Genomic DNA, 52,190 nt, shown 5'->3' with positions numbered 1-52,190 from the left:
GAAAGTAGCAAATTATCTCCCTTAGATTTTGTTCACAGTTTGCTTAATGTGTTGCACATGAAATGTATCTGGTCAAAATTGTCATTCACACACGTTTTTTCGCATGAGAAATCTAAAAGTTGGCAGGTATGCACTATCTAGGACAAAAGACATTTGCGTACAGGTGTTCATTCTACGAAATAGTGCAAATCTCAAAAACGATATAATATTTTCTCAAAATTTCTTCACAGTGCTTTATTTTACAATTTTATAAATAACCATCACAAAAACACTCAGGATACACTATCACTTAAGTAAGAAAAAAGTATATTATCAACGTAACTTGCATAATTGCATTTGTAATTTTATGTTAGTCATTAGTATAATTGATGTGTTTATGTAATTTATGTCGTCCACTCCTATTCTTAGAACTTAGAAACTTTTCAAAGTGAATTATATTGTATCTGATTCCATTTGTTTCCTGTTTCAGATACTATCATCGAGTGTTCTGTGTGTCTTCAGCCAAGCATCCACCCAGTCCAGCTTCCCTGTCAACATATATTCTGTTTCTTGTGTGTGAAGGGAGCAGCCCATCGGAGCAAACGATGTGCCTTGTGTAGACAGGAAATTGTACCAGATTTTTTTCAAAAACCTAAACTGATAAGACAACAAGATTTGGAGAAGACTATAACATTTGATGACAAATATCAGTGGTTTTATGAAGGGAGGAACGGTTGGTGGCAATATGATGATCGCACTAGTCAGGAACTAGAGTTAAAGCACAAGAATGGGGATAAACTATTTGAGTTATTGATAGCAGGATTTTTATATGTAATTGACCTTGAAAATATGGTTCAATTTCGGCGTAATGATCGGACGAGAAAAAGAAACATAAAACGTGATGAGAGTACTATTGAAGGTGTGAAGGGTGTAGCAGGACTGAAGTATGCTAACCAGAGCTCGAGTGAGAGACCTGGTGCTGAAGGTGTAGAGCAGCCAAGGTCAAGGTCAGGTGGTCTCAATGTAGTCACCCCGACAGACACTGGGCATGATGATGCGATATCATCTCCTCCTGCCCCCAACAATACCCCACAGACACCACAAACTCCTGCCGACAGTCCACCAAACAGTACTTCGGGATCTCACCAGGATCTCTCTCTTCACTTTCAACATCTCTCTCTGGACGAACTGGATTCTTCACAGACTTTAACACAACAGACAGTTAATGCACCTGACCACTCGCAACAAAGGTCACAAATAACATCATCTAGTGGTCATTTAGTGAATGTAATTGACCATCAGTCAGTCAATGGTCAAGTGTTTCCACCCCTCTCTGGGCCACTAGATTATGAACTTGGAGACAGCTTGTATTCCCCATCAGATTCTAGTGATGAGGATTAAAACTATTCATATATATATTGACTTGTTAGATGTCAGGATCATTCACCACATGACATCAATGAAGTTTAGGCATCAACTACGAAATTTCAGTCTTAATATAAGTGTTATGAATACTGTAACAAAATATTCTAATTGAACACACAAAGTCCTTGAGGTGTTTGATTAATCTTTTTCATATTGTTTATGCAATTAATCTATTGAGAATAGAAAAATAAACCAAACATTTGTGACTAGCATAAACTTTCCAACAATTATCAATATAGACTTAAGAACACTTAAAGGTTTCTGGCTCTGTGTGACCTACTGTTGACTTAAGGGTACTGTAAGTCATTGTGGGAGTGTCAGAAAGGGTACTGTAAGTCATTGTGGGAGTGTCAGAAATGGACATGTCACCTAAATTCGTATTTATGTACACGTACTTGGGAATATTTTTCACCCCTTGTATCAAGGGATATTTCTCCTGATATATATATATAATAATCTTATATATCAAATAAGTTTATTCTAATGTACATCAATTGGTCCAACAGGTCCCGTATGAAGTAACATATAATTACATATAATAATTATATTAAATGAGTATTTATTTTCCTTGTCAAAAGGATATTATGTTTGACATTTGCCTTTAAGGTTAGTTCTGTGCTTTTTTGACCCGTCCTTGTACTAGAACTACAGAGCATCCAGTTGACCCTTGACTTTTAGCAGCTCTAGAATACTGAAGGGTCAAAACATAGTCAGATAGACAGATTCCTTCAAGTGTCACTCAGATTCGATTTGGAGGGAGTCCAACACATACTCTCCACTTTTCAAGGATCTACTGGAAGCCCTTGTAACATCTTTACAATAGTGAGTGCTTTTTATATAACATGTTGCTTCATTTAAGGAGTAATTGTGAACTGGAATTATTTTTTTAACTAATTTAAATTTGCAGTGCCCTATATTCAAAAACGAGAAATTCAAAATTTTTAGTGCTTGCATGTTTTTCACCATGACATATAATTTATATACATATTGGATAATTACTTGATGAATAATTTGAAATATTCTGCGATGGTAGCTGTGATAGATGTACCGGCTGATAACTAAACTAGACCTATAATGACAGGATGATTTTCTAGTGCTTTGCTAACTCACAATAAAAATGATCTCATTTAAATTATATTGTATGTACGTATATATAAAACTGAAAATATAATGCTGTACATATTTCAGTATGTAATTCACACATTTACATGTACCATATATCTATCTTGTAGTTCCAAGGGGTCAATACTTCAATTGTCACTCAAAGTTGGAGGTGAACTTCAAATTAGGACATTTTAGATAACATTTGCTTGGAAATTGCATTTAAGCATGGATGGGTTACCGTTTATTACCAGGCTTAGGCTTATTGCTTGATAAGTACATGTAGGTATGTATTATAAATATCTTATGTAACTCTGACTGCAGTCCTCAATATGTATCAGTACTTAATTATCATGTATATATATATGCTACACAATATTCCAGCTTTTTGAGGTCAAATTAATTGTCCCTTACATTTTTTTTAATGTGATCAATAATGAATTAAATATGGTTAAATTAACAATCATAAATTGTAACAGGGATCTGATCAATTCTCCGAACTCTAAATTGAAAAGATTAGATGCATAATGTCACACCAAAAGAAGTTTATTGTGTACAACAGTCTGTACCACTGTGTTCTCAGTCAAAGATTAAGTTCAGTCCTCCTACAACTGTTAGCATACTCATTTGAATGTAAATTAAGGTGAATATTCTAATTTTTTTCTCAAGTTAAGACTACAGAGGTACCTTACATCTTTGTTACATGATAGTAATGTTTTTTTAAATATACTTTTATCTTCACACTCAAATAGAATTGGAGACTCTTGACGCAAGGTACTTGTAACAATATGGAGTATTAGATAAGCTCTTTCTTTGTATATTGTTAGATTTTGACACAATATTTTGGCCTATTTAAATAGAATCTCTGTCTTAAAATCTATACAACGCACATTTTTATATATATTTGTGAATTATTAGGTAACCATGCTACAGAACCTTAAAGCATTGTTGCAGTGTTTGTCAGGATTGTCTTTTTTAATTCATCAATATATATAAATGTACTTTAAATAAATGAATATCTTGTGCATGTATAGGCCATCTGACTCAGAGATTTAGGATGCCAGGGCATCCAGTTGACCCTTGACTTTTAGCATTTTCAGAAGTCAAATCATTATTTCTCAGAGATCTTAAGGGTCAAAACATTATGTCAAATAGACATGCTCCTTCAAACTCAAGAGTCAAATCTGAATTTGGAGAGTCAAAAACATACTCTCAAGGGTCTACTGGATACCCTATAGCTACATGTCTATCACGTTTTGTCTGTTGTCATCCTCCTTGCAATTTTTCTTATATCAACTGATTCAATATTACAGCTATGTACAGAGCTAGCTAGATTATTATAAATAAGGGGGGGGGGGGGGGGGGGGGGGGGGGGCAGAACCCCTGTATTTTAGAGATGCCAATACTGGGGCTATACAAGTGTTATATGACTTCTGAACGAAGACCATAATACATGTATCTTGCATTTAAACTTTGATTGTAAATATATTGAAGGACTGCTGTTTGTGTTGTAAAATTGGGTTCTTTATCAATCTGAACATAAATGGCAGTTGTGTGATATTTCATTCAGCATTTATTCCTGGCAGTGTGGTTAGTTATCCCTGAACTAAGCGATTTATTATTTTTTTCTCGGTTGTAAATGCCTGCCACTAGTATTAATGTAATATCTCGGTGAAAATATATAAACATTCTATACATGCATGTAGAATATCATGGTACTTGCAAAAAAAAGTACATGTACATTGTACCAATGCAAGTTAGGGGATTCTTTTAGTTGAATTAAATTATGATCTACTCGAGCTCTCATGCCTTTAAAATTACATTTCTGATAGGAAATTGATAGCATATTGTAAAGTTTCTTTAACCAATCAGCTTGGTCTTTGTTATTTCATATTCATAAATTAGAAATACCCTTTACATTGTGAAACCGTTACATTGTACATTTATTCTAGACCTATTTTTTTTTTATAAATTGCAATTGGTACTTTGAAAAAAAAAAAACATTTTCATCTTAAATTGTATGTACATTTTACATGAATAATTGTACATTTATTCTAGACCTAGTTTTTTTTTTCTTTTTTCTTTTCTTTAAAAAAAAAAAAAAATTTCAATTGGTACTTTGAAAAAAAAAAGAAAGATTTTTTCATCTTAAATTGTATGTAAGGAACTACAAGTATTTTCTATTTGAAGTCTTTCATTTAAAGAAAACCCAATACAAGATTATTTTTTTAAGTGCATGTTCAAGAGCCGAGGCACCTATGGAAATAATGTAAATAAATTGAGTTTGTAGATAAATCCAGTATTAATTTGACTCTTGGAACTCTGGAGAACTGCAGTGCTAGATTATAACAGTAGCAATTAAGGTGCATGAAATGTGCCTGAATAGTAGATATATATAGTTAAATTTTTAACATTATGGACAATGTCCTGGGTTTGTTGTGATTTTAATCAACATTTATTTATCATGTGTTACTTCATTCTGTGATGAGAAAAAATTCAGTAAAATATACAAAATTCTCGACTTCTGTTGTTTTATTTTAAACTTGTCAAAAAACCAACGGAATGACAGATTTACTGTGTAATTTCCTGCACATTTGGTGTGAAATGCAACAAGTTCTGCAGTGGTGAAACAAGATACTACATTCACTTGAAATTTCAGTATACATGTACATTTTAATCCGTGTAAGATCAAATTTAGCTTTGTATTAATGAGAAATGCTATGTGAATTCAACTGTCCTTCATGAAGTTTAATGTCTGATGTTGGGGGCCAGATTAAAACCTGTGATGAGAGACCTAGGATGTTTGGTATTAATTATCAGATTAACACTATGCATATATTAGTTTGTTACTTTGTCTTCTGTTTGATTGATAGTTAACATTATACAGCTATGTTTGACACTGGCATTGCAAACTTATGTCTTTGAAACTACTACGCTTAATCGGGTTGCCTATTTGCGGGGACTTTTTACCCGATTAACCGACTTACCCGATAAGCCGAAATGCACGTCGTCATCTTGGATTTGGTCCGTAATGGTAGTCAGACTTGGGTCGATTTTGGATGAAAATATTTGCGTTATTATTGTTAATAAACGGTGTTTTTGTTTGTGCTTTTACTGATGTCAAATTGTCAGATTACTATTACTAATTGTATAAAAATGTGTGTATTAAAATAACAAAACCTTAATGATTTTCTTATTCGCGGCACAGTACAATCGTAGCACCTCAAATCGGGGGGTCATACATCCCTGTTTCATCCGTGTGTTCCTAATTTGACATACGATCTAAGGACTCGCCGACAATTACATCTAAAATCATTTATGTTTATCATAGAGACATTCTTATGTTCGCTTTGAAGTTTAAAATATTCCATATTATTTCCAATTACCAAAGCACAGAGATCGGAGAAACCGAGTTTATTTAGGTCGTTTCCTGTGGTATAAATTTATACGAACTTGACACTGGCAGTCACTGATAAAACAACACGAAATCCAATGTAATGTTTTTATTAACCAGTTCTAATCCTAACCTGAATAGGAATTATGAGCTAACGTCGGGCGTCTGTCATTTTACTGCTCGCTACTGATTTTTAACTCACCTGTGTATCGGTGTCGTCACATTTCCCCGTGGCGAACCCCTCACTTTGGATTCGCCACATACAGTAAGCGGTGATATCAATCGATCTGTAGCAATATCAGACCCAGGTAAAAACCTATTGTTTTGGTTTTTGCTTCGAAGATTTTACATCCCAGACGTAAAAGTTTAATTGTCTAGTCCCTTAATTATGCTTTTAAAACCCCATTACGTTTTGCCTGCTGCTGACTCTAAAAATAACATTTAATTTTACGGGCGAGTACAAAACCCGGAATGCACTCAGGCGTGAAGAGATTTTTGTTGGTTTATTGTGTTTATTAGGTCATAATTCCGTTATTACTGAATGGATTTTTGTTCGGATACCAGCAGTAAAAGGGTTGATTTATCCTTTTTAAAATGGTATAAGTTATATTTAACAGTATCAAAAATTAGAAGTGAAAGTGGTGGCCGGAATGAACCCATATGGAATAAAAATGTCGATATTTACAACTGTTTTCGTTATAATAAATACCCATATCTCAAATATTACTGAACAGATTTTTGTTCGGGAACCACACAAAAACGGAGAATTTAGTACTCTTTCACATGATATAAACTGTTTGAATACATGTTCGATATTACTTTCAAAAGTGGTGGCCGGAATGAATTGATGTGGTGTGAAAAAATAGCAAAATCGTCAAAGTTACATGTAAATTTCCATCTTTATTGGTCAATAACTCTTTTATTACTTAACCGATTTCTGTTCGGAACACACTCTGGACAAGATAATTTTATAGGCTTTAAGCTGATATAACTTTTATTAATATTCATTACAAATTCGGTGCAAAAGTGGTGGCCGGAATGAACCTAGTTGAAATTCACGGACGCCATTTTACGAGTATGTCCAAGCCGATACCACACTACGTCTATACTAAAACAACATACTATATAGGCCTATACGGTACACCGGTCACCATGACCAGGTAACGGGCGGCTCGTTCACACCTTGATGAATATAATTAATCTTTAGATGAGCTTACGCTGGCCGATGACTGTTAACTAGGAAGCCAATTATATACTACTTATAAGATAATCCAGTCCAAGACAGTGAATCAGTTCAAGAGCCTAATGTTAGTAAAGTTAGTGAATCTAAAGGAGTAGACATATCAAACGATCTCAAAACCGACAAACAACAAATAACTGATAATATTCAAGAAGGTTTAGAAAATAAAAGTCAACCATCAAATAAAAATCTGTTTCAGGTATGTTTAGCTAGATTAGTTTTAGAAAATAATGGTGTCACTTTTGTTGAAAATCAAAAAGCGTTCGTTGTATGTGGGAACAACCACAGGGGGGGACAACAATTCTAAATATGCAGTTACATTATATCCAAAGGAAACTTGTCAATGTCCGTCTACTGGAACTTGTTACCATATCATGGCTGCTAGAATGAAAATGGGGGATGAAATTGTAGACAGTAAAAGAACCGTTAGTTTAAAACAGTTATCTAAAAACAGTTTAAAAAGAAACGATAAAAAATCAGGCAGAAAAAAACCAAGATGTAACGATTATGATAGGGATGTAATTGCGGCACCTGATTCGGTTACTCTTAATCAAGATAATGATACAATAATGGTAGATAGTACGCCACCTAAAACGCCAAAATCTACGAAAAAACTAGGTCCATCAAAAACTCCTATTCAACAAATAAAGACTCCTACAAACCAATCTATTAAAAAGGAAACTTTAAGTCCTGTAAAAAAGGAAACCACGTGTTCCAAAAAGAAATTAAGATTTCAGTTAGAAGATTCTGATACATGTAATATTAGCGAAGATAATGTACAACTTGTTAAAAAACGTAAAGTCGCTGATAACACAGAGTCGCTACAAAACCCATGGGTAAATAACTTAAATGAAAGCCATAAACTTAAAATTTCCAATAAAGAATGGATTTGTTCTGATATTATAAATGAAGTACAATCAATAATGTCTAAACAATTTCCTGGTTTGGATGGTTTTCAGTTGACAAACTTAGCTCCAGTATATGATTCAAATAAATGCAAATGGAAAAACCAAATAGCTTTTCAATCTGTAGTTTCACCTTCTGTTCAAATTCACCATAATGGAAGAGACCACTGGGTTACAAGTTTTCAAACAAGTAATGGGGATATATCCGTTCTAGACAGTTTAGCATCAAAAGAAAATCATACAGTTAATACTCCGTCAATCGAACTTCAGCTTTGTAGTATTTACGGTAATAATAAAAGTAGTATCCCAGTCAAAATTTTAGATGTACAGGATCAAAATAATGGCTACGATTGTGGGCTTTTTTGCAATAGCTACTATGGTAGAATTTTGTTTTAAAGGTAATTCATTCAAACAAAAAACTAATTTCATTGAAAATCAAATGCGGGATCACTTAATTTGGTGTTTAGATAAAGGTTATTTCATGCCGTTTCCACAGTTCGTTAAAATAGCATCACAACTAAAAAAAGGCAAGTAATAACAGTATCACAATAAATTGTAGTTGTTCTTGTGGGTTTCCAGATAGGATGGATGAAATGATTGGCTGTGACTGGAGAACAGGTAGGGTGCATTGCAAAACGTGGAAACATAAAGAGTGTGCAAATCTTACAGAGTCTGAAAAACAATGAAACAAAAATAGAATTAAAAGATTACAATAAAAAAATTAAATTCATTTAAATAAAACAATAAAGCAAAAATAAACTGACTCTATGAAAATAAAAGAATAAAAAAAAATAAAGGGCTCTTAAGTAGAACTGCGTCCACGTCGCAGAGCCTGGCTAAAAGTTCTACAGGTAATTTTTCCTTGCTCGAGTTACTTCCCTTGTATTAAAGACCTAGCATGTAGCTTGTGTTGTTTTTACATTCAACTTTTGTTCAAAATGGCGTCCGTGAATTTCAACTAGGTTCATTCCGGCCACCACTTTTGCACCGAATTTGTAATGAATATTAATAAAAGTTATATCAGCTTAAAGCCTATAAAATTATCTTGTCCAGAGTGTGTTCCGAACAGAAATCGGTTAAGTAATAAAAGAGTTATGGACCAATAAAGATGGAAATTTGCATGTAACTTTGACGATTTTGCTATTTTTTCACACCATATCAATTCATTCCGGCCACCACTTTTGAAAGTAATATCGAACATGTATTCAAACAGTTTATATCATATGAAAGAGTACTAAATTCTCCGTTTTTGTGTGGTTCCCGAACAAAAATCTGTTCAGTAATATTTGAGATATGGGTATTTATTTTAACGAAAACAGTTGTAAATATTGACATTTTTATTCCATATGGGTTCATTCCGGCCACCACTTTCACTTCTAATTTTTGATACTGTTAAATATTACTTATACCAGTTTAAAGGGGATAAATCAACCCTTTCACTGCTGGTGTCCGAACAAAAATCCATTCAGTAATAACGGAGATATGTCCTAATAGATATAAACTATTATGAAAAATCTCTTCACGCCTGAGTGCATTCCGGGTTTTGTCCTCACCCTAATTTTACCCACAATTCTTAGTCGACTTCCTGTTGGGGAAAAACCACACGAGGCAGAATCAACAACAACACAGTTCTGAACATGACAAAACCCCGACATAACATTACCGTTTAAGGTAATATTTAACTGTTTTTTGACATTTGAACCATCAAAATTACACTATTTGTTGATAAATGTCTAAAACTTAAAGAAATACGCGATGACTTTCGTGAAAATCGGAGCATTTCTATTTTTTGTCCCGATTGTTCTATTCGAATAACCGAAAAATACGACTTTTCCAACCCAATTAAACGAATTTTTTTAACATGATTTAAGAGAAAATGGTTTTGGTTTTTAAAATTTTACCCAATTAAACGAAATACCCGATTAAGCGTTACCCGATTAAGTGGAATGCACTGTATTGAACAAGAGAAATTGGGTGGTTGGGTAGCACAGTTTTAACCGACTTGCCTTTCACCCAGGCGACCTGTGTTTGATTCCCCAATTGGAAATGAAAAGGTATTCAGTCACCTGGCTGAAAATGTGGGTTTTCTGGTATTCCAGTTTTCTTTCCAAGGAAATATAAGGCCCTTCTTGTGCTTCCAATCCGGGGTAGCAAGATTAATATAAGTTCATATAACTTCTTTACATAATTGTTGTAAAATTGATAAAGCTTGCATTTAAAAAGAAATTGCATTATTTTCTAAAAGTTATTTTTTCTGGGTATTTAGCAGATAAAATGTATGCATTTCTGTAGGAAATCCTTGCTGATCCTGCGGTTGAGCTTTATTCTTCTCGATTACCTGTAAGTTGTACATCATATTGTACATAATGATCATATTAGGAAACAAATACTGCTGCGTTTAAAATGGTCCTTTAAATGACACATTTTCTTAGCGATTTAATTTGGAAAGCTCCAAATACTTTCTGGAACAAAGCCCAAAAAATACCTACCGATATTTTTACAATAATCTTTATGGTACTTAGTGGAAAAAAATAATCAAAGAGGTGGAGGCATCCAACTTCCTTTCGGTGCAGGATGGTGGATGTCTAGGGTGTCGATGCCCCATCTCTTATCTACAGCACCTGGTAATTTTAGATGCTTATATATACTCTCCTGGGAATTTCCGACAGCAAGCTGCAATAATTTATATTTGTAAGATATCTGTGGACTCTTACAGATGTGCATACTGCTTTTTTGAACAAATTCTGTTCTATAACTACTACTACTACCGATGGAATGTGAGGAACAACTTTCAAATAATGGAGGTTCTTTTGAAAACATAAAATAATAACACAGTCAACTACATAGCAAGTTTTATTTCAAGCCAAGCCATTGTTCAAAGTCGGGCTTTGTACAAATGTACTAAAATATTCATGGAACATTACTGGCCATATTTGGATTTAAGTGCAATATAAGGGACATTTTGCGTAAATTATAAAACTTTCTTTTTAATGAAAATTCTATAGTCTATGTACAGACCAAAATCTTTTATGATTCACCACGCATGGACTTAGCAAAAATCCCTACCCATGGTCCATATATATGTTACGATACGCATGTAGTGGGGGTGGACTGGGTTGAATGCCGGAGGCCAGTTTGGAGGTCCCAGGTTCACTCCTCGGTCTGGACATTGCATTTTCCCTCTCCTATTACATTTGGCGCCCAGTACTCACAGGTCATATAGGGTCTCAAGTATATCTCCCAGTTGAAGACTTTGTTGAAAGCGGGAGGAATGTAGTGGAATTGGACTGGACTGAATGCTGGCCAGGTAACTCAAATAGTTGGGAGTGTCTGTTCAGAGTTTGGAGGTCACGGGTTTGAGTCCCTGCATTGTTGTTTTATTTTCCATCTCCTGTTACACATATAATTTTTTTTTTTTAACTTACATGATTGTACTTAGCACAAAATCTTTGAACTTTATATCATACCCTCAGTTACCAGTACAGTAATTATAGCACTAGAACGAAATACTACATAATGCTGTAGTATGTTTACATTACTGGTACATGGAATCCCAAGATGTTCTCACAACTGGGATATCTGTTAGAACTCTTATACAACCGAACATCATTAACATTATTCAAAACCATATCACACAGATATTATATAAATACAAAGCAAAAACAAAACAAATATGAAGACATTAAATATTGTAACTACATGTACATATATCTTCATTAATGTACTGTATATTATTTTCACCTAAAAATTATTATTCACACTATTAAGACATGAAGCACAGGGACTTTGCACAAATTCTTACTCACTGTCCTTATATATAGATATATATTGATCAAGGGTTGGGAATTTGTGTTAAGTTCCTGTAACACAAAGTACAACAAAAGTAGGATAACACAAAGAAAAACATTCACAGTATTATCTTATAAATACAATTTGGTATATCAGTATTACTTATCAGAGATCACATAAACAAAATCTTCTCTTATAGCAGTCCCATGTGTCATCAATATTTGATAGACGAAAAAATGCAAATGTCATACTTTATAGCAATTTTGATTTTGTTCATGCAAATACACAATGTATCACATATTGATACAAGCAACACGGCTAAACCAAGGGTGTTTAGCACCACAGTGACTTGACATAAAAATTCAACCCAAAATGTTAATATATATTTGTATTATAGGTATCATGATACAAATATATGGACTGTGGCTTGTGTCAAGTCCCTATGTCTAGCATTCTAATCGATTGAAAATTAAGATTATATCCACATGTTATGTATACCATTAACAGCTATTCTAAGCACCTTTGAGTAAACCATGAACACGTCTGTTTAACTTTGTCTAATTATCAGTAATATAAGACAATTTCACAGCTGTTCCTTTATGAAAACTTATACGTTTTCAGATTTTTAAATAAAATTCAAAAGCAGTGTGTAAATAGCACAATCCAAGCCCTGAAAGTCTCTCAGATCATTAAACATATCAGTACAATGTAAAAATTATGACAATGAAAATAAAAGATGTCTTTTTGACGATGTGCCTCTATAGAGATTTACGATATGTATACCCTTATAGCTATATATCTACCAATACCTCAGAAAATGAAAATGGTAGCAGAGGATCAAAATTATTTTTATGATGTATTTTAATACATGTATTTGCAAAATCCTATTACTGAATTTTAACACAACTAAAAAGTATATCGCATAAAAATTTCAGTATGACTATAATTTGTATTTTCTATTGCTGAAATATTATTTTTGTCTGCTTAAACTTATCATAATCTCATGTAGACTTCAAAATGCTGTACCGAGCAACTGACCACCACACATTGATGTGGACATGAGGGCAACTGACCACCATACATTGATGTGGACATGAGGGCAACTGACCACCACCCATTGATGTGGACATGAGGGCAACTGACCACCACCCATTGATGTGGACATGAGGGCAACTGACACCATACATTGATGTGGATATGAGGGCAACTGACCACCACACATTGATGTGGACATGAGGGCAACTGACCACCATATTGATGTGGGCAAGAGGGCAACTGACCACCACACGTTGATGTGGACATGACAAATCAGTCACCATACCGGGAATTCTTCAGAAATTACTACAACAGTCCAGGATAACACAAGGCCACAGGGACTTGGTCCACATTCCCAACCAATGGTCCATAATATTCTATATACCCTGTGTATGGGCCTACCTACCATTTCACACAATACGTATGGTTCTATATATGTATAACGTTCCCTAGTATACGTTCAGATTGAAAAATATAATCTCAACTATAAAATGGAGTAAATGGTAATCGGGAATAAATACATACCGGTATTTCATATGATTAAAATCTTTAAAACATAATAAAACACTGACATTTTTCAGCTGATATCACATTCTATACTGAACACAAAGTAAAACTAAAATCATGATTGATAGCTTCTACATGGCATTCATATTTACTGTATACTACAACCAACCAAGTGCCTTTCATATCTTAACTACAGTATAATGTTCATTGATGGCACCAAGTTCCAACAAATGAAATTGTTATACTTGCATTGTTTATTTGAACACTACCTAATACTAATGGTAAATAAAATGATGCCAAACTGTAAATACAGTAAAAAGATTTCTAGTAAAATACCTAGAGTATAAACAGCTTCATATATCTTGTAGATCATCATTATAATATTCTATAAGTGTCTGAGTGTATGTTATATAAAGGACTAAAATACTAGAGCAGTGAAGATCCATATTGTATTCTATATTGTATTTATTTATCATTTATCACTTAAATATAGTACTGGCAGTGTGAGAATGATGACAAGCATTGAGCTATCAATAGAACTACATTGTAATTATTTAGATCAATGAGGTGGTGGGTCACAAAAAGCCAGGATAGTGGGTTTGGAGTTTTATTGAGTAGGAAAATATTGACTCGAGTTTCGTCTGTTACAGCTTCAATGGGACAATTATCTTAGAGGGGCACCCTGTATTCCAAGCAGATGATGGCTACACTTATCAAATCCGAATAAACACGAGTCGGCTCGCTCTCTCTCTCTAATAACTATTATTAACCCTTTCAACCCTGAAAAACTTTAGTGGACTCTGCCATTCATTCATCATTTGAAGTCCAACATGGTCAGTAGGGGTGAAAGGGTTAAGGAACCAGCAATGGATGCTTGCCATGCCCATTTGACCATATTTAACACTTTAGCCGAAAAAAATTACCTTTGAAAAAGTAAAAGTGTATCAGCATTATAATGGTAATGCACTTAAAAGCTTGTAATTTTGAATAACAGTGATGTTAAAACATGTAATACAACTACTTGTATTACATGCTACAATAGTTTATAACATAACACTAATACTTGTATTACATAAATCAGTTACAAGAATGTACATATTTCCTGTATTTGTGAATTACACAAGTACGCTATAATGCATTTGTATATATGTTTACATCATGCTTAATTTAGTCAAATGAAATGATTGTAAAATATAATCTTAATACTTAGTACTATACATCAATGAAACACATGATAAATAACTGTTTAAATATATTTTAGTCAAAAATCTGAAAGACAAGAAGCAAAAAGATGTGGTAAATGTACTAAAAAATCTTGTTCCCAGTATTGATCGAGTACAACTCAAATGACATACATTTTGTATTGAACTATTGACAGTCTTATCTTACCCTCAAAATCCTCCGCAGTTGAAGCATAATTAATGAACTACTGTGCTGATTTTAAGTTTTAAACACCTCCTCTTGAAGGGTCTACATCAACAAATAAGGACTCGAAAGGACTACAAATTGGCACAAAATTTGACAAAGTTTTACAGCACATTGGAACAATCATAAATAACACCACATCATGATCGGAAGGCCATCCACACCCAGCCTGCTAGGGTTCCAAACAAGCAGTACTTTCCGAAGGCGATGCGACCTTCAGGGCTGGCAAGAATCAGACCAGTGCCCGCGACCAAGAAAAGCATAGAGGGTAGGGTCTGGAGATATGTAAACGTGATAGTCTTAGCTACTCCCGGAAATTTACCAGCATTGTGCACACTGACATCATCAGAGTAAAAGTCTGTCATCATTCTGCGAATAAGAAATTACAACCATAACCAGTCAAGCCATAACAAATTTAAATAAACTAAATATCCAATTTAATATGTTATATAATAATATTCAGAACTTAAAACAAAGGATCTTAATACATGGTGATGTCTTTACTAGAATATCTAAAATGTGTGTTCATATTACATTGTATTTATATTTTTTAAAGGCCAACCATCAGTTCAAACACTGGAAAAACCATAATTAAGATAATCATTAGCATTAATGATAAAAGTTTTGTTTTGTTTGCCCTGAGGTTCCCATGTAAATAAATCCCCCATTGTAACCTACTTGTCCTTCTTCTCATAGAGTCTGTGCAACCATAGGTGGAGCTTATCTTCTTCCTTAGGAACATTCTCTAATGGAATCCGCTCTAGGTTCAGGTGAAGCTTGGGAACCTTACCCATCAGGAAATCTGAGGAGAGTCATCAAGATAGTTTAGATATAATCTCTGTATTCATGTTTACCACAGGGACTTAGCATAAGTTTCCAACCTTGGACAATGACTTCACCAGGTCTTGGTAATATTCACCAGTTTTAAAATTAATTTTATAACCTATTTAGATTAAAATATTCAACCTTGAATTATATTTTAGTCTATGTATAAATAGCCACGTCCTCGATACTATAAGGGCTCTGTTCACTTTCGCTCTCTGCAATAATTCATGGCAAAATCGAAAGCCTGACGAATTGCTAAGCCCATACATAATACTTTTGAGAGGAGTGACAACAAAGTTCAAGGTCAGTTATTTGAATGAAGTTATTTGAATGACAGGGTGAAAGCTTGTATTTAACGTGATGCTTATCACAGGATCAAAGTTTTTTCTTTTATCCACAAGATGGTGGTGACTAAGTCTTCAATTTTGTTATATTTATTCAGGAGTGTACATAGTGATTGAAAAAAACCTTGGAGTATCAAGGATGAAAAAACCAACATTTGTCCAAATGTAACCTATTGTTACAACTGTCAAAAAGTCAACAGTACCAATATTTCTCAATGTATATAGCAATAAATGAAACTGAAAGCAGCACATTATATCGTTTTATTTTTCAATTAGATCGAAAATGAAATTAACAATGTCATGAAAACAAAGACAGTTAAAAACATTGAAGCTATTCGTTTCTAAGCTTGGAAAGAACAGGGAAATTAAACTGTGTAGGCAGGTGAAATATTTCATCAGGTTTTATCAGGAGTGATCATGAGCATTACATAAAACAATGTTGTCATGACAATTACCATCTGGGTCAGTATTCTTACAGACCTGTCATAGGTGGCGCTACTTTGCGGCGACCAGAACTGTCTTTTGTGTTGCTATAGGCAATAGTGATGTCATACACAACATCCACGTGACCAGCTAACTGTTCTATACACGTGTATACAGCTTTTGTACGGGGTGAAAGCACATTCTGTAATTCTTTAAGTCCTGAAAAAAGTAAACAGTGTTGTTAAAATTCCAGTTGCACAAAATATTTCAACAGAGAAATTTCTTAGTTTCAGATTTTGCATAGAATCAATTTAACAGGAATTTTTCTTTTTTATTTTCCATTTCAATGAAACTACATGTAGACAGGCACAACACAAAGAAAAAGATATCTCTATTCGAAGAATCTGTGACCTCAACATATCTTAAAAACAATATCAGAAAGTTGAAAATCCAAATACAATTTATACTTCATTGACATATATATTTTGATGTTCAATGAATGCTGCAAATAATTAATTTTACTGGCTATCAGATGTCATACTCATTACAACAGTGTAATCACAAATCTCAAGAATACCTGCATCATCGGTAGCCAAGGCTTCTGATTGCAATAAACTCCACAAACAACAGTGTAACACAATCAGAAGCCTTGGCTTAGTTATCTTTACTAACAGTACAACAAACATTTAACCCAAGAGGAGAAATACCATGTTTGTAGGGGTTTGGCACAAATTCCCAACCCATGGTTGATGTATGTATTATACGTATCACAAAAATAAAATGTGTATAGACCAGCTGTGAATATATATACCTTGGGTAGCCACATTGACTTGGACATTTTCATTTATTGATTCAAGTGGTTCAATTAGATAAAGAATGGTTCCTTTTTTAAGTAAGGTACAGAGTTTTGGTTTGGTGTATTTTACAGCACCACAAGCATCAAATTTGTGTTTTGTTAACTAGCTACCCATTAGTGACTGGGCTGTTGTTCAGGAGGACAGGGAAATGTCTATCTAGCCAAATCTACCTACATAATTTAATGAATTATGTTATAACTTGTTCCATATTCTGTCAATTCCTTCATGTGAACACTTGTCTCTTTATGGTGGTATATGAAAAAGTTGGATTCATGACCCATAAAATATAAAAAAAAAGTTTATCTGGTTTGCTCTTTTGCGGAGTTACTTCCCTTGATACATAATGGACCTCAGATTAGAAATTCGTGCCAAGCCCCTGTGGTGTAATCAATAAGAAACCTTGATCTCTGGCAAATGTCCTGCTCCTCTCTATTACATTGGGAAGGTCTGGATTGTATCTGGTACCCTCAGGGAATATGACTAACCATATCTAAATAGACAAAACAACAATCACATTTTCTTAATACTGATGATAATAAGTGTTAACATGTATAAGATAAAGATTCACAAAGCAGCTTCACGATAACTAGGAGAATGCACATGTAATGTTTCTGTGAGTAGTACAATATGTATGCTGTCACCACTTTCAATATAAAAATCATCAGTAAATTAAATATAGTGTATAAAGTTTTAAGAACTTCCAAGACAATTAACAGATGCATTTTCAGCATATTTACTGCAATTGGTGTTACTCATGTTCAAAATACTAATGAAATTGACAAAGACTTTGTTTCTATTTAACCTGGATAAATGTTTCATATAACGTTTAGTAGATTGGACATCTGTTAATGTCACCTCATTCAAATTTCAAATATAATGTGAATCACACACAAACGAATGCTTATTATTAAGGGGAAGTAACTCTTCTGTGATTCTTCAACATTCAATTAAGAAATAATTAACGATGATTCGTGTATTATTGCAGGATATATAACGAGGACGAGGATATTTTGCAATTGCAGGCCTGAGTTATTAATTAAAATTGCAAAATATCCGAGTCCGAGTTGTATATCCTGCAACAATACACGAGTCAAAGTTGATTATTTCTATTCTACCATGTACTGTTTAGTTCTGAGATCGACCTCTTTCTAATAGAAAAACAGCAAAGAAACCCCGGGAAAACCTTATTTCAAGGGGAAAACCTTATTTCTTGATTATTGTATTATTTGTTGATGAAATATACAGGCAATACAGTACTACGATCAAGAGCATCTATCATATGGCATTGATTTTGAAAATTAAAAAAAAAAAAGGATAAAAAAAAAGAAAAGAAAAAGAAAAAAAAGGGGGGCCTCCGTAGGATTCGAACTCGCGTCGTGATAAAAATTTATTGAAAGACTTACCCATTAGCCCACTTGGCTATAGTAACCTTTTAAGGAACAGGTGAATATTAGATATTTAAAATTGTGATAGCCGTGACTCACGACCGTGTATTATTGGCACGAGCGTGGGTTATTGGAAAATAATACATGGTTTTAAACCAATCAAAACTGGCGTTACATAGCAAACATGGTAGAATTGTCAATACTAGTACTATAAACAGCATTTTATGATGATATCATGGTCTAGTGCTCATTAAAAACAAAATATATAGTTGTTTCTGTTCAGATGTCACATCTTTCTACATGAATTTGATGTAAACATTAATTCAATACTAATACCTTACACTTTGTAATATTCTATATTTGTCACTGTTATATTGTAACCTCATCAATGTCCCGTGTCAATATGTACTAGCGTTCACTTTCTTTCTTACTAATACCAAAGTCCCTTTAATATTTTGGAAATGTATATAAAATTGTTGCAAGCTATCTTCACCAGTTCATCATGTCTGAACAAACATTCAGGTGACCTAGATCTTGTAACCATGGACCTGTGTATGGCACATGACACATTACCATGTCACAGAACACAAACATTATCAGTACTCAGTGCTGTAGTCATGGTCTGGAAAAGTAATTTAGAGACTAAAGCCTCTTACTGTGACCTAGCTGTTTTGATTATAGGCCATTTTGGCATATTACCTGATCAGTTAACAGTAATTTATATTTCTGAGGTTTCATCAAACATTCATCTTTGAACGTTCATTCTTAAACATTAATCTGGAGACAGTTCCACTGGAACTGATAAATTGGACTGTTATAGACAGTGGTCAGGTGACACAGCGGAGAATATACACTTGTACATTCATATTCCTTTGGAGTTTCATCCAATAATCTTCAGATATTTGAAGTTGATGCAAGTATAAACGGTCTACATGTAGAGATTAGATTAATGATCAAAGATCATTCAGATCATAAGTTAATTAACGAGAGTAATTAAGACATTACCGGTTCCTTTTTCATTTTGATGACAGAAATGTCTTTCTTCAATTTTTCTTGATTAAATTTTCCTCCTCTTTTGACATATGCACAGCCATGCTAAAACAAAAATAGAAATGAATTTTAATATCAATCTGTGTGTACACCATGGCAAAAATTCTGAATTACAATGACTTTAAATAGATTTTTTTCACAATAATCACATGAAAATGTTGTATATTTTCGTTCTGCCTATTTTATCTTTCCGCTCTAACATTAACAACCTGTTATTGTGTGTGTATATATATATATATGTGTGTGTTTTTCATTAATTAACAGGTCAGATGGATAAATGATTATATCCTTTCGACAGTCTGACAGGCCCTTTTGTTATTTTCCAATGCTTTAGTTCAGTGTCAATACTGATATATGATCCCAACATATATAGCAGAAATTAAAAAAAAACCATAATCTCTGAAAACTTTCCAAAAGAAGTAAAGTCACTCACATGATGAACATTTGATAAACGAAATCCACCTATTATAATAATAGCTTCATAGCAAACTTCTACAAGTACATTCATGTTAAGAAGTTAACAAGTAACATTACATTGTCATTTTTGATGGAAAGTTGGTCTTACATAATTGTCAAACTTTGCATACAAAAGAATTATCCCGGTAATTTCTTTGTGAAACTTAAGATGAAATTTATTGGAACCCATCAATATGAAAAGATGATATGCATAACAGGCTTTTCAGTGTTCAGCTCAGTCTAGTTGAATACAAGATATAACCTCAGCTTCCCAATTATACATAACAGTTACATAAGACTTTTGAGAGAATTTTTTCACTGCACAAAGATTTTTGACTGTTAAATCAAGTTAGAATGGAGAAATCTATTTGACAGAAATGTTTTGACATATCAAATTGATGATAAATGGTTAAATACTTTTATCAAAATCACTTGTAAGTCCCAATCATCTGAATGAAGTTTTGATTACATAATGATTTTATTCAGTTAGTTACTGGTCGACAGCCTAAATGACTCAACCCCCAAAAATGTATTCTTATGTTTTGTCTCACTGACTATTTTCAGTGTTCTGTTGGTGTGGAAACAAAAGGGCAAGTTCACCTGTTTAAAGTAAGGACCATAAAATGGCAAGAATCTGAGTCCATCCTTCAGGATATATCGTATATGTCCCAGTGAGCCCTGGTGTATCGCTACGTAATTGGCAATCATCCAGTCAACTGCAGAAAAAAAAGGAATAATAATACAACATATGTGTATTCTGCTAGGCTCCATTGTAATCAATAAATGTAATATTATACAGTTATCAAATGGGTATGAGGGCGATAGTAATTTTGTCAGCCCCGAAGCAACAACTGTTGCACGAGGGCTTTAGCCTGAGCTAGAGGGCAACCGTTGTTGATGAGGGGCTGACAAAATTACTATTGCCCGAATTACCCCATTTGATAATATAATTGTTTTATTAAACCTTTACGTCTTTTTTCTCTATTTTTGTGCTGGTATGAGAATCTGCTATATAGTCCTCCACTAACTTGACAGACGTTTGTATGACCTTTTAGTGTTTTGGCTATCTCTGTCCGTTAATAATGACTCAATCTCTACGTCTGTGGCGTTTTGAAAACGCGTGTGTTGATCCATGTTTGACAGTTTCGTGAGAGACAACAAAATGTTAGGCTACCGTCTGCAACAACAAACAATCTGTGTCAATTAAGCGCTTGCATGTCGTTGTGTCTTTAAAACGTTATGACGACGTTACAGCAGGGATGTGACAGTTTGCCGTGTGATAGTTTGCCGTGTGACAGTTTTTTAGAACTGTCACACGGTGTGATAGTCCTGGAAACACATGCGCAATCCTCTCGAGGCTGATAGTCAAATTATCACATTACTTTTATGAGAAAAAAACGTAAAGGTATAATAATGCTATTTGGCCTAGATAAGACAGATTGTACAAGTATAGTAAACCACTGAAATCCCCAGACACTATCGCCAGTCAACCTAAATTAAATATAACATATTCACTGAAAAAAAAACTGAAAATAAATATTCTCATATCATTATTTACCTTATTAAGAATTTAAGATTATGGAAATATTTACCTGTGTTTTGGTGATTGCAGAGATAAATTGCATTTTCTTTCTTTTTCAAAATATCTGTGTCGCCATATGCCAATAGCTGCAAAATAAATCACGATAAAGAATTTGTGATTCACTCTCTGTTGTTACGTATATCAGAAACGATTTGAATATGCAATGTATATCAAAGGTACTCTTACATATAAAAGTTTCCCTGACAAGTGACATACATGTAAACAAATGCTTTGTTTACATTTTTAATCATCAAACTTAAATGACCCCATTGGTGTCATATGCATTCTACCAACAAAAAGAAACATGGAGGAGGGGCTGCTACAAGCACACAATACTATTTTCAATCAGTCTTTAATATTTATCAAATTGTAGCAAATCTACACGTTTTGACATTCACTAGAGGTACATTACCTCGACGCCCGATACATGGTAGAAGAAAAAGATTGTCATCCGTTGGTAAATAGTGTACAGAAAGTCATCGGCCTTCCGGTAGCATCCTTTAGGTAAGATGCTCGTCACTAGACGTATCCCTCCCCATAGTCCAACGAAGAATGGGGCTGTTCCAACCATCACAACGGCTGGAAGAGCCCATCTTACCGAATGCAAGTAGACTACAACCGACAACATTCTGAAACCGGAAACATGTGCAAATTTAACGGAAGTAATCATTTGATATCGTTGCGCATGTCATGACGTCATAATGAGGGCGGGATTTATGGAGTCAGCTGCTGGCATGTCAACAATGTGGTATCAACGTTAAGAAAACGAAAACCGATTCAGAGATGTAACGTGTCTCCACAACAGAAAAAAGGTAATAGTTTCCCTTTATACTAATGAATATTTTACCTTTGTAATTTCCTTCTTTTTTAGGCATAATGAATTTTCGAAAAAGTAAATGCATGTTGCTAAGGAGAATATTACGCCAACTCATAATTTTTATCAATTATCATTCTAGACAACAGCCAGTTTAATATTGCAAATGATTATTAGTATCACTTTCATATGTCACATGGAAATCCTATTCCCATTAGAGGTTATCATGAAAAATATACACGTACATGTAACACACATGTACATCAGCGAGCAGACAATACACTATACAAGCAGCGCTAGCGATCAGATAATACATTGCCTGGAAGGTAACGACTGCAAAACTAGATCCGAGGTGACAATAAGTAATATTTTCTACCGAATCTAATGTGGTCGCTTGCTGAAAAGAGCTGCTGTGCGTGTTCCTGTAATATATTCGCCGGGTTTTATAAAACTTAAACAATGTAAACAGTTAAGGGGCATCTAAACAGCAAATCCAGCCAAAACAGTTGATATTTTACAAGGCTATACATCCCTACTAGGGTGCAATTTAACAGAAGTAACTTGATAACATTTTGATATGTATCATGTCAAACTGTGGGCCTTGCTGTTGACATTTAATTTGTTCAGTAGTTCGTAAATTTCAACAAAACATGAGAAAAATGCATGTTTCAGGGGGACATAATTAACTCATTTGTATCTCATTTATTGTGCAAAACAGTCATGTCGTTTTGCTCACAAGGGTCTAAAGCACGAAATAGGAGCATTGGTTTGACTAGATTGGACTTTATGATATGTATTAACACTGATTTTATTTAGACCTTGAAATGCAAATGGCGGTTGTGAATAAGATCAGACAATTATGGCATATAAGAAGGTATTTCAAACGTCAGAAATGCTCATATTAGATACTATAGATAACTCTAGACATGGCAGAAAGACTGTTTTTAGGAAAAAATGGTCATCCGTTGAGTTTGGGGTAAAAGATATATATTTCTGAAAAAGGCCCAAAACTCACCAGTTTGACAATTTGTCTTAAAATGGTCATTCTTACTATAATCAGATGTCTTAAATGTATGATATTGGAGCATTTTTAATGGCTGAAATGCCTCCCTTTATGCCATATTTGTGTAATATCATCTACAGCCGCCATTTGCATTTCAAGGTCAAAACTAAATATGTGTTTATACCTACATAAAGTCAAATCCGGTCAAACAAATGCTCCTACCCTGTGCTATAGACACCTGCATGTGAGCATGACATCTGGGCTATTTTTCAGGTTTGGTTATTTTTGTGGCTTAGAATTATTCCATGCTACAACTTACCACAAAGTAACTCTATAGAAGATATTGTTAGCATCTACATCAAATTATTTGTGATTTTAAGACACTACATGTCCAAACAAACATTTTGGTATATTACATGACTATTTTTGTGCAATTTTTAAGCTATTTATTCGTGTTTGAAATTCAACATTATTCTGCTATATAGATGACCCTTAAAGAACTCGCCATTTAGGTCTCTCACCATTACTTGCAAATATTTCAAAAGAACACACATACCAGTAACACGTAACGTACCGACAGCAGTTATTTTTAATTTAACGAAAAAAAGACATTTACCCCATTAATTGTCCTTCGAATGAACAGACAAGAACAGAAATTTGGCAGAAAGAATTAGAATTAAATGATATATATCACTACAAATACAATTATGTTCTTTTTGATCTGATGTAGGACATTCCGCAAAACATTGTGTATCAAAACCATATTAAACAGCTATTGATTGATTCTTACGTACATTTTTATCATCTAAATTGGAAGATATAATCTGGGATTCATATAAAGATTCTCGGACGTTTAAGACCTAATTAAAAGCCATATTGACGAAATTAATTTTTAAGGTGCGAAATGAAGCAGAAGGAAAAGAGGCTATCCGTGACCAAAAAGGAGCTACCGAAAGAGTCAAAAGATGAAAAGGCAGATGACGGCGCGATCAATCTGCTTCGTCGTCTTGGCAACCAAAACCACTCTATGATTAGAAGTAAAATGGTGAGATCGATTTCTTTTAAATATTCAAATATACAAACAAATGCATCTATATTTATTTTTTAAAGAATAATCATGCACAATGCATTTTACATTGCAGTTCAATTTTTTCTTTATGTTATTTTTGTTTTCATTCGACTATAGAGTTTAACGGACGCCGAAGAAACCATGCCGCCAGAAATGTCAAGTATCGCCTTAGCCACCTCTCCACAGGATGATTCTATCGACATGGCATCGTCAGTTAATCCCCATAGTAAGTAATATACTGGGAACGTGCGTGCCTATTTTAGACGCTCATGTGTATTTAGATCATTAAGCGAAATTCCAATTAGCTTAATCATACTTAAGCGTTTAAACCATGGAGAGTGTTATCTGTAAATGTTAACAATGAACTCACATATACAAGTGAGCTAGAGTGAGTGAGTGAGCCAATGAGTGAGTGGGGCAATAAGTGAGCCAACGAGTGAGTGAGCCAACGTGTGAGTGAGCCAATGAGTGAGTGAGGTCGAAGCCAATGAGCGAGGGGGGGGGGGGGGGGGGGGGGGGGGGGGGGTGGCATCGGCGTTTTTTTAAGTCTATATTTTTTTTCCTCATTCGAAAAAGGGGGGGGGGGGGGGGTCAGGGCCCACCCACCCCCGGATCCGCTAGTGTACTAGTGTATAACAATTGTAGTTTCTACTGCTGCTTAGTGCTCAGCAATTTTGGAGTGAGATGGCCGGTTTGCCTATTGTCAGTATACTGTGACTTTGTCGGGTGTCCTGATGGGTATCTTTAACATTATGCTTCAGTCCGCATCAGTTCCGCACTACCGTATGGAGACAAACACGAGCATCTCACTGCCTCACAAAACACACACATACACTACACGCATGCATCTCGACCTCACAAAACACACACATACACTACACGCATGCATCCCGCACACAAGGAAGCCGTCCTTAACATAGCTGTTAACAGGACGTTAAACAGAACTAAACCCAAACCCATACAAATAGTCATTTAAGAACGTAGTTTTCTTCCTCATTCTTAGTTATTAACCATACTCTGCAAGTTTCTGCACACTAAATATATATATATGAAACATTACAGTGTCTGCATCAGCTCAAGTGATGCCTGATTGGTACGAAGATCTTACAGATGACCACACGTCCGCATTCAAGGAAGTAAGTCAAATAATATGATATATATTATATAAGCTACATTTCGTATCTATAAAACATCGTACTTAGTTGTATTGTTTACAGGTTTGAGAACTCTTGACTGAAATTATTCATCGTGGTTTCCTGTTCTGGTCGAGTTTGTGTGTGTGATAATTCCAGTACTTAATCGGTCGCTGACTAGACAAGAATAGGCTTGCATGGGTTACACGCTCACACGTCTGTACTAACAATCGTGGCAAAACTTTATTTTTTATTTTAAGAAACATCATCACTTTTTTCCATCTCGGGATAACGGAGGTCCTCTCGTTTAAGGTCACACTGTATTCCCCGACCCAAAGATTATCTTTGACATTCAGTTTAAAAACTTGAGCCCCATTTAACCTTCAATGCCCGAGAATATATTTCACCAAAACATTTTTCTTATTCATGATTTAATTCTGGCGTTTGCTCCTAGGGGGTAGAGTTAATAACGAAAATCACACAATTTGCAAGCATGGCGTGGTCCTTCTCGAAGCAGAGCTTGTATCAACAAGGCAATGTAAACTTTTTATCACAGAGTAAAAATAGTTTGAAACGCACTAGCTGCGATAAAGCACGTGTAGTTCTGTCAATAACACGAAATGTATATATCGCTTTTCAGCCGTCCGACTTCGATGGTGTAGGGATGGGATGAGTGGATTGTGATTTTTAAAATAAATTAACCAGAAAGATATAAAGTACACAGTTTGAAGACCAAACACTTGCCTGACTAGCTTTTAAATTGTAATACCCTTGTTTTTTTTTTTTTTTAAAGTTGTTTGATATGCTGGACTCCTCCAAAACGGGGTTGTTGAATGCTGACAGTCTGTATGAGGGCTTAAAACGGGTTGATAGTGACATCACAAAAGAGGAAGTCGAAAATGTGTTGAAGAAACTCGACAAGGATGGCAACGGTGAAATCGACTTTGATGAATTCCTGTTCCACATGACACAAGGTGATATCCTTGGAGGCGATTACGATGATGGTAAGTATCAATCATTAATCTCCTAAGACAGTTCAATGTTTTTATCAAGAATTCAGTTTTTATAAACTTTAACAAAAAAAAAAACAAAAAAAAAAACACGAAATCAACAAAAGTATATACTATATCATTATATATACTTGAAGTTTTAATCAAGAAATTAATGTTTTGATATCAAAAGATTATTTGTTTTGAATAAGAAATACTGAACTAATAGAAAAAACGGCGCCTTAAAATCGTGTTACATACAGTGATTATTCTTCGTCTAAATAATTTTACCTATCTCGATGTGTAAGGGTTTTGTTCCTGGTAGCTACATGTACAGACAATGAAACTCTGGGCTAGCCAGATCATGCTCAAATTTCACAAACATTTAATTGCGTTTAAGCATATAAACATATTACTGGGATTGAGCAAGTCAGAATGAAGGACATTTCCCTTAAATTCTGTAATGTTTCATATAAAATGTTTTGGAGTTAATTTATTGCTCAAGCCAACGAAGTTCATAAATCTCAAGGTTGATCAAGCAAAAGTACCAGAACGTTTGCCAACCTACAGACAGGAATATTAATAAAAAGACACTTTTAAAGTTTTTATTATCTAGATAACGTAGAGACATTCAATAAAGTACTGCATGTATAAGAAATGCGTAGCATGTATCATATTTCATTTAAAACTACATATTCTACGCCAAATTATTTTGTCTCCTTCAGATACCGACAGGAAGAGGGGGCGTAATTTCTCGAAACGTCAGAGATTGTTTTACACCGCCATCACTGAATTCTCTTTGAAGACAACTTTGGGAGAAATTGAGAGATCATATTTGGCACGAATGCGCCAGGCACCCCATGTTCTTAGTCATTACACAGCAGGTGTGCGCCTTATCGGGTTAACAGATCGCCAGCTCCAAAGGCAGTTTAAAAAGATGCAGAAAACTGCTAGGAACAATGATTCACCTTATGCGAAACCACTGCCTTTCGTGTCACAAAGCGGCGCAGTTAAACCAAAAAGTATCAGGAAACAGGTACATGTATATTGTTATCATTTTGTCATTTAGAACACAAATATATGCTGATTATATATACTTATATATCGTTTACATCTTCGTCTTTTCCATTTTGATTGTTATAATGAAGGATATTTGGATTTATTTTCAAATACTGAAAAAATGGATATTTTCGCGCGTTGAAATTTTCGCTTAGTCAGTCTCCAAACTGTTCGCGGTGTGGATATTTTCGCGCTGTCAGTCATGATGAAAATATATTTTCGCGCTGCGATGTCATTGGCCATGTACATAAACTAAGATCATTTTCGGCAAACTCCATTGAAAGCTCGCGACGATCAGTCCAGTAAATATACCAAACTTTGATCAACAGACACGTTTAGGTCAATTGGTTGTAAGTGTGATCATTGCTTTACGTCTTTGTGACAGAAAAAAAATATATAAGATATTTTAGCGGTGAAAAAATACACCATGTACGAGACACCTGATTGCAACTTTAGGCCCCGAAAATATATAAATAACATGCGTTATCGGTATTCGTACTGTATGGTAAATTAAGAGATCATCCATGTACTTTTGAACGTTAACTAAGTATTTTGATTATTTAATTGCGACTGAACACCTCTTAATTATTTCCAATCAAACTATGACATGTAAACCTACTCCCTCAAGCTAGGTAGACAGGCCACGCAAGGCGTCACTCACGGTCAAGTTGAAAGGATCGGACGTCCGGTCATGCCGAGTGACGTGACAAGCATTCATGTCTAGTCAAAACAACCACAGGTGTCTCAATTAGCGATAGCTAATTTTGCAGGTATCAAATAAGTTTGGTAGTAATTAAATACGACTTGGCCATTTAAAAGCAGACATATTGATGTTCTGACCTAATTTTACCAACATATATAGACCTTTTTTCTACAGTAGCCGTTTCGTATTTTCAATATATTAAACGGACCATTCATTACATTTAAGTATCGATAGTGTCTGATTTAAATAAAACGTATAACCACGCGGAGACTCAACATTAACATTTCTAATACAAGCAAGTTTATCTATTTTGTTACAAATGAAACGTGTGCTGTTTGGGGACTATAGCTACAAAATGGCCGACCAGCTTTGCGATTGATATGAACAGTAACGTAGAAGCGATCGTAATTATCATTAAACGAAGAAAGTTTAATGATCAACCAACATTAAATTAGATGAAATACTATTATTTTACTAATAACTCAAATTTGTATGGCCTTGTCTCAGACAAATGACCGACCATGACAACGGTTACACATCACGGACGACATGGTTTACCTACCAGGAACTTGCGTCTAGGATATTAGTGTATTTAGTTTATTTGGTTGAAATATTCGCGTGTCAATATTTTCACGTGTTATTATATTCGCGTGTGGATATTTTCGCGGAGATTTAATGATCGCGAAATAAGCGAAAATTTCCACGCCGCGAACATTTCCACTTTTACAGTATGCGAATAAGCAGGAAAAAAACCCAAAAGACTTTAATTTATTTATAGATATTCTTATAACGTCTCGTTTGGAAATATTTTGCGTGACAATAAAGAAGCATACGTCTTCATTGCAACTATTTTTTGTAATTTATTGGAAAAGGAAACAGGTGGAGGTTGAAGTTTAAATACTGTACACAATGTAAAATGTAGCATGCGTTCATAATACTTTCATACCGTTCTCACCAATTCTGAGAAATTTCTCTGTACACAATGTAAAATGTAGCATGCGTTCATAATAATTTCATACCGTTCTCACCAATTCTGCGATCTCTTTTAGTTGATATGTATTAATATAAGCTATATGTTTGAATGTAATCAGTACATTAACAAATAGAATTTATCAGAGTGTAAATACTGCTAAACCTATGCATAATTGGTGTTAGTACTTCATTCTTTACGATTTCTTAATACGAAACATCCAAATGAGACTTCGGCAAGGGAAGTAATTCTAAGACAATAAAAAAAACTGCTTTTAAATTCCTTCATATTGGTATTACAGGAGATGTCCCAAATGAACAAAAAAGATTCGGAGCCGTAACTATGCTATGATACATGTTTTAATGATAAACTATATTTCCATTAAAATTATTAAGGTTGGGAGAAAGGAAATCAGTCAATATAAGCTAGCAGAGGATCGCAAGCATTCACCACAACAGCGCAAAAAGACCCGAGTACCCCCCAAGGTTATAGCGTATACGGAGAGTGACGCCAAACCTGCTATCGTGATAGACGATATCCCGTCTGATCACACTATCCACAAAGACGTGCAGGCAACGATTAACGTAAGAAAACTTTAATAATAACTCTTACTGGCAGTCATTACTCTTTACCAAAAACTAGTGATTTGGTGTATGACCTATTAGGTTCATGTAAATAGTAAATCGAGTGATATTTATTTAGATTGAAAATCACTATTCTGTTGCAATTTAACAGAAGTAACTTAACCAATTGTTAATATGTATCATGGCTATCCATGGGTCTTGATTTTGAAAAATATGTCTGATCCACATGAGGTTTATTTTTTTCTCCCGAAACATGCTTTTTACGCCTGTTTTGCCGAAATTAACAGGTAGCTTAACAAATAAAGCTCATGTGGATCAGACATATTGCACAAAATAACCATGCCGTTATGGTCACAAGTGTCTATAGCAGGAAGTGCGAGCGCTTGTTTTACCAGATTTTACTTTATCAAAGCAAAAACGTCGATTCTCTTTTGACATTGAAATGCAAATGGCGGTTGTGAATTATATTGCACAAATATGAAATATAGGGAAGCATTTCGATTACTAAAAATGCCCACATAAGTTACTATTAACACATCTGGGCACATTAAGAGGAATGTTTTCAGGAAAAATAGTTAGATAGTGGAGTTAGGGGCTATTTTCAGAAATCTGAATATTTTACCTCAAACTCTGCTGTTGAACTATTTTTCCTAAAGACGGGCTACTTGCTATGATCAGAGTTCTTCATAGTGTCTGATAAGACCGTTTTTGAAGATTGAAATGCTTTCCTATATGCCAAAAATGTGTTATATAATTTTCAGCCGCCATTTGCATTTCAAGGTCAAAAGAGAATTGACGTTTATGCTTTTATAAAGTAAAATCCTATCAAACAATCGCTCGCACTACCTGTTATAGACACTTGTGACCATAACGGCATGATAATTTTGTGCCATATGTCTGATCTACATGAGCTTTATTTGTTTTCCTGAAACTTGCCTTTTACACCTGTTTTGCCGAAATTAACAGGTAGCTTAACAAATTAAATGTCAAAATCCAGACCCATGGATAGCCATGCCACATATTAACAATTGGCCAAGTTACTTCTGTTGAATTGCAACAGAATAGTGATTTTTAATCTGGATAGATATCACTCGATTTACTATTTACATGAACCTTAACAGACAGCTTACTTGAGATAAAACACAAGCATACATCGGTTGTGGAATACATATTGATCCCCAATAAGTATATATCATAACAAATATCGGTGATGTGGTACCTACTATATCAATAGATGATGGTCTCATTTATGAATTAGTCTGCAATTTTTTGTGTGCATACATTAACCTCTTCAAAGTCGAGAAAATCCTATATGTTTCCACCCGATGCTGGCGAACGTATCCAATTAATACGTAAAGTTATACTTGCTCTGGCGTCGGTGTCGCCTTGAGTAGAGAAGTTGGGGAGGACTTTTGTCGCACTGATGAAAATGAACGCACCCTAATAAGAGGAATTGTTAAGGCAAGCATTGCACTGGTGTCGGCGTCGGCGTCGCCTCAAATAGGTTGCGCACAGCTGCTACAGTATCATCGCCCCGGTAGCGTCGGCGACATTTTCCGTGTCCTGTCAGGAATAATACTGTACCTAGTTCAGGCCAGTTTTTAAGAATAAGCAAGTGAAATAAAAGCCAAAATCAAATAATGTTGGCGACATTGTGTTTTCGTAAGGCTGGATTTAAACATTTTAAGCTTGACTGACCTAGTGATTAGATACTATTCCCAATACCGCTACTTTGTCTATTTCACAAGGTTGTCATGACGAGGGGTAATCTATATGCTATTTCAAGCATTCGTGACATGATTCAGCAATCGCACGTGAAAAGGAACAAATTTTAAGACACGTATTCGCAATACTTTTTTTTCTAGTTATGCTGAAAGTACGCCTGTTTGGTCATCATTGAAGTTATATCAGTTCAATATCAATTATATCATTTGTGACGTCATACTCCAATCTGATTGTCTAAGGTTATCGCTTTATAGCGTTAAATGTACGGTGACACCAGAAAAGACAGAGAGAGGGAGTGAAAGTTTAGGTTTCATATCAATCCGATAAAATACTGTTTTATATGTTTGCCAACTTACAAATGTGTGTTTTGTGAAAAAAAAATCAACAAAAAAAACAATATTACATTCGCTTTTATAACATATGTAATTTATGAAACGAGTTTAAGTTGTTTAAACAGGATATTTACGGGAAACCATCCAAAATCCTCTGTCTAGTGCATCCATTGTTGTATTCATTGTTTGTTTTAGGAATCTCTTGAAATGTGGGACAAACGGAGCAGTATTGTTTCAAGATTGCCAGGCAGTCATCTTATTGCAAGTCTGAGAGCAAAAATAAGTAAGGAAAGTATATGTTGTCATTTCCAGACATGCAAGGTCGATATGCTATTGTAACTCTACTACAATGTGTGCTACGTCACTGTTTTTGTCTGATGCATAGAGATTTTCTATTCGATAACCTCTTTACAAATATGTAGTTCTTGGATGAAAAACAAATATAGTCTTTTGATGTGATAAAAGGAACTGACACGATTGTCAGTATATCTATTATGGCGCTTTTAAATGGATTTACTAACTTGATAAGCCACGAGCCTATGAGAGGTATTTTACTATCACGAGTATAAATTCTTTTAATAGAAAGACAATTTTAACTCCAGTGCACTACATTATTAACTCCAATAAACTGCAGTGTTATCTCCAGTGCAGTACGGTGTTTACTCCAGTAAATTAATTTCTGATAAGAAGGAATATTTTTTATTGTACATGATGTAAAATAATATTATATGATCATTATATGGACATTACGCATTATGCGGTATATATTTGTATAACAGTATTTCCATTATTCTAATTATATATAAATAAACACGTGTTTTTTGATTGATATTTAAAAAGAAGCCAATTTCATATGTATACCTGAATATTTCAAAACACATTAACTTCTTTCATTTCATCAAATTTTAAGTAAAAGTGATATTTCAATATGTTGAGGTTATGGTAGGTACTCGTTACATATCTGCTGCATTTGTAGAATTTTATACAGTATACCTATGGTATTTATTGAAGATGTTAATTACAGGTAAACTATCTAATCTAACTATCTATGTGAGCCCCCGCTCACTTTCGTTTTACCTTGATAAAACTCTTAAATTTTGAGGTTTAAACATTTTTGAGGGACCCGATCTCTTAAAATGTGTTTTATTGTATATTCCCATCACACTATCACATTGACGACTTACAGAAAACATGGTAAGATGTGGAGCTAGACCGTAAAGACGTGTCGTTTTTAGTTTTATAACAGCTATAAATCAAGTTGTACTTGTTTGCATAATGCTCCTCCAACTTGTTTGTTTTCTAATAAAACCCCAATGAAGAGATAAAGCTCTGCAGCTTATGTATTTGTTCGCCATTGATTTTGAAACATCCTTAAGAAAATTCAGGATGTACATGTATGTTACCGTGCACTATTAAACTACAAAAAATCTTAACCTCTATCTCAATTGAAATAAAATAGCGATATATAGTAAATTTATAATGACAAAACAGTAGCTTAATTTTGTTACGAAAAAGCTATAGAAAATCTAAGAAACGCCCGATTGAATGATATTGATAGCGAATATTGGAAATACCTGATCGCGACTCTGTCCTGGTCGTGACTCTTTTGCGTTGCTTTCCATTACATTATTATATTGTCTTCATTCGGGGTCTAAATTAGCAAGATATTTTGGCATGAGTTCCAAATAACTCAAGCAGACGACAGCGGGGTTGCCAAACCGCCTGTGTTACTCCATTTCGATATAATTACATATTCATTTCATTGTTTTCGATTTTGTATTGATCTATACTACGTCGGAATCAAACACATGATAGCAATGTATGTATTAAGAGCAAAAGTGTGATAAATCTTTACATTTGATTTAATATGAAGCATATTTTTTAAGCACAGGTAGACGTAAGGGGAAGTATTCACTTACGCAATCAGGTTATTGATAAGGTTGAGAACGTATCCAGTAATCTTTGTCCAGTGAGGACGTCTCTCTTTGTCCGTTTTGTCCATCTTGATTTGCTCCCTGTAAAGACAGATAATCAACACACATATATAAACATTATATAGTACATAAATCCCAAATAATGGCGTACCAAACAAAATAGAAAATCAACAGTAAATACAGATACTAGTATATAGGAAATGAGACCTGATGTTGGATTACTCTTCTTTACATTAATGAGGTGTCCATGGAGTAAGGGTTTACATGATGTTATTTGGTAATGCCGAAAATGTAGTGCAGTAGAAAGTTTGTAATTCTTTGCTCATTTTTAAGACTGAATACAGGATCTGACTATCGCCGAACGGTAATGGTAATGTTGATCTTTATATCAGAACGGTACCGAACAGTAATTCTAATGTTGATCTTTATATCAGAACGGTACCGAACGGTAATGGTAATGTTGATCTTTATATCAGAACGGTACCGAACAGTAATTCTAATGTTGATCTTTATATCAGAACGGTACCGAACGGTAATGGTAATGTTGATCTTTATATCAGAACGGTACCGAACGGTAATGGTTATGTTGATCTTTATATCAGAACGGTACCGAACAGTAATGGTAATGTTGATCTTTATATCAGAACGGTACCGAACGGTAATGGTAATGTTGATCTTTATATCAGAACGGTACCGAACGGTAATGGTTATGTTGATCTTTATATCAGAACGGTACCGAACGGTAATGGTAATGTTGATCTTTATATCAGAACGGTACCGAACAGTAATGGTAATGTTGATCTTTATATCAGAACGGTACCGAACAGTAATGGTAATGTTGATCTTTATATCAGAACGGTACCGAACGGTAATGGTAATGTTGATCTTTATATCAGAACGGTACCGAACGGTAATGGTTATGTTGATCTTTATATCAGAACGGTACCGAACAGTAATGGTAATGTTGATCTTTATATCAGAACGGTACCGAACGGTAATGGTAATGTTGATCTTTATATCAGAACGAAACTATTTCATGTCGTCATCGCTATTAAATTACTCGTTAAGTACATGTATGATGGATATCCGTCCTTTTCCCGATTACTTATTTGGTCGTGTAAAATTAGGCTTGCATATCCAATGATAATACAATAACAGATGGTAACAGATATATATATATTATGTACATGTATATTATGTATATTCGATTTTCTGACACAAAAATACATTTTTATATTAAGTGCGAAAATCATTTCTTGTTAGATGGAACGTTTCTGTTTTGATATTTGTAATTAATTTTTGGTATCGGAAAAAAAGATTAAACTAAAAATAATATATATTATTAAATAGTTGAATAATAATAGACCTTTGTAATCAAAATTTCAAATTATGGATATCAATATGTGTTACTAGATGTCGTCAAATGAAAAAAAATGATACTGAATAGTTACATGACTGACGCTAGAAATTGTGATCCGAGAACAATGTGGTATATTGGTACACGGAAACGTTGTTATTACGGACAGCGTATCTAATATTTTTGTTGAAATCCCCTTGTCTTGAATCACAATGTCAATGGATACATTCAGAATAGTATATTTGACAATCAGTATACATTTAAAATCCTTAATGTAAACACTGAATGGACTTTGATTATAATCTGCAATACTTAAAAAGAGCATATTTGTCATTGAGAGTATTTCTGTTAAAGAATGGTTCTATGAGAAAAAAAAAATTTGTAATATACAATATTGGACGTTAAATGTTAATATTTGTTTATATCTCAGGAACAAATCTTATCAAATTGGATAGTACTACAGAGGAGCCTGAACCAGACGATACACCGAAATCCCTCCCCGTCTATGAGAAAGGTAATACATTGTACCATTATTTTATTAACATGATCCTAAAAGTTATTTCAAAATCCAATTGAATTAAAATAATGAAATTTACTTATTTGTTGGGCTATTTCACCTCCCCATCTAGATATTTCTGTGACCTATTTTGGGTTAATCGCCTCCTAGGAATCAGCATTTAAGGCCCTTAGCATCACTGATGAGCCCCAGAAGAAATAGCTTTATGATGCTGTTTATTCTATTTTTTTTTGCCTCTGCTGTACCTAACTCTCAATTTGTAATAAACGGTGCCAGTATCTTGTGTGTCACTTGTACTATTCTCTACATTGTTCATGGCGCGCGAACCAATAGGATTTCGAATTGGTATACGAACTCCTCCCTGAAATTGATGGTTTTGCTTACCTGTTTATACAAAACAGCACAGTAATTTTTCGCTGACAAGAATTGAACCTCTAACAAAGTAATTTGCTCTTTTTCAAAGCTAGGGATATAAAAGGACCATTTCCCTCCGTTGACAGGTAGATGTTTTTAAAAAAAACGATTTGTTCACCTTCGATATACTGTACATGTATCAAAGCTTACTCATTAGTTACACATTTTTGAACGGCTTCAGTATCAAATGTCGTATCACCACAGAATCTCAGTCTTAATGTCTTTGAAAGGCTTAGTTATCTTATTGATGACGCTTTATCGTCATTTCTTTTCGGAATAATCGTTAAATCTCCATGCAGTTTTAATAAATTGTCTCATTATTTATCAACAAGGTGATCAAGAATCCAGCCGTAGGATACCATGTAAACCAAAAATTGACAGAGAGAAAGTTCCACTCCCTGTGTTAAAGATCAAATATTTAAAACACAGACCAACAATTGATGACCTCCCCAATATACGAGAAAAGGTGAGATATGGTAGAATATATACTTTTGATTGCTTTGGTTTCTATATGCGCGTGTTTTATATAAACATGTATACGTGTAAATAACTCGTACGTCCTTTTAATTACATTTCGAGAAATATTTATTTGTACGTCAGGTCATAAACACAAAAGGTCGCAAATTCAAATACATTTTTAGAAAATTTGGCATAGTACATTTAAATTTCCAATTGCGTACAATGATGCATTGAAGTCATCGTATGACAATTCAATTTGATGATCATGACAAATTTGTCTCAGAACTAATTCATTTTACTGTTCCTTTGTACACTCCCCGTTTTTTCAATTAGTACACGAACATTTATACGCTTCATGTTAGCCTGTTTGCGATTTATCGGCAATATCAAGTAGGTTGGAAAAAGGTCTAGAACGGTGAATTTCGGTGAATATCGATGCTGAAGGTACACTGTCTTTAGTTATTTTACTTTGTATTTGTTTGACCTATTTTAGTCGCCTATATATCGACACTATATGTCCTTACCATCACTAACAGGGACAAAACAGCTTTATGATGCAATTTGTTTAATATATTGCTCTACTTATCTTACTCTCAAAAAGCATTGAAAGGTGCTAATCTTTTGTGAGTCTTTTGTACAATCCTTTGAACTATAATCTTTGATGCTCTCTTTCTCCTCTCTTAACTCACAATCCTCATCGATAAAAAGGCAACACAAGCAATCAACGACTACTATCAGAACATGAGGAAGGCAACTGTGAAAGATGCCTACACAAACTGGGAGAAATTGTACGCTGATACGATTCGTCCTAAAAAACTACTAGAAAACTTTAGGACAGTATATCGTGCCTATTCGCCCCACAAAGAAGAGGACGCTTTTGTAGTTTGTCCTTGGATGCCTGGTCCATATCGTCACTTCCGGAATATTTTCACGAACCGGAATCAAGGATCTCCCGATTTCCGGATGGAGAGAGTGTACAGGACTTGTATCAGTCCCGAGTCGACAAACAAGCGACCATTTAGTGTACATTAAATGTCGAAACAATAGCTCTTTATGTTGATTTATTGCCACGATATACACACACTCACACATATTACATAGTTCAAAATATAGCTAAACAAAGAGTACAACTTTTGAAATATTGTACAATGATTTTGATATCATCAGGTATTCAAAATGGGAAAATATGCTACATGATAACACAGGGCCTAAATTGAAACTGTATGGTGAAAATATGCCCCTGCGTTCCAGAAGGATTTTCGCTACCGAATATGGTGTGTGTAACGATATCGTCCATGTAGTGATTATTATTTCCGTACGCGAAAGAAGTTATATTTAATAGTGTTGTTGTCTCGTGCGGCCGTATTTTTATCCGTCATGCTGTCTAGCGGACGTACTGACCGACAGATTAAAAAAAACCAACTTCACTTGAATAGTTTTATTGGTCATACATTGTACTTCAGATCAAATATCAGTATAATTGGTCAAAAGGTATGATCACTATGTATACCCGTAAAACAGAAATAGATACTGAGGAGATGGCGAAAGAGTGAAAAAATACAGTATTTTATGTAGTTAAAGTCCGTTTCAAACCTATTATATATGTGATCCTTGGACCTGAAATATTGGACTAAAAGTACTGAAAACAAGCTGCATGGTACCGCAAACACAGCGGTAGATGGCGATAATTAGCACATCTCTGATTACATGTTTATCATTTAAATGTATTACGGTATGTACATTGACATGTCCAATATAATGCACTAACCAGATACAGTCGCCTGTGGTATCATTTTCTGGTGTACGGGTGGGTATACACAGTGAAGATGATTATTGCGATAACTAGGATTTCTGGTATTTAAACTGTTAGTCGTTACTCTAGCGGCTGTAACTCCATGTATTTCAAATACATACGTAAAGAGCAACACGTAGAGAATTTAATAGCTATATCGACCATTATATATTGGTAATGCACAGATTTAGTCGATTTCCTAGACGAGACACACATGAAGAACACAAGTAACTAGTGTCAGGATGTTATAAAATAAGAATTACATTGTCTTTATAATGATTTGGAATCATTCCAAGTCGAGTAACGAGTGTATTAATTACTTATCAAATAATGAATAAAAAAACACAAAGCAAAATGAAACAAATCATGAGGCCCGGAGGCTGCGCATCGTTTACCTGGCTATTTCAGTCATCATTTTAAGAAACCGAACTCTTATCAAAGTTATATTACAAATATTTTCTACTTTATGAGCTGCCTCTCGAAACAACGGCACAAATGTGGATCCAGAGTATTGACTTTCTTAAAGAATATGGAGAATGCTATATTTTTCCTATTTGACCTCCGTCTCTAGGCCTTAGGGGAGCTTCACCCTCGGTTTATACAACATCGGATCTCCTTTGGTGAATAATGCTTCAGATCAAATTTCATCAGTATCCATTCTGTCGTTCACGACTAGTAGCGATTTAAAGGATTTACACTGTACTTCCATTTCCCCATTTTGCCCCGCCCGTCAGGCCCCAGGGGAGTCACATCCTCCGTTTATACAACATTGGATCCCTTTTGCGAATACTGCTCATGACTAAATTTCATCATCATCCATTCAGTCATTCAGGACAAGTAGCGAATAAAAAGATGAAGTGATTAGGACTAATAGTGATTCAAAGGATATATTGACTGACGAGGGACGGACGGACGACGGACGCTGCGTCATGGCATGGTGAGCTTTAAAATGTTCCCCTTAACAAACAGTCTCCTCGGCTGGTATCCTTTTATGAGGGGCCTTATTAATTCCATGCATTTATCGATTGCTATGTCACGGTGTTACACAATAAGAATTACATTGCCTTTATACATGTGTTGGCATTATCCCGGGCTCACACAATAAGAATTACATTCCCATTATAAATGTTTGACATCATCCCGAATCATATCCCACACAGCCAATCGGTGTTAAACACGTACTCTTTCTGTCTAGTGTAGCCATCTTGAGTGGCTATTTTGGTCGATGATTATATATAAGGTTTGAATTTGACGCATGGATGGTCAAAAGGCATTCAAACATTGATGACCAAGAACAGTTAAGAAAAATAGACATGAGAAAACCATTCAATAATGTAAGTAGAGTTAACAGAGGACATACGTAAAGCTCTAAGGGACACACCCCTTTTACTAAGCGCTGTTACGTTTATAGCTATAAATAAAACCACTTCATGCATGTCATTGGAAATTACCAGCAGAAAATAACACACGTGCATACACGATTGCACATATGTAGTGCATAGCATATGATAGCTATACAATAGCATTGAACGCCATTTTTGAACCCAGACACAGGGTGGTATTTAAATCAGTGAAGTGTTAATAAAAACGAGAATCTCTCCCAAACACCGAATTCAAGGTGACAAGTGAATAAGATTTTTTTTATCTTGGAAATTTGGTATCTATTATTACAATGAATGTCCTGTTTTTTTTATTTAAACTATTTATTCAGCGGTTTTGTTAAAGAGAACTACTCGCAAATTCACGATTTTTTTCTCGTGTATTGTTAGTCGAAGTGGTTGAGTGCTGTGTCAATCCCCTATTTTTATCAAACGTGTAGGGTTGCGCCTCGTTTTGAAATTTGTCTCGTTATGGGTTTTCCAATCATATGACAGCTTCCACACGTTATTATATGGACAGGAAGCTTTCCGCTTCAAAGTAATTGCTTCCAAAGTTTCGGCGATTAAATGCGAATATATTTTAAAGGATAGAATCCACAAGAGGAAATTGTTCCGATTGAAAATGATTTACCAGAGCGTAATGACGTAACAAGGTGAGTTGTTTATAAAAATAGATATATACGAATTGTGAGAAATGATCTGATGCATGTATAACAACGCAAAAAAATGCGGTTTACTACCAAATCATGTAGATTATAACTTCTGAAAATAGATACTGAGAGTATTCTATTATGCTCTTTCATCACAGTTGCATTTCATCAAAAGACACTATTGTATAGGTAAAAGCACGCGGTGTTACGAAAGTGAATCCAAGTGAGTCAAGGCATATCATATAATGCACATCTATTTTGTTAAAGGTGTTTGAAGGTACGGCAATCTCATATAATTACTTTAAATCTTAAATCTATCGATTGTGCAAATTTGACTTCTTCCCATCTAGCCAGGGACATAATATTGTAAAATGTTATTGTAATCAAACAGAAAGAACTACATTCATTCTGATCAATTTCTGAATTTGTGAAATAAATTCATTCTAAATGACTTTTAGCTGGAAGAATCATACTAATGACTAATGTGGACGTTTTTGCTAAAAAAAAAAGGAAGAGCAAAGACATATGGTGTAAGGTTTGATGTAAGGTTTGGTGTAAGGTTTGATGTAAGGTATGGTGTAAGGTATGGTGTAAGGTTGGATGTAAGGTTTGGTGTAAGGTTTGGTGTAAGGTTGGTGTAAGGTTGGTGTAAGGTTTGGTGTAAGGTTGGGTGTAAGGTTGGGTGTAAGGTTGGGTGTAAGGTTTGGTGTAAGGTTTGGTGTAAGGTATGGTGTAAGGTTGGATGTAAGGTATGGTGTAAGGTTTGGTGTAAGGTTTGGTGTAAGGTTTGGTGTAAGGTTGGTGTAAGGTTGGGTGTAAGGTTTGGTGTAAGGTTTGGTGTAAGGTTGGGTGTAAGGTTGGGTGTAAGGTTTGGTGTAAGGTATGGTGTAAGGTTTGGTGTAAGGTTGGATGTAAGGTTTGGTGTAAGGTTGATGTAAGGTTTGGTGTAAGGTTTTGTGTAAGGTTTGGTGTAAGGTATATGATCTACCTATAAAAGTCGTATGATTATGTTCTAGGTATTGTTTTGATTGATATTGTCAAACTTGGTTTAAGCAATGTTTTATGATATTGTCAAACTTGGTTTAAGCAATGTTTTATTTTTTGCATCAATTACATACACTACTTTTTAATATTTTTGAAACTGAAAGCTTGTATGAATTCCTCTCCTTTGTTATATTTTTCAATTTTTTTTTCGTAGATTTTACCGACACAAAATTATACAGAACTATATTAGTAAAATGTAAAATATTTTACAACAATTGATAACTCTTGTTAGCCCGGATGGAAGCGCGTAAGAGGTAACCCACGTTGTCGGTAGAATTCCGCGTACCCACCCTATATTAGTAAACATTTGTATTTCTATTCAGCCGAAATTGTTTGAGATACCTATCAGACAGACAAAACAGACAGAGGTTCCTTGTTGTTTGAAGAAAAGGACTGGGTAGGGTTGTATTTGTCTGATAAAATGGCAGTTTAATTGCACATGTTCAATGACATAGCTATCGTCTGGACATGCATACTGGAGACAATTTAAACCATTACAGAATATAATAGACGATTGCAGCTTATAAACTACACAAATAATAACTACAAAAGCACATTTACGTTTTTGTTCAAAAATGCAACAAGTGTTTGTGGATAAAAGTGTGTAAACCGAACTGTTATCAAGGTTAGGCAGATACATTGCTGTCGGCGGCTCTTTGTGGTATATTTTGTTAAAACCAACTGGTTGTTTACAGTGAAAAGTGTGTCAACTAGTGTAACGCAAGAATAGGCAGATACATAGGATGGCCATTAAAACACACACACACAACCACACAACAAACCACATACACACACACATACATGAAACAATTTGACGGGTTTGTTGTTATATTGAAGTTCGGACAGTAGTTGATTTTGGTTATTTGGAGTCTTCGTCGCTTATTTTTAATACCTCAATGTGAAACCAGACTTCAGCATTAAGATGTGTGTACTATATTTAGACCCGAACATGTCGGCTAAGTAAAGATGGTCGATATCCGACGGCAAACTGAATTTTTGCAATGCATACAAACGTCAATGCATATGATGACGGAATGTTGATACAAGTCATATCATCTGAAATAAAATATTTCATTATAAAATCATTTATCATATACTTACTTTGAAATGCAAGCTTTTTGAATATTTGATACGGCATTCTTCCGAGGCTGTAACCAGCCTTCTCTGAATGGCTAGACATCCCTTTAGCCTACCCCATTATCACAATCGTTCGGTATAAGTAAATATATGATAAATATAAAATTTTCCGCCATTTTATACCATACCCTGTATCAGTCTTGGACCAATAGCATGTGTCAGCCCTGTACGGAAACAACTACCTGTATATCGGTGTATAACATTTGTGTGATATTTGAAATGTATGCGAGTTATGCGTGCTTGCGACGGATTGCACGTCTGTAAAATCGATAGGAAAATGTATTCATACATTCCATTTCCTGTTGCGGTGTGTGTAAACCCACATGTAACTTATTTATTGATGTAACGTGCTCAGCTAGGCCTACTCATCATACGTTATTATAGTAAGGAAATAAGTATCCCGTTCTGTACACCAAAATGTCGGACAGTTATGCATCTCACTTGAATGGGCATGGTTGATGATTATGTGAGAATAGGTATCGATTTTTATGGCCAATTTTAACTCATATAATTAAATGAATACATGTAATCATATTCTAGAAAATTGTCGAGCTCAAAACAAGTCTTTTTAACGCATATATATGCAATGGAGAAAATAAGTGAATATCACTCTTGTCTGTATCACGTTACAGTGTATACAAATATAACAAAACACTAGAAACAGGAAATGAACACTTATCTAATATTTAGTATTTATGTTACATAACGGGTTTGGTAACTGTAAATGTAGGAAAGTTAATACACACAACATAAACTTGTTTTTAATTCCATTGAAATGATTGCATTTATATATGTTGTTAAACTTTTGAACGAAATACTTTTTAAACAAACTGAAATCTGAAACTTGACGCGATACAATCAACGTACAGAAATTGTATTTCCATTTAAGTGTACTGACTCACTTTTGATGAAAAGCATACCATCAAAATGATTAGATTCACTTTCTCTTTTATCCTTTGGCATTCATGTACTAGTTTATGCCTATAGGGTAAGCGTATGATATTATTTGAGTTTTTATGATTACAATTTTATTAGGACTTTCCCCATAGGAGCATTACCATCTCTTGAGATATTAAGTAAAGAGCACGTGTTTTCTTGTAGAATAGTTTCAATCATTACCAGATATTTTAGGCACGGAAGCGATATCAGCGTTTATTGTATTATGTTTCGGGTTTTTACGCTTTTGACCTCTAACATCTCAGATAAGCCTTAAGATAACAAAAGAGCTGTTTAATGCAGCGTTACATTCAATATGTGTCATGTTTGTAAGATATGAAGTTTACATGAAAGGTCAACAACTAAAATATACCTTTTTATCCGTTGAAATAATTACTGTTTAAATCCGCATTATGTGAAATGAACATAGTAACACAATGTCACACTCTTCATGAAATTTAGTCATGAAATCGGGAATTTACCGCAAACATATAGAATATATTATGTACTGATACTTAGAAATGACTATGGAGAAGTAAATCAAATGTGACACGTAAATTCCTGATACTTAGAACTCTAGGGTAGTGCATCAAGTCTGACATACAAATTCCTGATAATAATTAGAACAGATTGACATTGTGTATTGCATGGTGAATATATTTAGTATGATTTAAAGCTGGGTTTTTAAAATAATACTGTTAAATGAAAAATAGAATACCGTTAATTATATATGCTAAAACGCTCATTGATTTATAAAATATCAACATTATATATAAACACAGTCGAAACACGATTCTCTACTACTTAAATATTCCATTGGGATAAAAATATGATTGTGTTTAAATTTCTGGTATAACCTTGACTATCAAGGTTTCAAATCACTCAAATCTTAAGTACTTTATTAAATGCTATATCCTTATAGGTTATTTGTAGATGTTTCATGAAATATATCCACAGGCATGTTTTGGGGTATATCAATTCGTCTTACAATAGTTTTTCCCGTGATCAACTGCAATAGCAACGTTTGCTTTTTGATATGAAATTCTCGTGGGTGATTTCCTTCGTGGTTTCAATATGTTAACATAGTTTACGATGTAAAGATTGAACTGGATACCACATATTAAACAATTAGTAGTCTAATACTGAATTTATTACTTTTAATAAGTTTGTATTAACCACGAAAGCAGCTTGACGTTTATACATCTCACACATTTCAGGTTACATAGTAATCAATAAAGAAACATGAATAAAGCTTCAAATAAAGGTAATATCGGAAGTTGTGAAATCTATCAGTGAAATCTTACATGGGAGGTTAACCATTATATCTGTATTGTTCCTGGTATTATTACGGGGTGTTCCATAATGTACGTGTTGATACTTACAGGTCTCATGAGCAGGAATATTAAATAGAGGACGACTACCAAGCAGTAACTAGTTGTCATCCATTTAACAATGAATGAAGAGGAGAAGCAAGGTTTCTATGAGTGTTACCTACGTCTTCAACGTCACAAAAGACGGCTCCGTGATTTTATTGAGATTCTGTATTTGAATGACATCATCACTCCGGATGGTTACATGGATATCAGACAGTCAATGAAGAAACACTTGCCCATTAATATTGCGATCATCCATGCCATTCCAAACGGATGCAGAAAGGAAAGGCTACTAAACTGTCTAAAGATGAATAGTAAATTGTACACCAGATTTAAGAATAAACTATACAAGAAAAATTCGCAACCTCTTGTGGCACCGCAAAGCCTACCGGCAAATGGCTCGAACGAAAGCTACATCAATAACTTTTATGAAATGCTGAAAGCCACAGCATTACGGAGTGGACGATTAGAGTGGAATGCAGATTTTAAACGGTGGGCAAATCATCTTTCATCCACGCTACAAACAATGCCCACTGGCACTGAAAAACGCAATGTGGCGGATTGCTTCTTCGTGTTATTAGATTTACAGGCAGTCCTACAGAAACGACACGAGGCGGATAAATCACAACTATGGACGCGCCCGGTGTTTCAAACCATGGAAGGAATTCTTTGTGAAACATCAAATCCTTCCCTTTCCAGACTCATATTCCAATCTCGGAAGGGAACAGCATGTGCACAGTCCCACCAATTCGATGAAGTGTTAAAATACGCATCCTTGGTGTTGTGTGATGTTGCTATGTTTTCATGCGGGAAGCAGATCGGTAGCTGCATATTTGCGGTCGTAAATATGTATTTACAATACTACAGTAGTCTCTGTCAAGCAAACAAGATAACAGAAGCGTTGGAATACAAGGAGCGGATCCTGCATTGGGTGGAGGTTGGATATAATCACTTCGCCCATGAGGAAAGAGATATACAGCTTAACTGGAGAAGAGTGTATTTAGACAAGAAAATTTACTGTCATCTCGGGATAGATATTTTATCTAGAGATATTGCGGGTGCTCAAATAACAGACAATGATATAAAGGCGGCAAAATGGTGTATTTTTGAAATGATGGAATTAAAAGATGGGATGGAAAGATTGAGGTTGCTGCATCTTTTCGTAGCATGTGCAAAAGTGAATCGGCTGGAGGGACGTCAGGAGGTGGCGAAAGGCTACTGTAAAGAAGCATTAAAACATGCTGAAGAAGGGAAGTTCCTATCTGAGGTTGCAGTTTTGAAAGAACATGCATCCTCAACTACTATATGTCCAGGTATCCCGATGACAACACTTCTTTATCAACGTACAGCTTCTGAACACGACGAGACATCTTCATACAAGCCAGATGAAACTTCCAAACCGTTATCTCCGGAACCTATGGAAGATCAAATCCAACTCGAATCATTTTGGATAGAGATGTTGAAAAAGCTTCATATAACTAAACCCAACATTTAATCGAAAGCCTGGGGCCGCGGTGGCCGAGTGGTTAAGGTGTCCCGACACTTTATCAGTAGCCCTCCACCTCTGGGTTGCGAGTTCGAAACCTACGTGGGGCAGTTGCCAGGTACTGACTGTAGGCCGGTGGTTTTTCTCCGGGTACTCCGGCTTTCCTCCACCTCCAAAACCTGGCACGTCCTTAAATGACCCTGGATGTTAATAGGACGTTAAACAAAAACAAATTAATCGAAAGCAAACTGTCAAACATGTCTTGACACCTGACGTGACGGTAAATTAATATCATAGTCAAATATGTCAACCAAAGATGTCTTCGTGAGGGTTGGCAGTGATCGAGGAATCAGTCTATTTGAAATTGTCTGGTTTTAATTTTGACGATATATTTTAATTTAATATTCAAGTATTTTATACTCAGCTTTACAACGCCACGATTTCAAGTGGTTTTCCCCTCAACATTTGCTTTTAGAATGTTCGATGATATTGTAACAAGTCATATTTGTCAGTGTATTTAGCTGTGTTATTATAAATCTGTACGGGAAGTTATATAAATGCCCCAGCCGTGTTGAACGCGGGCATTCAGTTGCTTTCTACTATTCGTCGTCTATGGTTACAAAGAATATCGGTTAATTTATTCTTACTTAAAACAAAAAGTACTGATTTTTTTATGTAATATCTCACGACATCAACAAAATTAGAAGAGGTCTGTATCGCTTACATGATTTTTTAATGCTGCTGATATTCTTGCTTTTAGTAATACACTGTATAAGTAGTAACATTTCCCTCAATAATAATAGGAATACATGCTGCCTCGGAGTACCGTTGGGAACAACATATTTCCTTTATATAACATCTTAGTTTTAAAACAACGCATTAATACCTGATATGTTATTCCAGGAACGTCTGATTTTTTTTATTCCTGGATTATCCAGGCCATATTAGGCCAAAGTCTTTATACGGAAAAGGCCAAAGTCTTTATACGGAAAGAACAGGATATGTGTCCTCAAAATTTCCCATTCACCGCCCCATAAAACAGTGGGATATACAGCGGATGCATGATGTACACCGCGCCATGACATAACCTCACAGGATCTTTGTTTGTAATATTGCAATCTATAATGAAGATTCGTGGTTTATTTAGAGTACACTTCTTTTTATTGTAAAAGAAATCTATATGCTGTAAAAGAACGTTTTTGCCTCATTAAAAGTAATCATGACACCAACAAAGGAAAGGTGTGGCTATATCCCAACCTCCGTTCATAATGATACTCTGACAAGGATACCAGTCGGTGTCACACCTCAACTTATTGTAAACTCCAGTTATAGTGTTCAAATTCAGATGTTTGGCTGAGAGACAACACATACAACCAACAGCAAATGAATTGAATGAAATCGTATATAATATATATAGGTCAAAGAAGTAATATAAACGATACTATTCTTGATAACACTGGATCCTTGCAAAGGTATGTCTGCAGGATACTAATCACTTGAAATGTTATGGGGCAAAAAAGTAATTCCAACAGTGTGGACAATGAAAAAGTCAAATTTTCTAGGCAGTCTGCCCCTTTATCAAGACACGAAGAATACAAATACTATCGCATGATATATAAACAGTACCAAAAATACAATAATATGCATATAAGCACCTATTGTTTTTCATACAAAAACATCAAGAATCTCAGAGGGCACCAATGAAGCCTAGTATGTTTGTATTTGATCTAATACCAATGTTAACTTACTTCCATTGCCATTGAATAGCTGAACGTGAACACAATGCTTCAAATATCATCTTTTCGCTTTGCAGATGAAACTGAACTAGATCTGTTCTACTGTTAGTATTACATTTACTGTGACAGAAAACATGACCTTGTTATGTTTTCAATTTTATTATTCTATATGGTATCCTTTTGTTATCTTAGTGTACAGTATTTGTTTACCTGAAAACAATGCTAACATTTTATCGTACTTTTTAGTCATATTTTACATTTTTGGTGTGCCAGTTTATCAATGGTTTAACTCTTGTCCTAGTTTAAAATGGCAATACGTTTTATTTTGAATGCATAATAATAACATGCAGTATCAAAATAGCATTTCCTGTAATGTGCTTTGGTACCCGCGCCACTCATTCTGGATCTGTATACATACTCAAACTCATATTTTGTGTTAACGTAACACTTAAATACTCAAATAAAATAAATTTCACTTTTTGCAAAAAAACCTTAAACAGTTTTGAAGAGACTTCTGACTGGATATACATAGTTCACACCAACGGCGCTTTGATGGCGCTTTAAAGCGGCGTGTAAAGCGGCACCAAAGCGTAACAAAGCTTGATTAAAGCGTCAGGGTCGTAATAGATCTTTGGAAAGCTTGGAGTAAAGTTGGACATTCGGCTAGAGCGCCAAAATTTTTTAAACTGTTTAAAAATTTTGCGCGCTCTGTCATGAATTGATTAAAGCGCCGAGAGCGTATCAAAGCTTAACAAAGCATAACAAAGCTCAGCAAAGCTTGACTCAAAGCGTAGGAAAGCTTAACAGAGCTTGGTTCAAAGCGGGGACCCCAGTCTTCTCAGATTGCTCAAGATTTGCTACGATCGTATCGTATCCATCGTGTTCTTCAAAGATGCAATGATTTTGTGGATCTGCAGCATCTTTATATAGGCTTTTGATCAAAAGTCGCATGAAATCGGCGATCTCGACATTTTCCAATGCGTAACAGAGCTTAACAAAGCGTAGCAATGCATAACAGAGCTTGAAAACCGTATCAGAGCCTGATTTAAAGCGTCATAATCGCATAATCGCGTAATAAAGCGTAACAAAGCTTATCAAAGCGTGACCAAAGCGTGAGGAACCGTTACAAGTCGGGAAATAATTCGTCCCCAAAGCGGCAACCAATTCGTATCGGAGCTTATCAGAGCGTAAGAGATCGTGATATTGTTTGAAAAGTAAACAAAAATGACGGCGCTTTGCTCGCTAATTTAAAGCGCTGCATTCGCCGTTGGTGTGAACTAAGCAATACCGTTTCGACTCTCCAGGTTCACCTGGTAACTTTTAAACCGAGCATTCTCATAATTTGAGAACAAAACTACTGTTTGAATGTTAATCCGGATACAATAATTTACTCGTATGTAGTATTATATCTATTATCATATTTGATAATACGTGTACCTACAAGTAAAATGTATAAATGGATTGGATTTTAAAATTTTTTGATCAAATATGTTCTATCGATATGAAAAGGAGATTTTTTTATCATGTTGTAAAACATAAAATGTCGTTTTGGTGTCTACAATGATGAGTCTTGTTTTTATCATCAAGCCTATGTTATTTTACTTAAACAAATGTGTGTTTTTAGTTCTGTCTTATTTGTTATTTTCAAGTTTTATATATTTTATTTGCCAATGTTGCGCTCTATCAATTTCAGGTCATATTCAATCGTAAGTGTTCCTATTTCTATGTCGACGTGTTCATTTAAAAAAAGTATTTTTCTTCCTTTAATTTTCAACTCTAGTTATTTCATTGTCAAGTCTCCGCTTTCTTTTTCTTTTCAATTTTCGAACATCTTGTCTTTTTTTTTTCATTTTCACTTTTAAGAAAACCGTTTTGTTTTTTTTGTCTGTTTTTTTTTGTTTTTTGTTTTACTTTCAAAATTCAAAGTTATTTTTTGTAATTTTGTCTGATGTTCTTTAATATCAAGTTATGTACATGTAGGACGATTGAGATTTTTCGGAAATAGTGCATGAAATTCTTTTATCCGGAGTCAAAATATAGAAAAATACCCGGATATGAAATTGAAAACAGGTTAAGTTATTATTTGTTTCAATCATTCACAAGGGTATTTTTCCCATTAGTTCTTGTATACACAATTAAGGCATCATGCTTAAAAAATGCTTGGCTTTCATTCTTACATAGATAATTATGTATACTAATGATTTCGTACTACAAACTGAACATGCTAGCTATTCTATCAAATGACAATGAATTTTGAAAAAAAGAGAGAGAAAAGTTAAGCTCCTCTTCTTACATTTTAAAAATAAATCAATGATTAATTGCGTCCCGAAAGAAATATTTTGTATTCCGCCTTTATATTTGGTACGGAACAGTCGGTCTTAATTTTGCATTTTCAGACACTGTTATTATTTTTCATTTATTAATTGGTGTTAAATGAATTACTCCTACAGCGTATACTGTTTGTACCATTTTGTGAACATTGTGCATGTTTGTGACAAGCATTGTATACGTTGTCGGTGGTGTAGCATCTTCAGCTATTTCACATGAATTCAGTGAATAAATATTGTACCATATACAATAAAATGTAGATTGTTTGAAATTATCTCACCAGACTACAACGTGCATTACCTATGCAGAATATGTTATCGGCTTCATTACATGTCATAGCCAAATTCGCTTGATTTTCCCTGCGTTTACAGATGGTTTTTAATCGGGTCTGTTGAAAAATCACTTACCCGGATATATCTTTCTGACACAAATCAAATAGACATGTAAAACATTATTCTGTAAGATACTGAAATGTATAAATTCTGGTATGATTGAATCAGTTCCATTTTCGCATATAATGTCCCTGTATGATATATAACTTTCACATAGGCACTCCTCACTTGAACCTTAGATGAACTTGTTTCCGGGTCCTATTCATTATGTATTGTTATAAACTTAATGTTAAACTATGAATGAAATAAAGTTGATATTAAACCTTAGATCACATGCATAAACTATTCAAAATGATAAAACTCAATTAAAAATGTACGTACCTTAACTTAGGAAGGTGATTCACGACTAGTGACCTCAGTTTGTTTGACAACCAGGACTTCCTAAGTTGCTGGCAAACCCCCGAGGCGTGTATACATTTACATGTACCTAGAAAATTCGCACATAGAAACAAGACTTCAGGCCATGACGACAGCCCATAGTCACTGAGAAATCTTACAAATAAAAATAAATCCGTGAATTATTTTATCAAACAATATATGGATATGTATAGACACAGCAGGTGATAATATAGTAAACAGGTTGATATATTAAATGTGTGCACGTATATTTTGATTTATTCATTAATATGTTACTAATTAAATTCACTATAATTACATATTTTCATGTCAATTTTCGTCTGTTCATTTTTATGGCGTTCTGAAAGATAATTTCGGTAACTGGCCTAGTGATTTGTAAGGTCGTGAACCCTATCTTTTTTTCATGTTTGTCAAATAAAATTGATTCGAATAAAAAAAATCGCAGTCAAAAGCATGTAATAGTAACCCAACGGTATGGCAAGCCAATTTATTCGCGGAGCAATGTTGATCCAGTATTTTACGAAATTATATAAGATATTTCATATATTATATAAGATATCCTATATGTTTATGAGATATCTTATATGTTTATAAGATATCTTATATGTTTATAAGATATCTTATATGTTGATGAGATATCTTATATGTTATATAAGATATCTTATTTAAAGTTTATAAAATATCTTATATCTTTTATAAGGTATCTTATAAACTTTTCTTTATAAGATATCTTATATAATATATAAGATATCTTATATAAGATATTTTATAAACTTTTATTTATGGGATATCTCAT

General features: G+C 34.5%; 4 protein-coding genes across 5 annotated transcripts in view; 3 read left to right on the top strand and 1 right to left on the bottom strand.

Moving 5' to 3' along the window:
- LOC117325870 (E3 ubiquitin-protein ligase rnf146-like) overlaps positions 1-1,734 on the top strand; it is a 6,362-nt gene extending 4,628 nt beyond the window's left edge. The window contains exon 2 of the mRNA XM_033882368.1: positions 470-1,734. Coding sequence (XP_033738259.1) covers positions 470-1,380 — 911 coding nt within the window. The 3' untranslated portion in view covers positions 1,381-1,734. The remainder of the gene's footprint in view (positions 1-469) is intronic.
- A 12,653-nt stretch (positions 1,735-14,387) lies between these two features.
- On the bottom strand, positions 14,388-51,630 carry LOC117325867 (1-acyl-sn-glycerol-3-phosphate acyltransferase epsilon-like). Of its 2 annotated transcripts, none has more exons than XM_033882365.1 (10): positions 51,359-51,630; positions 34,023-34,118; positions 22,135-22,351; positions 21,733-21,808; positions 20,741-20,856; positions 19,640-19,729; positions 17,649-17,739; positions 16,450-16,611; positions 15,479-15,602; positions 14,388-15,169 (listed from the first exon to the last, which is right to left on the bottom strand). In XM_033882365.1, the coding sequence occupies exons 2-10, from the start codon at positions 34,103-34,105 to the stop codon at positions 14,941-14,943; spliced, it is 1,188 nt and encodes a 395-aa protein (XP_033738256.1). In that variant the 5' UTR covers positions 34,106-34,118; positions 51,359-51,630; the 3' UTR covers positions 14,388-14,940. The 2 variants fall into 2 exon arrangements, with proteins under 2 accessions (XP_033738256.1, XP_033738257.1); XM_033882366.1 differs by lacking the exon at positions 51,359-51,630 and adding an exon at positions 42,751-42,937.
- Positions 22,411-37,830, top strand: LOC117325865. The gene is made up of 11 exons (XM_033882362.1): positions 22,411-22,534; positions 24,437-24,584; positions 24,726-24,834; positions 25,671-25,744; positions 26,535-26,745; positions 27,456-27,766; positions 29,858-30,046; positions 32,299-32,386; positions 35,825-35,908; positions 36,658-36,791; positions 37,493-37,830. Exons 2-11 carry the CDS (start codon positions 24,444-24,446, stop codon positions 37,814-37,816), a joined length of 1,665 nt encoding a protein of 554 aa, XP_033738253.1. The 5' UTR covers positions 22,411-22,534; positions 24,437-24,443; the 3' UTR covers positions 37,817-37,830.
- LOC117325866 lies at positions 40,401-47,546 on the top strand. The gene is made up of 2 exons (XM_033882364.1): positions 40,401-40,608; positions 45,107-47,546. The coding sequence occupies exon 2, from the start codon at positions 45,175-45,177 to the stop codon at positions 46,588-46,590; it is 1,416 nt and encodes a 471-aa protein (XP_033738255.1). The 5' UTR covers positions 40,401-40,608; positions 45,107-45,174; the 3' UTR covers positions 46,591-47,546.
- Positions 51,631-52,190: the final 560 nt, after the last annotated feature.

The sequence above is a fragment of the Pecten maximus genome, chromosome 4 (assembly GCF_902652985.1).
Source record: "Pecten maximus chromosome 4, xPecMax1.1, whole genome shotgun sequence".
Lineage (NCBI taxonomy): Eukaryota > Metazoa > Mollusca > Bivalvia > Pectinida > Pectinidae > Pecten > Pecten maximus.
This window is presented reverse-complemented; position numbering and strand designations above follow the sequence as displayed.

Excerpts from the sequence above, each read along its gene's own strand:
- LOC117325867 (XM_033882365.1), bottom strand. The coding sequence starts at position 34,105 with ATGGACAAAACGGACAAAGAGAGACGTCCTCACTGGACAAAGATTACT. Across the intron at positions 22,352-34,022 it reads CTTATCAATAACCTGATTGC|AATGTTGTCGGTTGTAGTCT; the intron begins GTAAGTGAATAC and ends TTCCGGTTTCAG. Across the intron at positions 21,809-22,134 it reads ACCATGTATCGGGCGTCGAG|CTATTGGCATATGGCGACAC; the intron begins GTAATGTACCTC and ends TTTATTTTGCAG.
- LOC117325866 (XM_033882364.1), top strand. The coding sequence starts at position 45,175 with ATGAATGAAGAGGAGAAGCAAGGTTTCTATGAGTGTTACCTACGTCTT.
- LOC117325865 (XM_033882362.1), top strand. The coding sequence starts at position 24,444 with ATGAAGCAGAAGGAAAAGAGGCTATCCGTGACCAAAAAGGAGCTACCG. Across the intron at positions 24,585-24,725 it reads CTATGATTAGAAGTAAAATG|AGTTTAACGGACGCCGAAGA; the intron begins GTGAGATCGATT and ends ATTCGACTATAG. Across the intron at positions 26,746-27,455 it reads TGGAGGCGATTACGATGATG|ATACCGACAGGAAGAGGGGG; the intron begins GTAAGTATCAAT and ends TGTCTCCTTCAG.